The following is a 72,089-nucleotide window of genomic DNA, read 5'->3' on the forward strand; positions in this document are numbered from 1 at the left end:
ATTCTTAGAAAATAACATGTATCTTTTTTATTTTATTTTTAAATTTACTCTGTTTCTGTTTTAAGTTTTCATATGCATATCTTCCATTTCAATTTCAAAATATTTTGATTTCTATATTATCCTTTTTATATATAAATAAATCTTCACAAATAAAATATTTGCTTGAATCCTAACTAACCAAGTATCTCAGAGAAATGAATAAAATTGATCAAATACCACACACGAATGAATCTGGTCCAATAATAATTTCGGTGTTGAGGAGGGATTTTTCTGTGCAATACTTTAGCGGGATGGAGAGTCTAATGTTGGATTATTTTGATTGGTTGGGAAAAATACGGATTTATTTATAAGACACTCTAAAACTCAATTCAGTATGTGAAACTTTAATTAAGATGGATTAAACGAGCTTCAAGTCTCTATTGTATAGTAGTTGATTGTGTCATCTGCTTATGCTGCCTTAGCATGTGGCATTTTATATCATTGGTGGACAAAAACGGTTCTTGCATATGTTTATTTTTGGGCTACACCTCTTAATTATCGGCAATTAAAGTGATTATAGAGTCCTAAGCTGCTAATAATGTTGCTATACATATGCGTGATGTATGCGTTTCTTTAAGTCTTGGCTCATACATTAAACCTTCGATCTCGCTTGGGACAAGTCCAAATCAGTTGGGTATTCTACTTTATCGAATATATAATTTATTTTTTAATAAAAATATTAAATATATATAATTTTGAATTTTAGATGAGGATGAATATGATTTTTATTTATACACGTATTGTTTCTCTCTCTCTCTATATATTTTTTCTTCTTCTTAATTTCATAAAATAGACTTTAGAGTGAAAGACTTCATGGTTCTTTTTCTCTAGAAGATGGTATATACACCTTGCTGTGAGACTTCTCTCATTTGACAATTGACATGTATGTATTTACTCTTTCTTCAAAAAAATAAGATGGTTTAAGGCGAGCTTGTTTTTGGTGGACTGGGAGTTTGTGTTCCCTTTCTAAAAATAAGAGAAAAAAAAAATTGAGAGGAAATTTAAAAAGAAAGAAAGATATAAGCAACAAAAGAATAATTTTTTTTTTTGATAAAGGACCACCAAGTTCATTGTAGTCCAGGACCACATTTAAATGCCTAACTTATTGTCACTAAATTATTATTTTACTATCTTATTGTAACTAAGCAAGCTAAATATTATCACTCCACGTCACTATTTTCAAACTTAAAATGACTACACTAAATATAACCTAAAAGATCTTAGTGTCACTACGTAATTTACACTACCCAAATCTATCTATAACAATTACTATCCTATTAATTCAATAATAAAATACTGCATCCATTATAACAATTGAATACATTAAATACTTAATTGAAGTTCGGACTCTAGAGAGAGAAGTTGGAGAGAGAATCGGTCAAGAGAAAAAAATTTGAGAGAAGGGAGAAAATTAAGGGAGGGGAAGGCAAGGGAAAAATGAGGCAGGGGGACATTTTTGGTTTAAACTTTAAATATATGCAAGTCGCGTACGAATTTAAGACGGGACAAGTTTTGTTTCATTATAATACGGGACTTTGGGACCCGTATGCATAGACCATAGTTGTAAAATCGGTCGGATCCGGTTGGGTCGACTCGAAACTAGGCGAATCGGTTATTGGACTGATTCGAGTTAAGCATTAGATCGATCATGCATCAATCTGGTTAAATTCGGTCAAAACTCGGTCAAATTCAGTCAAAACCGGTGACTTGGTGACCCGGTGACCCGATTGGTCATGCATTTAAAAAAAAAAAATCAAAAAACCAAAATTGTTCCATCTTGTAAAAAAAAAAATGCAAAACTTATTTTAAAAATATTTTGTAATTTTATTTGTTAGTATACTCTTCTACAATGACATCAAATTTCAGCTTCCAATATTGAAGCAATTTGCGGAATAATAAATTAAGAGAATGTGACATATGTCATTTTTAATGTAGTTGAATTTGAAAAATATGAGTTCAATATCATTGAGAGATATGTTTATAAAAATTCTGAGTTACAATTTAAATTAACATAATAATAGCATGCATTTTTAGTTATTTATGCTTCTTGTTTTTGAGCTTATTTAATGAACCTTGCTTAATTTATTTTAGATACAGAGAATATAATTAAATGAGGCAGGATCCTTTGACACTGGTGTCAAATTTAAAGTTTGACACCTTATCTGAAAGCCGTTAGATAAAAAAAGATCAATGGTGTCACATGTTTGCAAATCAGTGTCGTTGATCTTTTTTGATCTAACGATTCTCAGATGAGGTGTCAAACTTCAAATTTGACACCGGTGTCAAATGATCCTGCCTCTAATTAAATTTATATTTTCATATTTATATATTTCTATATATATTTGGGTCAACCGATCTGACCAGTAACCCACTGATCTGATCAGTGACCTAATAACTCAATACCTTGACCGAATCAATGCCGGAGTCGAATTTGATAACACTGCATAGAATGCAAGACTCTCAGACAATAAATATCGTATTGTTAACTCTTGCACGGTCAATATATGACTTTGACCGCATCACAATGATATAACTTTTTCAAAATTCCTTAAATCAGTAATTTTTTAATCAAAAAAGTTTACGGTGGTCATTGGTCAAAAAGCCCCGTTTGTTTTTTTTTTTAGTTTTCACGCAACTTAATGAGATTTTTTTTAAAATAAGTTTAAACATTAATATAAGGAAAATGTAATCATCAATAACACAAGTTACATCATGTTATAGAGATAAAATTGATACAATCCACTGTTTAATTTATATTTTATTTAAACAGTGAACTCCACCAATTTTATCTCTACAACATAATGTAATTTGTATCATGTAACATGGCCAAATACAATCCTTTAATATAAATATAAAACCACTACGGTGGCGCCCCTACAACGATGTCAATTGTTTAATCAAACAATTCATATATGCTATGCATTGGAAATAGTTCCTCTGATGCCAAAAAAAATAAAATATATAATTACAGGAGAAGATCACAATTATATAAAGATGAATTAATGATTATAACTTGTTAACTATTTATTTTAATAATTTTTTCTTTATTCATTTATTACTATTAATTTATTTTTGTATAATTATGACCATGTCATATTTTTTTTTTTACATTATCCGTATGCATTTATGATGAAATGTCATAAGTTCATAACCATAAACTCTGAAAAAAAGGTACATATAGCATGGATTTGTGGACTTTGAGATGTGTGTAACTAAGGGACCCCAAGTGAAATGGTCAACGTGACACATTTGATTCAACAATGTACAATAGGTGACAAGGAAAATATTTGTTTAAGAAGCATGTAGTTGGTGAGATTATTATAATGCAATATACAGAAATTTGTTGTATGAATGAAAAATCAACTCTTTCATTGGAATTTGTTTGACCAAAACTTGAAGTAGGCAATATAGCTAAAGGAAGAAGAAAGAGGATGAGCAACGGCACTGGAAAGTTGGTGTGTGTCACCGGTGCTTCTGGTTATATTGCTTCATGGATTGTCAAGTTCCTTCTTCAACGTGGTTACACTGTCAGGGCCACTGTTCGCGACCCAAGTCAGTGTCTCTTCCTCCTTAGATTCACCAATATTCTTTTGTCCTTTTTCATTTCAGTTATTTGGTTTTCATTAATCACTGATTTAATTATTTGGTGCAGGTAATCTCAAAAAGGTTGAGCACTTGCTTAAACTTGAAGGTGCAAAGGAGAGGTTGCACCTCTTTAAGGCAGATCTCCTTGAAGAAGGTTCATTTGACTCTGCTATTGATGGCTGTGATGGTGTCTTTCATACTGCTTCGCCCGTTCACTTTATTGTCAATGATCCACAGGTTCATTTCCTTTTACTTTTGTTCATAATTAGCGTGCATTTGATATACAGATACCTTAGGGAATCAATCATATATTTAGTTGAAATTTTTTGTACGGGAAAAGCAAATCTTATGTTACATGAAAATTTTGTTTCTTCCTACTTTCAAATTGTTTTCCGTGCAAGCTTTTTTCTTTATTTTTTTTTCTAACATTTAGTGGATCCTACAAAAACTTGTGTCTGTAACATGATGTATCAATTTTCATGTTACATGACGTTAACAAAACCCTTATTGTATATAATGAAGGGTTTTATTAGTGTTATGTAATACAATGTAAGTGTTGTTTCCAACTCTCACATCAAAAGGAGAGAGAAAGTGAAATGATGAAAGAGAAAGAAAAACATGTGGACCTCACATCTTTAATGTGTGTGTAGAAAAGTGAAGTTATATTATGTTAAATGATAAACATAAAACCCTATAATGAAAGTAATAATTGAAATTTTTATAGTCACACATTTCAAGATTTATGTAGTTTCTCTTGGTGGAAAACCTTTATGTGTGAACCATTGCTCATTTTATAATACCGTATCTTGTAATAATTCTACTTAACAGTATTCTTAGGGAGGAGTTAAAGTGTTGTTTTTTGAATGTTGTTTTCCTTATTTCAGGCTCAACTAATTGATCCAGCGGTGAAGGGAACTCTTAATGTTGTAAAATCATGTGCAAAATCGCCATCTGTGAAACGAGTTGTTTTAACATCTTCTGTGGCTGCTGTTTTATATAATGGAAGGCCCCGAACTCCCGAAGTAGTAGTTGATGAGACATGGTTTTCAAATCCAAGTATCTTGTGGGAAAATGAGGTATGAGCCCTTTTTCCTAAAACTTATTCAGAAATGAAATTTGGAGATAATGCAAGTCGTACATGTGATTTTGGTGTAGTTGGCTCCGACTTCCGAGTTGTTAATTGAATAACATGTTTTTTTTTATATAAACATCATTTATGTGCATTGCCAAAACATTGGTAAATGCTAGCAGCATAGTTGTGGGTTTGCTTAATGATGGCTGCAAGGGAATTAAACTCCATGGGCAGGGGGCACTTAAGCTCTGTTAGATGATGGGCAAGTGTTCTAAACTACCTCAGATCTTATTATTAGTAATAATCTTTTAAGCAATATTAATCCAATCAAGTTTTGATATGTTGGATTTTGTTGTATGCTTGTGGAGCACTTTGGGACTTAAATGTGCTGTTATACTTGAGTCCACTTCAGAATGTGGCAAACAGGTCAATGCTTCCTTTTAATTTCTTTCTGTGCGTTAAGAATTCATGTTGATTCTATTATATGCTTAAGTCAGTTCCTTATAGTTTTGATATTCTTTGCCTGTAATTCTAATGCAGAGATGGTCCATTAAACTTTTTAAATTGAATCAACCTTCTTGATAACATTATTCCAGAGCAGCTTATTACTTTCAAACTTCTATTCAATAGACAAAAAAAATGTTTGTATTTGTTCCAAAGTGCACAAATGTGTCAAACGGTCCGGGGGAGCTCGGGGCGGGGAACCACCACCAATGGGTTAAACTAGACCATCACACCAAGTGAGTCTGACACCATATCTCAACCCAAAACCTTAATGCATTGGGTTTATTGATCCATCCACTTATATCCACTTCACTTACAATCTCTCTCTCAAGAGTGAAACCCACAATTGGAATGCTCCCTCTCAACCGAGTACCTAGGTCCATAGTACTCAACCCATTGGGTTCATGGGTCCATCATTTTATATGCACTTCACTTAGCTCATTATCAACCAATGTGAGACTTATCACACTTGAATAACCCAACAATCTCCCCCTCAAGTATGAAACCCAATATTGATATGCTCCCCCTCAAGAAAGTACCATCACACTTGAATAACCCAACAATTTTCCCCTCAAGTATGAAACTCAACATCGGTGTGCTCCCCCTCCCCCTCAAGAAAGTACTCTAGGGCTACTCAACTTGTCTCCTAGCCAAACAGTTGGCTAGCTCGAGCCTAACCAGCTCTGATACCACTACAGGCGGGTCCAGGGGGAAGCCCATGGTGAGGGACACCACCAATAGGCTAAGCTAGACCACCACACCAAGTGGGTTTGACACCATGTCTCAACCCAAAACCTTAAGGCATTGCGTTCATTGATCCATCCATTTATGTCTACTTAACTTAGCCCATTACCAACCAATGTGAGACTCGTCACACTTGAATAACCCAACAAAATGTAATGATTTTTCATGTATAGTATGTTAAATTGCTCTTCAACTTTCTCGACATTTCCTACTTGTGTGTGTATGACTTTATGAGTGTTTTTATTTTCTTAATTTTATTATTGTTATTATTATTATTATTTTCAGAAATGGTATGCATTTGCAAAAACTTCGGCCGAGGATACTGCAAGGAAATTTCTAAAGGAAAACAACATTGACTTGGTTGTTATTAACCCAGCAATGACGGTAGGGCCTCTCCTGCAATCAGAGCTTAATGGAAGTGCTGACACAATTTTAAACTTAATAAATGGTAATTTTTTTCTTAACTGGTGAAGCTTTATGCTCTACAAACATTCTGTTATTTGCTTTGTCTGCATCTGGATTATACTATGCATTCCAGCACAACATGCTTAGAGTATAGAGTAGAGTAGTAATCATGAAGATTAAACATTACAGCTACCTTAACAAGAACCGTCCTGTTCCTTATCATAGAAGAACTCTTTCACTTTCGTGACGCAGGTTCACAAACATTTATGAATACTAGTTTTGGATGGGTGAATGTAAAAGATGTTGCAAACGCACATATTCAAGCATTTGAGATTGCTTCAGCTAGTGGAAGATATTGTCTGGTTGACAAAGTGGCTCATTTCTCTGAACTTGCCAAGATTTTACGTGATATGTACCCGACATTACAAATTCCAGAGAAGTAAGATAAGTTATTGAGTAAATTAGCAATTTATACCTTAAACTTATCTCTACTTACATTTTAGTCCTTAAATTCAATTACGTGTGTGAAGTAGTTCTTGAATTTATAGAACTATATCAATTTAGTCTATTTTTATCTCACTTTCGAGCACATCTTTAGTGTTACTGGAGTATGTACTCCTTTACTAAAAGTAGAAAAGGATGATGGTTTTGGAAAAAATAACTATACAAGGAGGTGATGGTTTTGGAAAAAATAACTATACAAGGAAGAGTAAAATGGTAAAAAATATATATTATATTTTTCAAATTAAGTAAATGATGCACCGAGTCTTCAGTACTCCTGTAGTACTGAAGATATTTCCCTCACTTTCAGTCTTCAAGAAGGACTAACTTGATACGATTTTAATAAATTTACAGACTCACTCGTACAATAATTAATTTAGATTATGTAGGTCCTATCTTATGAATGTCACGGTAACATTTTGTTGTTGTTAAACTTGTCACTTTAACATTAATCCTACATGACACATGATTTTGTAAACTTAACTTGGACAATTTATTTGTGTTCATCATGCATATTTTATAAAGATTAAGTTTTTCTTTCTCTTGTGATTTTTCTAATAACATTTTCACATTCTCAACAATGTTATCAGGTGTGCAGACGATGAGCCTTTTATGCCAACATTTCAGGTTTCCAAAGAAAAAGCAAAGAGCTTGGGAATTGAATTTATATCCTTGGAAGTGAGCCTTAGGGAGACTGTGGAAAGCTTAAAAGAAAAGAATTTTGTTAGCTTTTAGTTCGTGATATGTCCTTGAGGAGTATATGTTAACATGGGAATATTATATTGACAAACTTTTTTTTTACAAACTTACAAATTACACTAAGTCTGATTAGTCATACACTCTTAATTGAAGTCTGATCAGTTAGACTTAGTGTAATTTGTAAGTTTGTAAAACAAAAGTTTGTCAATATTACCTCTCCCATATTAATAAACTCAACAACGTTTAGTTGGTAACTTTGGTTTTAGAAACTCCATGCTTAAGGGGGAATTATTAGTATGCAATAAGGCTTGTTTATATCAAAACAAGTCGGTTTGAATTTGCTTTGTACTCGTGACTTTACGTTGCATTTGGAATTATGGAAAAAAAATGTAGAAGTCATTTCAAGGGTTTTTTGAACACTGCTCTACTTAATAAAAAATTATCATTTTACCTTTATTTTTAATCTATTTAAAAAAATTGATCTTTTTTTCAAATATAATATTAATATGCTCCTGTTTGACCGTTAATTGTAATTTATATTCAAATACATATCCCACGTATTCAAGTAAATCAAGTGTTCTGTATAACGCTGTATACTTGTGTATCTTAGAAAACAGAGAAAACGCATCTTTGCTCTTCCGAGACATGTACGAAATCACAGTTGAGAACGTCTTTGCAATTGCAGTTAGGGAACATTTAGTAGAGGAAAAAAATTTTTATTCGAAAATTTCGATTTTTAAAAATATGATGAAAACATTCAGTTTACGATAATATTTAAAAATTAAAAATTTAAAAAAAATTTAATTTTTCGAAAATCTTAAAAAATGTCGCGTATCAAACTAAAGAATTGAAATTTTATGGTAAAAAAATCTTATTGATGTTCGTGACAGTATATTGCTTCTAAATCTAGTCAAGTGTGGTTAATTATTACTCCGCAGAAAAGGACTTTGGAAATACAGTAAGCTAATTAAACCTAACCCAATCTCCTTCTAAGCTTGACAAAGTTGCAAACTAACATATTTAAATTAGTTTATTTTGTAATAGACAAAATTTGCGGTTAAAAATTATCTCTTAAATATTTTATTTATAGTTTTCTTAAACATTTACGTAAATATATTAAACATTTATGAATACCAGAAACGTTTGGCTTGCGAAGCTGGCTCTAAAATCACTCGAGTACGTCATTTTATAAAATTCAGATTATGAACAATACTAAAGTATATCATTTACGAATATTTACTGTTTCATGTAATATATTTGAGTATCAATCAAACAGAGTATATTGACGTTATGTTTTAATACGAGAGTAAAGTAATAATTTTTTATTTTTAATTAAAAGCAAAAGGGTAAAAAAAAAGCCTCATTTCAAGTGTGGTCGCTTGAATTTAAATGGAGAAACTCGGTTCAAGTTTTTGCAAATCGGTGGCTAGCCAATTAATAATGGCGATTTGCTCTCTCATGTTTTTTTTTAAGTGCTCTCTCATGTTTAACCTTTTGCAGTCTTACCCAATGGTTGTTGTAAGTTCATAGTGGAGAGAGACTATTATTAATAATAAGTTAAGTGAATAATGATATTAAGTGAGTTTAGATATCACAATTCAATCAAAAACCTTGGTATCATGTGTCCCAGTTCTTTATGCTCACTGAGTCCATTTATAATTAATGTGAGATTTACTCACTTATATTTGTATTCCCCAATAATAATTTGATCTAGTAGCGCTTCAGTTAGACACCAGAATTTAATCTGCTTAAAGAGTAACGAGTTCTATTCTTGAGAGTCTCAACTCTGGAGAAGAGTAGAGATATTGGAACATCGACCAAAATGTTATTTTTTTGGCAATTTTTTACTCAAATGTCATGCGAACAATATTTTTTACCAGATTGTCACGCGACGTAATTCGCTACGATTGGTAACAATATTCGTTCGCCAATGATTTTGTGACACGTGACATACTTTCGAAGGAAAAAAGTGATTGGACTAAGTTCGCTACCAGTGGTAGTGAATTTGATATGCAATATGACCACATGTCACGAAATCATAGGCGATGAAGTTCGCTACCAGTCGTAGTGAAATTCGACACGTGACAGTTTGATAAAAAGTATTGTTCGCATGACATTTTGATAAAAAAATTGTCAAAAAGTGACACTTTCGTTGATGTTCCAAAGATATTCAAATCCAAAATCTCCATTTGTATTCTGGACAGCAATTGTTATTTAAAAAAATAAAAGATACTTTCAAGGATACGGACAAAACTTTTGTTTATATTTTTGCACTATATAGCTGGCATAGCAGAGTAACTTGAATATATGTAAGCCTCGTACCTCGCCTAGTTCATTTATTTAAATCCATCAAACGATTGATAAAAATACACCAGCAGATTTTACAATATTATACCCAAAGCAATTGTAACCTGTGTTTTTCACTGTGATTTCATCAGATTTTCATCCGTGGATTTCAAAAAAATAACAGTCAAAAGCTTATTTTTATATTAAACATGAAAAGTTCTACACCATATTGTAAGCCTCATAATATCTTACCCAAATATTTATTTATTCAAAAAGCATCAAACGATTAATTAAAGAACAATATATTATCCAAAAAAAATTGTGCATATGCTTTTTTAAAATAAGTTAGATTAGAAGCATATACATATCTAAGCACACACGTCATGCTGAGTGGTGAGCAACCATATCACCTGCAATTGGTCGTTCCAGCAATTCTGACCACATGGTTCAAGCACGTGCGATCTACCTATAACTTTATCTTAATCATATCGAATCTTTAATGCCGAGCGGGACCAGTTAAGAAAGTTCTTTTAGCTTACATACATATTGTTCTTGTGAAGGTGCATGGTTCACGACTTCGTTGTGAAACATGCATGAGAGAGACACAGCAACTGTCAGCCGATAATGTTTAATGTATTGGAGCATGTGATTATTATATGAAGTTCTGTGTTCAAATTGAATCATATAATTATGAGCATGCCGAACATTTACTTTGATTGATAAGGATTAAGGGACGTTATATATATCATGATTATGGAGATTGGACATATTTGGTTTGGTTTCGTTTTCATTGAAAGCCGAGAAGCCCAAAAATGAACAGTGTTATTTGTCATACATACTTATCTACCGAAAATGCTATATACCATTCCATCATATATACCATTCCGTAAATATAAAAGACCATTCACATGCAGGACACTGATATATAATGCAATGCGAATCAACGTACACTTCCAAAACTGGAAGCAAGGAAAGAGCTAAAGAAGAAGAAGAAGAAGAAGAAAGAGAATGAGCATGAGTGGCAGTGGAAAGGTGGTGTGTGTCACCGGTGCTTCTGGTTATATTGCTTCATGGATTGTCAAGTTTCTCCTTCAACGTGGTTACACTGTGAGGGCTACTGTTCGCGACCCAAGTCAGTACTCACCATTAATTCTCCAATAATTTGTTTAATGGGTCCACAACTGAAGAAAATTTTTACGTCAACCAAAAATAATTATGTTTTACCATTAAGATATATATAGTTATAATACTAAAATTATTTTTTCTCTCCTCTTCACACGTCAACCGACAACCATTTCAAGAAAGAGAAAAAAAATTAATTTTTAAAATTACAATCATATCTTATGGTAAAACAAACATAGTTATTTTTTGTTGCGGCAACAAATCTCTTATTTTCCTTGTTCAATATGCTTGTAACTAGATTATATCCATATGATTAATAAATAATGATTGGTGACCTGGTGACATTAGTTATGAGTGATTTATTTGGGTAGGTAATCCTAAAAAGGTTGGGCACTTGCTTAAACTTGAAGGTGCAAAAGAGAGGTTGCAACTCTTTAAGGCAGATCTCCTTGAAGAAGGTTCCTTTGACACTGTTATTGAGGGCTCTGATGGTGTTTTTCACACTGCATCACCTGTTCGGCTTTTCGTTGTCAAAGACCCACAGGTGCAGTCCATTCTTCTATATACTTTTGTTGATAAATAGTGTTGAGATATTTAAATATAATTGAATCTTATATTAGTTGATAATGAGCTAAATAAAAAAAATAAGAAAATGTGTTAACTTAATTAATGCCTTAACATTTTAGGTTAAAACATAGTGTCCAACATTCTTATTGTGATTAGACTGATTTAGCCCTTTGATAATATATTTCTCACCATGAGCTCCTTTGGCTCCTTTGAAAATGGTAGGTTTGGCATAGGCTAACTAGGTATTCTCCTAGAGGTGGGTTAAGTATTTGGGCATGAATATTTGTGCACTGGGAAATAACCGAAGCTACAGTTGAGAGGGAGATTGATTGTTGGGGTATTAAGTATCATGGTGTCCCACATTATTTGATGATGAAAGAAACGAAAACTATATATCAGGAAAGGTGCACGAAAGTTATGATTTATGCTTATGGACTGAGATATTGATTTAATTTAATTTTTTATAATTAGAGATTAAAGATAAGATATTCTATCTATTTTTTTCGTGCCTATTACTTTTTTTTTGGGTAAACTTTTTCGCGCCTATTTTACCTACTCATCCTATCCCTTATAATTAATGTAAACTTGACCCATTAATAATTAACCCATTTGTGAGAATATCTTCTGTTTATGTCACTAGTTAAAAATGAGATTTTACGTAAAAATAAAAGGGGATAAAAATTAGTAAAATGTAAAATCATAATGTAAAAAAAAATTGTAAAAACATAAATCCGTTTGAAATATTGGTCTAAACATTTCATAAAAATATAATAATAAATGGAGATTTTAATTACCATGCTCTTTTTTCCTACAAAGATTTGTTATTATTTATTACTTTAAATGCGTGCAGCTAGCGTTTGATGTGGTTTTGCAATATGATTTTTGATTGTGGTAAATTATGGGCTTGTTTCATTTCAGTTCAGAAAAATAGTTTTTTAATTTTTAGAATTTTTTTTTTGTAATGTCTGTTTCTTAAAAATAGTTTTAAAATTATAACTTTTTTTTAACTTTTAGCTAGAATCAAATTTAAAAAACAAGTATGAGTTATTTTTATTTCATATTTTAATTTTTAACTTTCAAAAGGAAAAAGAAAACACCTATTTCATTAACTATTTTAAAAAATAATTTTGAGAAAAAAAAAAACACAATCAAACCCTATACGCCAATTCGCTTGCGGCAGGAGGTGTGCCTCTTTGGGGGGCAAACAAAGAAGTACCGATGTTAAAAATATTAGAATGTGTTATCAAAAAAATAAATAAAAAAATATTAGAATGTTTTGAAAATTATATAAAGTTAAATTTTTTTATACAATGGTTATAGTATAAAGTTAAATTCTAAATAATAAATTAGGGTAATATTTTTCTCCTTTCACATGACACAAGCAATTTTTCAATAGACACATAAAAGCGGGCCCATCAATTCTTTTATTTTTTTTATTTTAAAAATAGTGGCTTCCACAATTGATTGTCTCTATGACATGATCTAAGAATTTTTTTACAACATAATATTTGTTTTTCCCAATAAATTATTGGAAAAAATTCAAAAATCTCCCCTATAGTTTACTAATTTTATCACTTACTGCTTTTATTTTATTTTTTCTTATCACTTACTTCTTGTATGATTTTTTTCTATTCAAGTCCACATTTAATACTGTTAATAATTGAATTAACTTGCTCAATTTATTCCTATTTTGCGTATATTAAAAGCACTAATATTAGATTAATCTATCATTTAAATTTTGGTCAAAATCATTAAATTATAAATGACAGTTTGTTGCTGGTGACCAAAATCTTTATTTCAGATTAATTAACAATTTTTTATGTAGGTAAAATAAGAGTAAAATAAAAAAGTTAGTTCAATTACTAACAAAGTTAAATACAGACTTGAATGATTACCAAAAAAAAAAAAAATACAGACTTGAATGAAAAAATTATAGGAGATATAAATGATAAGAAAAAGAAAAGTTATTAAAGAGTAAACAGGGATATTTTGAACTTTTCGCTAAATTATTTAACAATCACAATTTTATTAAATGGTACTTTGAACCTGACCTAAAGTTTAATTGTCATTATTCAATGCCATTTTCTCTTTCAAATATCGGTTTTATAATTCTTGTGTTAAATGAGAATTGAAATTTTATGTTGTAGAAATAAAAAATATATGAAACTCATGTGTTAGAAAAAATTATATATAGGACTAAAATCTATGTCAGCACGAGAATTGAAGGATGCGTAGAAAACTTTTAATTTTCATGTTGAACGAGAATTATAAAACCCTTCAAATATATGCCGTCTTGTTGGCAGTTAACAAAAACTCCCTCCTCTTCCTGCCTCCTTTTGCCTTTAATAGAAATTAATATCTCTATAAAAAATTAAAATCACTTGCTATATATTTGAATAAATTTATTTTAAGCTCTGGGTTATTCATTTTTTCCACACTTAAACGTATTGGCTTATTACTTATGAGTTATGACTCCCTGCACAATTGAGGTATTCAAATTTCCAGCACCCTCCTGCCTCCTATTGATTGTGGCGGTGTGGCAATATTATTAACGAGCAAAATATTGTTATGATGTATAAAAAAATAAAATAAAAAATTGTTATGATATTACATGGGATAATTTTGTTTCATTTAACATGAGAACCATATTCTTATATTAAAAAAGACTTGATAAGCACCCAAATCACACAATAGTTAGCTTGCGACCTTCTTTTATTTAATTTTTTTTTTTTAAATATTTATTTTAAAATTGATTAAAAAATATAAAAATTGAGATAGCTTTTAAAAAAAATTGTTTATTCACTGTTAACTTTTGCTTTATTTATTTCAGGCTGAATTAATCGATCCAGCAGTGAAGGGAACTCTTAATGTTCTTAAATCATGTGTAAAATCACCATCTGTGAAACGAGTTGTCTTAACGTCTTCTATGGCTGCAGTTGCAGTGAATGGAAGGCCTCTAAGTCCCGAAGTAGTCATTGATGAGACATGGTTTTCAGATTCCAATTTCTGTAGGGAATCAAAGGTATGTACTATTTTTCCTGATTAAAACTTATTCAGAAATGAAATTTGAAGCTAATCCATGTTGTATATGTGATTTTAATTGCTTCAGTTTGTTCACACTTGGGAATTCAATTGCATGATTTCTATGTAAACATCATTTGATTGCCTTGCCACTACTTTGTTAAATGTTAACTGTATGATTGTGTGTTTGCTTAATCGCGAATGTGACTCAAGTGGACTCCTTGGCAGGGGATACCTATGTTCTGTTAAATGATAGGAACTGTTTGAAACTACCAAGAAAGACATTACATTACCTCCCTGAAGAAAAAGACTATAAAAAGCACATGTGTTCTGTAATATTGGTGTACATAAAATGTGTCCCATAAAGATGAAGTATGTTGATATAGGGGGTGCTTATAGTGACAATGGTAAAGACCAAAGCACTAGTGAAGCTTCCCATGTACGTGCATTAAGAGGGAGTGTGTGTGAGGCTTGAATAGCTCTCCCAAGAGGCAGAGTAATAGCATGGGTAGAGGTTAGAGAAGAAGAAGATCCCCCCTCCATGTGTGGGGGATATTTAGAGAGAAGAGCCCTCTCTCTCACGGGGGAGACTGATAGTCTCTTCTATGAAATGTGTCATCAAGCCATTGAGACAAGCTGCCCACTACAGGGACAGCTGTGCAGGGAAGGGGAATGCCTCAATAGTGAGCCTCTATGACTTTCTATGGGTGCCCTCTAGAAGGTTCTAGATATGAGCTTTAAGAAATTGGGCCCATCTGGTGGACCTAAAGTGTACATCCCGAATATGTTCCAATAACATTGATGTATATCATACCTAAATATTCATGTATATATCCAGAAAATTGTTGGACTTGAAATTCAAGTTGAGTGGGAAAGACCGTATATCAGGAAAATGATTAAAAATGAACTATGAGAAGACCATATATAAGTCTGCTTTTAAGATTTTGGATTGAGACATATTGTTAAACATTTTTTATTGTGATTTATTGCTTAGCCTATTGTTGGGAAGAAACCCTTCTAAGGATTTGGGACTCCTCGGTACCATTCTAAGAAAAATGCAGAACTTCAATAAGCTTGACTAAACATGTCCAAAAAAACCTTATTGCTAACATTATTTGAGAACAGTCTAGTACTTTTAATCTTGTCTTCAATAGACAATTGTTATTGAGATATAATGCTAATGTATTTGTTCCGACGTGCACAAATGTAATAATCTGTCCTGCTTAGTAGGTTACCGTGCTTTCTAACTTTGTTGCCTTCTCCTATTTGTGTTTTAGTTGTGGTACATACTTTCAAAGACTTTGGCTGAGGATGCTGCCTGGGAGTTTGTTAAGAATAACACCATTGACATGGTTACTATTAACCCATCATTGGTGGCAGGACCTCTCTTACAACCTGAGGTTAACGAAAGTTTTGAGCCAATTTTAAACCTAATAAATGGTAATTTTTATTTACTAGGACTTGCTCAATATGATAGTAATGGCCAATGGGTAACCAAACTCAATTTTGTCATTCAGTTAAAATTATGGTCAATCTGTTATGATTCGTTATTGACATTGAAAATGTGTTTACTCTATTAGGTCCTGTTTGACAATTTTCTTGCTAAATTTCTCATTTACACTTTGATGGGAAAATAATTCCTTAAATAGAAGACATACATGACAAGAATTATCTCATTTCTCAATAGAATCTCGTTCACTTGCTTGATGCAGGATCACAAACCTTTGGAAATATTTCTCTTTGGGTGAATGTAAAAGATGTTGCTAACGCCCATATTCAGGCATACGAGATTGCTTCAGCTAGTGGAAGATATTGTTTGGTTGAGAGAGTGGTACACTACTCTGAACTTGCCAAGATTTTACGTGATTTATACCCAACACTACAAATTCCAGATACGTAAGTTTAATTTCTTTTTTCTTTTTAATATAACGATGATACAAGGTTTGAACTTATAACTTCAAGCAAGTGAACAATCCCTTTACCATAACTCATTCCTAGAGGCCTAGTTTATTTTCTATAACTCCAAGAATGCACACACACACACACATATATATATATATATAAAATATGAATTGGGATCCCATTTATTGAACTCTATTTTTTTAAGGGACAAGTTATATTTACAAATTTTTTTATTTACACACTCTTACAAACTATACTATTTTTTTCCGGAAGAAGACTCGTTATACTATGTTCTTTAACATAGTGTAATTTATAAAAAATTTCAAAAAAATTTTATAAACAGATCATTTCCATTTTTTAATACTAACTGGCTTGATTGGAAACTCGATTCAAGCTGCAAACGAGAAGATTCAGCATTGAGATTGACTTTGCGATGTTTGTTAACGTATGCCAAAAAGTGAAATAAAGAGAACTGCTAAAAATATTTTGCACGTTAGATCTCAAGTCTACTGGTTTCGCACTTAGGGTCTGTTTGGATGACTTTTTTAAAAAATAACTTTTTATGTATTGGTTTTTTAAAAATAATTTTTTTAAAAAGGTAAAGTTATTTTACGTTTGGATGCATGATCTGAAAATCACTTTTACATAAAAAATTATTTGGATGTTAAAATAAAAAAAATACTTTTTATATATAAAATTACAATAAAAGAGAGATAAAATAGCAGGATCGTAGTCGTAGGATAATGAGAGATAAAATAGACAGGATAGGATAAGGTTAAAATTGTATTTAAAAAAAAAGATATTATTTTTTTTCCAAAAATAAAATAAAAATATCTTTTAATTTCTGCTTTTTTCAAAAGCAATCAGCTACTGGCTGTAAAAACAAAGCAGCATTTTAATTTTAATTTTAAATTTTGCTTTTTTAAAAAGTTGTTATCCAAACATCTAAAAATTCTCAAAAGAACTTTTACTTTAAAAAAAAAAAAAAACTTTTTTAGGAATAAAAGTCCATCCAAAATCCAAACGGGCACTTAGTACTGAACTTTTCAGTGTTGAATATTTCAATTTTAACAATCGCACCCAAAGTCTACACATTTTTTTTTTTAACATTGTCTTTTTTTTTACTGGTTTTTTAGTTTGCATGTGTTTTTAGGACACATGTTATTAGATAAAAAAAATTCAAACATTGAATATTTTAAAAGTTTATTTTTTTATATTTTATTCGTTAATTAACAAAGAGTAATAAATATTATTTTCATTTGTATAACAAGTAGCTTGCTTACAAAATACTATAAAGGATTTAATTATTTTGTACATCTATAACTTTAAGTTTAACCCATTTGTATAACTTTAAGTTTTAATTATATGATCCTTAATTAGTCTATTCTGAATCAATGGAGGACTTAATTATATTTAAATTTTTAATATTTTTCTCTCAATTGTGAAATCCATTATTAGTATGTTTTACTTCAAACGAAAATCTTTTCGAATGTTAATAAGGTTATTATCCAAGAGTTCAATTCTGGAAAAGGGTTTGCTAGACATAAACTCGAACTCCAATCACTATAGGTTAATATTTGCCTTAGCCAAACCATTAATCTGATTCCATTGTTTTGTGCTCCCCAAGACGTGAGAAAAGGATAAGGCAAAGCTTAACTTGTTATCGATGTTTTTGCCTGGAAAATACATGTGCGTGAGTCTCTGGGGATTTTTGAGTTTTCTTTAGTTTGCGTAATTAATAATCTGTTATTGAGATTGGATGATAACGGCTTTTAATTATGGGTACTTCTGCTTTAAGTGCAATTTTTTTTTTCTACAGCAGTCAATTTATATTATGTATTACGAGTAGTATATATAGTATAATGTAATCGTGAAATTTTTTTTTTCACTGCCACATTAGCATATGGCAATATCTCAGAAGAGAGAGAAAAACAATTTTATTATTATATATTAGCCGTAATATATAATGTAATCATTTGATGAAAAAAATTTCTCTTTACAACAGTAAAAAAAAATGCACCCTCCTTTAATTATATACCTTCTATCATATTGGATGGATCCAAATGACTTGAACTCCAACTTTTTAAATTTCTCTTTAATCAGGCTAGCTTCTAAAATTATGTGACATCGGAGATAACGATGGTCAAGTATAAATTTTAGTGCTAAGCTATACAAATTTTGACTTCCATATATACATCAAAATCATGGGTTATTGATTACTGTAAATTAATTCTACATGACACATAATTTTGTAATCAATATTGTAATTTTTTGTGTATTCAACATTTAAATAACTACGGGTCTATTTGATAGTATTCTAATTTTTTTTCTTAATTAAAACTGTTTTGTAGAATATTTATAGAAGCAAGTGTTTTATGTGTTTTTTATGTTTTGAAAATTAAAAACCAAAACATAAAATAAAAATAACCCAAACATATTCTCTAAATTTGATTTTAAAAACTAAAAAACAATCATAATTTTTAAAATTATTTTTACAAAACAGAGGCTCTATCAAACATGTTTTTTTTTGTTCTAAAAAAAATAAAAAAATAAAAACTGTTTTTGAAAATATAATTCAAACAGTCTGTAAATTTTTCATTTTTCTTTTGATTTCTAATAGCTTTTTTACTTTCTCAACAATGTTATGATCAGGTGTGAGGACAGTAGGTCGTATGTGAAAATGTGTCAGGTTTCCAAAGAAAAGGCAAAGAGCTTAGGAATTGAATTTACTCCTTTGGAAGTGAGCCTCAAGGAAACTGTGGAAAGCTTCAAAGCAATGAAGATTGTCAACTTTTAATTCATGTGATATCTCCTTGAAAAGAAAATGTTGATACTTGAGATATACTTTCGACCATGTTTAGTTGGTGGAGAAGAGATTAATACTGTTTTAATAAAGGTTGTATTAAATCAAAACAAGTCGCTTTGAATTTGCTTTGCATTTAGAATAATAAAATGCATTTCAAGTGTGGTCAAGCGAATTTGAATTTCTCTTTTATGTTTAATTTTTTTTGCTTGAGGAGGACACACAAATATGCTTTCAATGACAGAGACTAAAACTTATTTATGGTACCAAAGACTGAGTTTTAGCAGCCGATAGATGTATAAGCGCACTCGTCATGGAATCATATTCAATTGGTCTTGTTGAAATCCTATCCTGACGTGTCGTGTCCGACACTTTTCGACACTCTCAGACACTTTGACACTCCAACACACGTTATAGAAATTTAAAAAAGGGTTCAAAGGTTAAGTTGCGTTGAGTTTTTGGTTCCAACTATTAGATTCGTTGGATTACGATTACCATTTTATTGAGTTTAATATAAATATTTGGGATATTTTATGTTTCTTAACAAAATTTATGAATATTATAAGTTTAGATACATTTTTTTGTTAAACTATTGAATATTAAATATGATGTATACTACATAAATTAAAATTATTATTTAATATCAAAACGTGTCCTAACGTGTCGAAATCTAACATTTTTTGAAATTAACGTATCGGAGTGTCGTGTTGTATCGTGTCACGTGTCCGTGTCAATATCGGTGCTACATAGAAACCTGATCAAATGTTTCATACACACATTGTTAACCTAAGTTTCTCTTATTTATCTAATCAATTGTGTATCCATTTCTATTGCGGAATAATATAATATAAAATTAATAAAAATGTCTTGTTTAAGCAGTAACTGAGGTTTCATTTAATTGGCACCGTTATTTCAGTGGAAAAAGGCCATTCACAAGACACTATATAATGCAATGCCTTATGAATATCTATAGCATTTATGGGTTATGCTAAATTAAAAAAAAAAAAAAAAATATGGTATACAAAAAAAAAAAAAAAAAATATATCTTTTTGTTTAATTTTTTTTAACACCCTACAAATCACGTAAATATAATTAGGGTAATAGATTTTTCATGCAGTAGAAGACAAGTATTATCTCCTACTGAATCAATTATGCAAGTGGGACTCACTTTCATAGGTAGAGAAAAATAAAATAAAATAGAACATATCTTGAATTTGTGTGTGTAGAAGATAGATTCTATCGTATGTAACATAAGAGTAATAAATTCGTATAATTAAACTATAATTATTTGTTATTCAACGTTTGAGTTTTTGAAAAATACTCTCTATACATAGAAAATTTAAAAAATATATATAAATATGCCTTACGAAAGAATTAAAATTTAATTTATGTCCACACAAAAAAAAAATTATGCGTCAATAAAGATACATAAATACTAATAGGACTAAATTATTTCCGTGTAAAGAAAAATATACACGATAATTTAATATTAATTTAAAAAATCTAGAATTTATATTAGCTCCAAACAATTATTACTAAAAATTAACACAGATTGGTATTGTACTATTGTACATATAAAAAGTAAACAAATTATTCATTTTTAATGAAAATTATTTACTTGAAAATTGATTAAATATGAACTATTTTTTTAATAGTTAAAGTGATTTTTAAATACATAAAATTTTATAAGTCGATAACATAATATTTAGTGGATGCAAAATTTTAGTAGTGTAAGTTTAGTAATATCCCTTCTTTATAAGTCGGTCATTTTTTTTTTTTTTTTGTGGTAAAGTATGGTAACATTTTTTGTGTAAAATGCACACATTGACAAACCGAATGTTTAATAGTTGTCCTACTTTATAAAGTGAATCTCGCTTTGTCAACGTCGGTGCTCGAACCATGGAAAATTAAAGGGTTTTTTTTTTTCTTTTCTTTTCTTAAAACTGTTTTGAGTTTTGACACGAAATAAAAATAATTTAGATATGTTTTTTAAATTTGATTTTAAAACATAAAAATAATTATAATTTTTAAAATTATTTGTTTAGAACAGGTTTTTTGAAACAAGTTTTTTATTTATTCCAAAATTAAAAAAATTAATTTTAAAAACAAAAAATGCCCTGTATAACTGATTTTATTATTTTTGAAAAAAATAAAATTTGGAAGCTTTAATTAGAATAGATTAAGGAAACCAATTTATTCTAATTTAATCACAATTTATATCCCAAAACGACAGAAGCTATGTCAGAAAAGCTTGGTCGTTTCGAATTCTGACCAAATGATTCAAGCACGTGCTATGATATCTACATCAAAGTATCAAACTTTATATCAAGTCTTTAACATCTAATGCCGAGCGGGACCCAGTTAAATAAGTTCTATTAGCTTAATTTCACTTGTTTTTTTTTTATCTTAGTCCTTCGATAAATTAATGGGAATAATGTTTATTATTTTTTATGAGATAAATTTTATCTCTTATATATATATATAAATGTGTAAAATTTATATAAAATCATATAAAAAAAACAAAAAAATATGAACTCCACACATGTGTGTGTATATATATATATATATATAAATAATTATTGGCTTTTTGACCCTTATGCCCCTTAATTAATAATTAATTACCAAATTGTCCTTCATTCAAAACTATTTCGAAAATTTACCCTCCCCAACAAACATAACACCAATCTGCCCCTGTTTGACCGTTGACCACGAAGCCTACCCGGGTACATCATTACCTACTCGGGTAAATTTTGAAACTTTTTATCTACCCGAGTATGTAGGAGTGTACCCGGGTAGAGTTCTTGAATCTGGGAAAATAGTTGAATTGTTTACCCGGGTATGGATCAGTGTACCCGGGTAAATCGCGTCCAGAAACCCCAATATGTATGGGTTTCAGCCATTGTTGCGAGGTATAGGGTTTTTGAAACCCCAAATCTTTCTCTCTTACCCTCTCTAATCCGAAACATCACACATATTTCATCTCATCATTTCAGAAAGCTGAATCTTGGTGGGACATTGAGATTACATCTCCACACTCCCATTTTGTGCTAAAAAATCCGAACCAACCTCCAAACCCAAAACCTAGATCTAATTTTTGTGTGAAAGATGAGTTCAAGTCCAAACATGGTTCCTATAGTTATTTACTACAATGGGAGGCATTTTGAAGGTCCGAACGGTGTCCGATTTGAAGGAAAAACAAAAACGATGAAAATCAAAGTGGGCACTACATGCAATGAACTGAAGGAGAGAATTCTTCAAAAAATGGGGTCAGAAGGCATACATTCCATCCACCGCATGATAGCCAGGTTAGAGACTGTAGTGGATATGGATACAATATACTACATTGGAAACGATATAAATGATGATGAAGATGTGGAGTTCGTAACAGATGCGTTTGTTGAATGGAAAGTATTAAAATATATTGAGATATATGTTGAAGTTGATGTTGGACAATCTTCATCTTTACCGGTGCATACAACCACTACTGCACACTATACCGGTCAAGAAGATACAGTTGTACGATCTTCTGCACCTCCTCAGGTAGCATTGGATGAGGATGAAGAGGATGAAGACGAGGACTATGTGGACAGCGAAGATGAGGGAGAACCTGAAAGTGCTATTCCAGAAGGTGATTCGTCAGACATTGACGTGGACGGTAATTTTGAGGCTGACATGAGCGCCGTAAGTCTCGGTACCCCAGCCTTGTCACCACTTCATGTCGACCCAGTCAGTAGTGGTAAGTTATTAAATTTGAACATTTGCTTTAGACAATTTATTATTTGTGGTGGTATTCATTCAGACAAATGAGAGTTGATCTTTAGATGCAGGGTCTGAGGAGCCATTCTGGAATGAAAGCCAACATTATTCATTCATTAACTGGGCGCACCCTAATGACGAGTTGGAGATCCTATATGGCGATGATGACTTGCACGGAGGTTGGAAGTTAGGAGATCCGTTATTTGTGCAACAAGAATTTGGGTCCAAACCAGAATTGCAACATGCTGTGAAGATACATTGTATGAAGGGGCGCAGGACAGCCATAGTTGAAAAAAGCGACGAGTCAAGATTTGTTATGAAGTGTAAAAACCATGCTGAAGGTTGTCCCTGGTATATGAGGGCAATTAAGCCGAAGAAGGGAGCTAATTGGGTGGTCCGTAAATGGGGTCAAGGTCACACATGCCTAAATCAAGGCCTAGCACAGGATCATAGACAGTTGGATTCAAATGTCATTTGTGCGGCTATAATGAGTATGTATTCTACTGTGTATTTAATGATTCAGATTAATTGAGAATATGGTAAAGTTATTTTTTTTTCCAGATATGTTAAAGGAAGATCCATCCACAAGACCAGCTCTGATACAGGAGAGGATACAGGGAACATATGGATACAACATAACGTACAGGAAGGCCTGGAAGGCAAAAATGAAGGCCATCGTTAAGTTGTTTGGTGACTGGGAGAAATCGTACGCATTCTTGCCAAATTGGCTGAAGTATATGACGGAGGTGAATGTGGGTTCTGTGTTCAAACTTGATACAAATCAATGTTTTGATGAACGTCGGGTTTATACAGACAGGGCCGTATTTCAAAGGGTTTTTTGGACATTTCACCAATGCATTGAAGCATTCAAACACTGCAAGCCTATAATTCAAATTGACGGCACTCATCTGTATGGGAAGTACAGAGGTACTCTATTGATTGCAACATCTTAGGATGGAGATGGATTTCTGCTCCCTATTGCCTTTGCTGTTGTTCCTCCAGGTGAGTAAATAATTTTGCTTTGGGGTATGTGAAAGCATGTGACCCTTCTTTGCCACTTCATACTGTAAATAATTTCTGAGCTCATCCTTATTGACTTTGTTGTTGTTCCTCCAGGTGAGAGGTTGGATGATTGGTCCTGGTTTCTTAGCCTTTTACGTTTTCATGTCACACATAGGCATGATATTTGTCTAATATCCGATCGTCATCGAAGCATCATAAGGCCGGTGAAAGATCACGGAGGGTGGCAGCCTCCATATGCTTATCATGTATTTTGTCTACGTCACATCGGAAGCAACTTCAATACCCGTTTTAGGAATGTGGAATTGAAGAAAACGTTGATGAAATTAGGTAATGTACGGTATAATTACTCACATTTTCAACCATTTGAAGAAAACGTTGATGAAATTCACTAACCAATGCATATGTCATGGTTTTTTGCAGGGTACACATGTTCAAAGATAAATTTCGACATTAGGTACAAGGAATTTATCGAGAACAATCCTGAAGTTGCTTCATGGTTGGATGCGATTCCGAAAGAGCAATGGTGCAGGTCGTATGATGAGACAGGACGTAGGTTTGGTCATATGACAACTAACCTATCTGAGTGTGTGAATAAGGTGCAGGTGCATCCTCCATCTCAGCATCGTGGTGGAATGGGATCTCAGGTGGTTCTGGTGCCTTCTTCCACGTCCAGATACCCGCTCTGTTCGGTAGGATCCCACACTGCTTCAGGAGCCTCTCACCAAATATAGCATTCCAGCCTCTGGCGGTCTTCAAGGTCTCTGTTGCCATAGGTACTCCAAATCTATGCAGAATCTTCTGCACCAGAAATGCAAAAGGCAATTCAACCTTCTTTGACTTGGCTGCCTTCCACATCAGTATGCATATGTAATGCCTCCAGTTCACCTGCTGACTGTGAAGGAGGGCCCACAGGATGACAAAGTCCCCTTCCAGCACCTTTGAGTGATTATGCGGGCGCTGGAAAATAATATGTGTCACCACATAATGAAGAATGCGAGCAGAAACTGACAAGTTGCTAACAGGATAATGAGCAAAATGACCGGGCTCAGCGTCTGCCCTCCTAGTCTCTGTAACAATGGTCTCCCGGTTATAATCACCAAATATATGATGGCTGTCTCCATCATATAGTGCTGCTCCTGTGACACCATCAAAATCGAACCCCAGTAGCTCCGTCCAGATAGGAGCAGTCATGATGATATCAATCCCGCAGACACGGGAAGTCAGCTCGCCTTGCGAGTAGCCAAGGTTCTGGTAGAAGGCTCTTACCATAACCTCCGAGTATGGGCACCGCATCTCCGCCAGGTGAAGTAAATGTGTCTGCTCAAGAAGCGGCACAATGTCAAAACGCTCTAGGTTGAAGAATGCCGAATCCAGTGATTTCGGTTCGCAGATCTTCCGGGTCATGAAAAACTTCACGAACTTCTCGTGTGAAGGTATGTCATCCTCAAACAAATATCTGAACGTCAAGTCCGGAGCCTGACTCGAAGCAGCCTGGGGCTGAGAGGATGACGACCCATCGTGACGACTCTTGGTTCTTCTCTCGGAATGGGTCACTGGCAGCTTTGAAACGCGTCGAGAGGTCATTGTGTCACACTATTAAACTGAAAAAATAACCAAAATCAGAAATTAGATACATGTTAGGGTTAGGGTTAGGGTTAGATTCAGGGTTAGGGTAAGCGTATGACATACAAATTGATAAAATAATCCGGACAGAATCAAATGATATAAACGAAAATACAATGAATCAGAACAGAAATCATAACATAATTGAAAAAACTGAAAAAAAAATGCACCTTTGATCGATTTCAATCGGTAGAAGGCAGAGAGGTTGCAAGGTCCGCGAATGATGATCAGAAACAAGACGAATTGGTGCAAGATTATGCCTGAAATCGCTCAAGAAGACACTCCTCCAGCAGCTCTACTCGGGTACCCCTTTTGTGGGTTTTCGAAATGGGGCTGCTGGGATATTTTAAAACCCTACCGTCGATGTTTACCCGGGTACACTGCTCCTTACCCGGGTAAATAATTCAACCATTTTCCCAGATTCAAGAACTCTACCCGGGTACACCCCTACATACTCGGGTAGATAAAAAGTTTCAAAATTTACCCGGGTAGGCTTCGTGGTCAACGGTCAAACAGGGGCAGATTGGTGTTATGTTTGTTGGGGAGGGTAAATTTTCGAAATAGTTTTGAATGAAGGGCAATTTGGTAATTAGTTATTAATTAAGGGTTATAAGGGTCAAAAAGCCTATAATTATTCCTTTTATGTATAAACATTAATCCCTAAATTAATATATTAACGGATATAATAATGACTTTAATTAATTAAAATCCTTTAATATAAAATAGCGAAGAAGTAGAAGAAGAAGAAAGATAATAATTAAGAGGATGAGCAAGACTAGTAAGGTGGTGTGTGTGACTGGTGCTTCTGGTTTTATAGCTTCGTGGATCGTCAAATTCCTTCTTCAACGTGGTTACACTGTTAGGGCCACTGTTCGAGACCCAAGTCAGTACTCTCACCATTCACCAAAAATTGTAATTAATATGCTTGTAATTCTGTATATATATACTTAAGATTATATCCATATGATTAATATTAATATTGATGATTGGTGATATGGTTGCATTAATTAATTAATAATTATGAGTGATTTATTTTGTGCAGGTAATCCTACAAAGGTTGAGCACTTGCTTAAACTTGAAGGTGCAAAAGAGAGGTTGCAACTCTTTAAGGCAGATCTCCTTGAAGAAGGTTCATTTGACTCTGCTATTGATGGCTGTGATGGTGTCTTTCATACTGCTTCACCTGTTCTACTTTCCGTTGTCAAAGACCCACAGGTTCATTCTATTTTACTTTTGTATTTTGTTGATAAATGATTGAATGTGGTTTTCCTGTATCAAAAACCATTCCAATTTTAATGATATGTTCAGTATGAATACTCTTGATTATGTTTCTGTTATTGATAGGCCCTATTTCATATTGTTCAGTTCAGATTATTGAATCTAAGTTCTCTGGAATAGGAACACCAGTATTCTAATATTTTATTGCATATGATAAGTACACAGTTGATATTTCAAATATATATGTTATCATGTTGACACTTCAATTGTGCTCCCTTTTTTGCCCTTAGTAGAAAATATTATGACCTAGTTGATATAGTCTATATTTGGCATTTAGATAGTTGATCCGCGAAACCCCTTTTTACTCACCCTCCGGGGAAGGGCATTGGTGAAGGAGGGATTTAATCTTAGGTCCTTGCAATCAACTGCAAAGGACTTTAACAGCTGACCTATCTAGCACCTTCTGATCAAACATGTTTATTATTTCTTTATGCTAAAAGAAGAAACGTTGTATATTTTTCTCATTCCGTAAATGAAATTTTAATAAAATGATGCTGGTGGGATACAAGTATAGCAGATGATAAGGTATCCTATCTCTTGCACAAAAGAACATGAAATAGGGTGCTTCAAATTGATAAAAAGGACAAGTGATGTAAGGCTCTCCAATTCCTCTGTGTCGCATATTTAACATGTGAATGCACTGTTAAAATTCTAATTTAGAACTGAATGATGGTAGCTCAGTTGGCACCAGAGAACTGAGCAGTGAGAGTGAGAGCATGTGTTCGATACTCTTTAGTACTATCTTTGGGAGGGATTTAAATCCTTAATTTCGGGACTTGTCCCGAAACGGATTAGTCGCGAAACGATGAACTAATTGGAATATCTCCAAAAAAATAAATTCAAATTTAGATTCTTCTTTTTTTTTTGTTGAGATTTTGTCATTTGCTATCAGGAAAATAGTGGGAGCTTTATGAAAACTACACTTTAAATTTGAAATTATGTGCCTTGGGTGCCTGTTATTGATGATTTATATGGTTGACAGATCATATGATTAAGGATAAGCATAATTGCACTTCTGTGAGATGCTTTGACATTTTAAAAAAAATTGTCAGTCAAGAGTAGAATTTACCTTTTTGTTGTCTTTTCAATTCAGATCAGTTGCCTGTTTATCCACTGTTAACTCTTGTTTTCTTTATTTCAGGCTGAATTAATTGATCCAGCAGTGAAGGGAACTCTTAATGTTCTTAAATCATGTGTAAAATCTCCATCTGTGAAACGAGTTGTTTTAACTTCTTCTATTTCTTCAGTTGCATTTAATGAGAGGCCTAAAAGTCCCGAAGTAGTAGTTGATGAGACATGGTTTTCAAATGCAGATTTCTGTAGGGAATCAAAGGTTTGTGCTATTTTTCCTAACATTCATTCAGAATTGGAAAACTTGAAGCTCATTCAGGTGAAATCTGTGATTTCGATGTAGTTTGTTCTGAGTTTTTGGGAATTTTATGTTAATCTTAATCTCACTTCATCCGTTCCTTTCCTTTTAAGCTGAAACTTATTTATCCTTACATATCTTTTTAATTTCTAATGAGAGAGACAGAAAGAATGACAGATATAATTGTTGAAAATTGTTGAATTTTGTTTCTTCTACCATTGTTACTAGTAAGCTGATCAGCTTTTGCAAACCCTTCTAAAGCATACAATGAATAGAGGAAAATAAATGATCAATAGCCATGACATCAGTGACAACAGTTGTAGCTAGAGAAAGGAAGCAAGGAGAAATTCGTGACAGAGTAATGCTTAATTGATTACGTGGATTGAGAACATGTTTTTAAGGTGAAAAAGAAGTTCCTTGCCTTTTAGAATTCAATAGTCACAAGATAAAACAGAATCCACTAAGCCTTGAAGGATATACCTTGCTATTAGTTTTATTTTAACATGAGAAAAATTATTATTGTGAAAAGGAAGAGAAGAGTACAAGTTTAAGTAATTAGATTTCCTCCCAGAAATTCAAGTATATAACATGGTTAATTGGTTGAGTTTGGTTAACTCCATTAATAGGTTTGTTAGATTGATTCATTAGTCAGTTACTAGTTCACTTTAATCAGGAAGTTAGCGATGGGGCATTATTGCTTCTCTATCTATGCCCGTTATGTAATGTGTAGCACGCTTTTATCATTCAATCAATTTTAGTTTTTTCTCTCGTCACTCCTGTCAATTTGCTCTCTTTCTACCCTGTTTCCCAATAAGAGACAAAATTGCATTAAAAGGGAGAAGCAGAAGGTTTAGGAATCTGTTACATCTACCAATGCTTTTGACATCCATCACCATTTCCTCAACCACTGCTGCCACTCCCACTCCTCTTTCGACACCACTGCTACCAATGCCTTTGCCACTGTTATAGAGATGATCCATGCAACTTTTTAAACTGTTTCAAGTCTCAATCCCATTGCTGATATTATTTGAGAACTGTTTAGTGCTTTCAATCTTGTATTCAATAGAAGATTGCTATTGAGTTATAATATGTTATTGCACAAATGTAATAATTTTTCCTCCATAGTATGTTTCCATGCTCTCTAATTAATATTCTTGCCATTTCCTATTTGTGTTTTTCAGTTGTGGTACACGCTTTCAAAAACTTTGGCTGAGGATGCTGCCTGGAAATTTGTAAACGAAAACAGCATTGACATGGTTACTATTAACCCATCAATGGTGGCAGGACCTCTCTTACAACCAGAGGTCAACGAAAGTGTTGAACCTATATTAAACCTGATAAATGGTAATTCTTATTTGCTAATGAAGTTATGCCGTATGAAAATTCTATTATCTTCTTTCCCTGCATCTGGATTACATGATGTGTTCCTATGTTGAATAAATACAAAAGGGAAACAGAAAATATGGAAATGAAAAAGGAAATATTATAAGAAAAGTAGGTTATGATAATTACAGCTTTTAGTTAAACTTTAAGGTATGTTTATTCAAATCATAAGTTAACACTTTTTATCATGCTTGACTGAGTATAAGTTCTGTTTTTATTCTAGCTTGATTAGTATCTTATGGTCATTGACTTGACGTGAACAAGACACAATAAGTATTACCATATATGTATTATTGGTTTTTTGTGATATTAGATAAGATTAAGGTGGCTAATGACCATTGAATATTCTGATGCATTATTACTGATATAGTTTAGAGGCTCACATCAAATTATTATGCCCTTTGGATTTGTGTGTTTGGTAATGTCATAAGAGAGCCGAACATGACCTGATCCTTTTCTAAGTTTCCTTTATCTTGCAGCAAAAGATTGGGGGAATTATTATTATTATTATTATTATTATTATTATTATTTGGGGACACGGGTTAGAATTATTGATACGGACTTCCTCTACTTCATATTTATGGGTAACCACATTCGATTTGGTCAAGGTTAAGAAATTATGATGCCGAAGCTTAAAAAGAACTCACAAGTTCCTCTACCTACCAGATAAATAAGTTCACTTTCAAACCCCTGGTTTGTCACCCACAAAGAAGCATAAAGAACTATCCTATTTCATTGAGGATGCATGGGTAAGGATTCTCACTAAAACTTGCTTTATGCTGAAGCCTAATACGCCAGTGCAGCAAAATGAGTGCAACTCACAAAGCCAATTGCATTCCTTTCAAAGGAGTATTTTTGTGGTTTTTTTTTTTTTACTACCTCAATGTTATTTATTAGAATAAATTAATATTTTGATTCTCGAAAGATTGTTATTGTATCAATTTAGTCCTTCAAAATTTGCAAATTTGATTCAGAACCATATTTTCTTGAGACAAATTTGACGAATGATTAGTCAATGGATATAAATAATCTTTGAATGAATAAATCCATATAAAATAAATCCTTGAACAAATACATCAATTTAGTCTTGACTATTATCTCGATACCATCATCATGCTGTTTTTCTTATTTATTTGACAGGTGAATAATTATTTTCTCTAAAATGAATACACAAAAGACAGACAATAGACAATTTTGTAATAGAAAAAGATGATAACACCACCAGCTATAAAGCGCTGTCCAACCATCGATGAAATTAAGAAGACTAGTTTGTGCTATATAAGATATGATGGGAACATCTTTGTATTGGCTTTTTGTACATTGAAGGCAAGATAACTTACAGTGATTGTTGAGGGTTTTTTTCCCCTCTCCCTATTTGTCTAAATATGCTGTTGATTGTCTTTAATATGTTATTTATTGGTGATTAGTTATTGATTGATTAATCTGTTTGTTGATACGATTAATATTAGTGGATTTGCTATATGCATCAAATATATTCGAGTTTTTCCCCCAGACAAGAATTATCCTGTTGCTTAATAGAAGAACTCTTTTAACTTGTTTGATACAGGTTCACAATTTCCAAATAAATGTTTCGGATTTGTCAATGTCAAAGATGTTGCTAACGCCCATATTCAGGCGTATGAGATTGCTTCAGCTGGTGGAAGATATTTATTGGTTGAGAGAGTGGTACACTACTCTGAACTTGCTAGGATTTTACGCAATCTGTACCCAACATTACATATTTCAGAATGGTAAGTTTAATTTCTATAACTCCAATAAGAATGCATATAAAGCTTTTTTTTTATGCGTGTGTGTGTGTGTGTTCAACATTTAAATATTAAGTTTTTCCCTTTCTTTTAATTTTCTAATAACATTTTCACTTTCTCAACAAATGTTAGCAGTTGTGAGGACGATAAGCCGTATATGCCAACATATCAGGTTTCTAAGGAAAAGGCAAAGAGCTTGGGAATTGAGTTTACTCCTTTGGAAGTGAGCCTCAGGGAGACTGTGGAAAGTTTCAGAGAAAAGAAGATTGTCAACTTTTAATCCTCCATATCTCCTTGAGAAATAAATGTCAGATAACCTTAACCACTCTCAGTTTGTGACTATGACAAACTCTATATTTGAGAATGATTTATTACTGTTAAGTAAGGGTCGTGCTTAAAAACATTTATCCCATGAGAGGTTGGTAAATGAATTCAAAATCATGTGTGATTGGTTATTGTGACATCAAGACTACATGAAACATCATTTTGTAAAAAACACTTTCATTTTCATTTCATGTTGTTCTTTATATTTAAATTTCACTTTCTCAACGATTTCATCAGGTATATAAACAAGAAGCCTTATAAGCCAATATTTCCCATTTTCAAAGAAAAGGTGAAGAGCTTAGGAATTGAATTATTCCTTTGGAAGTTTAGAAGAAAAGTTTAGGAATTGAATTATTACTTCGTCAGGAATGAACGCTTGTAGTCTCTATAACAGTTTAACCGTTATTGTGAAATAAGGCTTATATAAGATCATAACTACAATATGTACTAAAAAAAAAAAAAAAATCATAACTCGGAAGGTTTGAGTTGTGTACAAAATGAATGACAGCCAAATATTTGTCTGCAAGAAATTGTGAGCTCTTCTGAATGTACTTCCATTGTACCCAAATAATTTTGAAACTATCATCAGTTATCATTCTAAAACATGAGTACAAATGTCATTTTCTTACCCTCTTCTAATAAGAACAGCAAGGACGTTTCCATAAACTTATAACTTAAAATAGACAAGGAGTCAGTTAATTAAACACCCACTTCAACATAGTTCATAAGGCACTCCAATTCCATATCAACCATGTTCTGATTTCAGTCTCTAATATCAAAGCAAAGCTTAGCCTCATCCCAAGGCCCATTGATCTCAAATTTGTATTCTTGAATCCTTATAAGCCAATAAGGGCAGACTACGTTGACAAAAACCAACAAACTAAGCAGCAGCACAAAGAGTAAGCGATGCAGCATGTACACAAAACTTAACGTCATGGCCATCAAAGTGATAGAAAAGCATAGGTGTAAGCGGAAGGAGTATTTTTTAATACAGTAAGTAACCAGTGGAGCAAAAAGGAAAACCTGCAATGAGAATAACATGATAGCAAACACATGTAGTCTTGATGGAAGGCGAGAAGCAATAAAAAGAGAGGCGACTACAGAAGCATTTACAGAGATACAACTGGTCAATGCAGGATTCTTCAGAACCCCTGGAGCTTTGACAGTGGATTCTGAATAGTCGTGCAGAAAAAGGTGAAGTATGAGAAGTGATACGGTTACTGCCCAAATTGAATCCGAACTAATGGACCTTGTAAGAGTTTGATAGATGGGAGCCAAAACATATAACCCAGTTATGAAAAAGGAGATATTCAGGAAATAATGGAGGAGAAGGCTAAAGGAAAGCATTTCTTGAGTAAAAAGGAGAATTAAAAAACCTGAAACTAGAAGACTTACATCAATAAACAGGAGAGAATTTTCATCAAGAGTTGATGTAAGTGTATAAGCCCAGACCAAGACAACTAGAGCGACAACGCATAAATATTCAGAAATGGAAACTGAGTCAAGCATCACCTTTAGCATGTCCCTTTTTACAACACTGGCATTCATGACCATTCCTTCAAGGAAAGATTCATCAGTATGATTATCATCATAACCAGGTTGCATACCACCATAAGCTACTTTCCTCCATCTGGGACGAGGCGGAGAAGAATCACCAGCCAAGCTAAGATCCATTGCAATAAATTATTTAATTTCAGATGGGCCAACAGGGTCAAATCTGTTATCTGGCAGAACCTAATTGTCCTTCGCTACACAAATCTTGCACCAAAAATATGCCATCTTGGGGCTTATCAAATCAGCGGTAGGAGATATCATATTTCAGTTGCACTCTATTTGTCTTCCAATCTTGCATATTTAGTAGATGAAAGACATCTCCGTCCTCTGAACAATAAAAGATGATGAAATTACATGAAAAGGGGGAAAAAAGTAAGTCCACATAATAGTGGGTAGCAGACATTACTGATTGTTATTATTACAGGTCAAGACTAAGATAGTCAAACTTTTAATAGTATTCTGTAAGGATCAATACATAGAACAAAGAAGATGAGTACATGGATGCAAATATACATATTGATATTAGTAAAAATTTGAATACAGTTAGTAATAATTAAAGATATTCACCATCAAAATGATCACCAACCACATCACTGAGCTATCAGTAATCTGCCAAGCCAAGAATGTTCAGATTAGTAGTAGGTGGGAAGACCTAGAGCAGTATACATTGGAAATGATTTGGTTATTATTAGAACCTTATCAGGGAACATTACAAATTGTACTCCCTTACGTACAAAGTGCTGTTAGCAGGAAGCTTAATTGTTTAAAAGCCAAAGCTGAACTAAACCAAACTGGCTTTTTGAAATAGAACCATTGATTCAGCAATTCAGTAGACACAACCATTCCCATTATCAAAAGTTCAAAATACCAAAAACTACCTACGAGATACAATGCAAATAAGAAGCCCAGCCACATTAATCATTTACCCATTTGCGTTTCTTCATAGAAATGCAAAGATAGCTATGACCTTTTTTATGTTCGTCTCTTGAAAGATTACTTAAAAAAAAAGGGGGTAAAAATTTGTTCTGAATTGAGCATTTCTAAGAAGCAATTATTGAGAAAACATAATAACTAAGGAGTGTGCATGGTAAATTTGGATGCTTTCCATTTTTACTTAATGCTCACTTGTATAAAAAAGATCAGCATGACTTCAAACTTTCAATAAAATTACCAAAAATCATAAAACGGAGAAATGAAGAGTCACTCGTTTGTATATATAAATACCAATTTGGCAATCAACAGCAAAGAAAAACTGAAATACAAAAAGGAGCAACAAATCAACCCACACCGAGAAAGAAGGGAGAGAAGGATCAGCGTCAAGAGTGAGTGGTTCAGTTAAGATCCTGATATTTCCTTCCAAACACTTGCATTCACAATGACAATTGAAAACGAAACAAATAAAAGGAAGAGAAATTAACCAGATTGTCACAAATAGAGAGAGGCTATGCCATGTGCGATTGAGACACGTCACCACGAACACCAGAAAGCGTCTCCGAGCTCGCAGCTGCTCCAAACGTCGTCGTCTGGAGAACAAAGTGAAAAGAAAAGAAAAAACAATTGGATATCAAGGGTTTTTGTCTTTTTGATGTTGAAACTTCACTGCTAATAATATTGGGAAAATAATATTTCTCGTCTTTTCAAAAATAATAATAATAATATTTCTCTTGCACATTGTGCAGTCACCACGAGATCGTTTTCAAAGTTCTCTCACAAAGGTATGTACTTTTTTTTTATTGTAATAAAAGGTATGTACTTTATGTCAAAGTAAAATAATCTGGACACTTATGATATGTACTTTATGGTTTTATCTCAAATTAATTGAAATTTGTGGTAAATAAATTGAATAAAAAAATAAATAACATTAAAAATTTAAAAAAAGAAAAAAAAAAGAGAAAATAAAGAAATAAATACATAAATAGAGGGGGAAAAAAAGAAGATAAAAAAATAGAGTTATGAGAAAAAAAGGAGAGTCGAAAACATACAAATCAAAATTTATCTTTTTCGTATTCAAATCACTTCAATTTATGTTATTTTATCTTTTCAATCAGAAGTACTCTTCTTATTTTTAGATCGAATATCTTCATTTTTTTTATCTTAATCAATCTTTATATTATTATACATTCATCTTATCATTCTCCAGTACTCTTATTTTATGCTCGTATTAACCATATATTATTGGAGGCCTTTCTACGATTCTATGGACACTTAATTGTTAAATCCAATTTAAATAGAAATTGTCTTTATTAACCGTGACACGGTTCTTGTGAGAACGTAATTATTATTTTTAGCAGACCTCAAAGTATGCTACGAAGAATTTTATGAAATAAAACTCCAATCTCATCGATTAACATGGGACTTTGACAATGCTGGCCTTATTTTCTCATGGCATATTACATATTACATGACAGACCTCAATAAAAAAAAAAAATTAAAACATGAAACACCTGGATGGATCCATTCTCCCCATTATGTTAGGATATGTAATTTTATGTTAGAGCCGATGAGCCTACATTCAAGTGATGAGTTAGTGAGTGACTAGTTTATTTTCTCCACATTTGAAGAAAGATGACAATGCAAAGGGAAAACTGCTTTGCCATTCTGCCTCATCAACAATGATGACTTGTTCCCAATGTCTTGTAATGGTGATCGTTTTGGGGCTGCGAATCCACCTCTAGCTGCATGTGCTTTTCTTTCCCCATTCCTTAAATCCTCATTATGCTTGCTATTTTCTGTAACATTGCTATTTTCCTTTGAGAAACAAACCACTACTCGCTTCTCCAACTCATTCTGTGTGTCCGAGGGAATAGGTGAACATTTGGTCCCCTGAACTGCATTTTGTTCCTTCCTCAAGCTCTCAAGATGACCATAGAGCATGGAGAGTTTTGCTTCAAGCTCATTTGTTTTGCTTTCAGACGAAAGAGCTCTTTGTCTCCATTCTTGCACCTGTGAAAGAAAATACAAGATTAATGACAAGATACACTTTTCAAGAGACCAAATGCATAGCAAGGAGCAAGGACATGTTTTGGGCCTTTTTGTGCACCTCTCCGACAATCAAACCTCATGCTTTATTTGCCAAAAACTCATTTATGAATTTTTTTTATTTTTTTATTTTTTCATTTCGATGACATGAGATCCTTGCACAAAGCCAAAGTCATCCATTAGAAATGCCATCATCAGATGAAGAATATGGAAACATGTCTAAAACATTGTCCGCATAGGTTAAGAAATTATGGTCTCAATGAAGTACCTGAACCACTTTAGTGAACCAAGGAAGCAAAGAAAACAGCTTATTGCGAAAGCAAAGAAAGGTTACAAAGCTTACAAGCATAGCCTTAAAAACAATAACTTAAGAGGAAGTCTGAGAAACATAGAACAACGGAAAAGAATGAACGGTTTCTTACAGCATTGTGTAGGGATTGGATTTGAAAATCAGAATGCAGGGCCCTATCTTCCCAAAAATCTCGAGAAGCCTGCAGTTCCTCCATCTCTTCCCTCACCTGACCTAGCATCTCCTGCATTTGGGACCATTGCTCGGTCTCAGCTCTAACTTGCTCTACAATTCTTCTTACAATAGTCTTGCAATGTCCTGAACACGGGTTCCCTTCATAAGAGAATTTTTCCTGCAGGATTTGTCAATCCAAATTTTAGTAATAATTGCCTCTCTTAATTCAGTAAGTCATGAAAAATGTGTTTTACATTGAAAAAGGTTGACCACCCTGCATTCTTTTTGGTTTTGGCTCTTAAAAGAATTAGTACTCTAAGAAAGTCAAATCATTCATTTCCTGTTTTTCTTATTGGAGGGGTTTTTTAAGTCACATTAAACTGGATTAGCTTTTTTAAGTTTCATTGTAGCCAACAGAGAATACATGTTATATTACATCATAAAATAAAAGTTTATTATTAATAATGGTTTTGGGCCTTTTGGCTTAATTTTTATAGCCTACTATCAACTAGTAAATAGGAAAGAAATCAAGGATATGCCTGATGAGGTACTCTGGAAGAAGATGAATCTTGAAATTCAGCTCTCTTAGAAGTTGAACCAGAACTGGCAAGAGAACTACTAGCAGTGGACAGCAGCGAATTATACTCTTCCTCCATTCTCTGTAATAATATTCCCTTTGATAATCCCTCCATTTTCCTTCTCAGAATCTCCACCTGTAAATGTTAGTAAAATCCATGAGAAACAAACACCAAAAAAATAAAAAGACAACAGGAGAATCAAAAATGAAAAAGCAAAAATGCCTTTGTATGATATGATTGAAAAAAATACATAAAAGAAATCAATAACTGGTCTTTGAACTTCATCTCCCTTGCTTTGTTTAAATTAAATAGCTATTGGAGATGGAACTTTCATTCTTAAATAACATAACATAAACTAAAGATGGATTAGAAATTCCAAAGGTGGAAAGAGTAGACAAAACTCAAAAGATGGATACAGAAGCTAAGCAACAAGACAAGTCATTGTGGTTATTTCTTACTTACATTTAGTTTTCCACTTGCAACAATGCCATCATCAAATCTGCTACTTCTTCTAATGGAAAAGCTTACATTTTCCAGCTCTTGAAACTCCCTCAAATATATCTCATCTGATGGTCCTCCAATCCTCTCCAGTCGTCTCTGCAGAACAGAAACTTGTTTGTCAAAATTTTTGTTTTTCCTAGCCTCAAAATCCTTTGCTGCCGATCTCTTTTGCAATTTCTGAAGCTTCTCTGTCAACTCATGAATCTCTTCATCCAAAACCATATCAATATTCTTTCCTTCACAAATCTTTATTCTTCCCTGCATTCCACTTTGCAGGTTAAACATCAAAAGATACAAACCATCATGTTCAAAAAACAGAAATAAATGACAGAACCTTGCAAGAACACATGTGAAATCACTGAAAAAAATAGTACGTATGATTAGCCACTTGGAACAGGATTAGGCCAATTCAATGATTCATAGTGCATCAGATGTGATAATAACAATTTAATTTCTCAGAAAATGAACAATATTTTTGATAGAAAATCAAGCCTACTTTTTAACATTTTGGAAATTAACTTTAACATTTGCACCATAACATATCTTAGACAAGCAAATCATAATAAAGTTCAAATAAGACATTCATTTAATCTAAATATAGAAACACCTATCAAATTGCATTCTTTAAAGCCAAAAAAGATAAATAAATAAATAAATAAACGATATAACACGATCAACGAAGGAAGTGGCAAAAGAGAGAGAAAAAGAGGCACTAACAGAAACAAGGGTATAAACAGCAGATCTTAGAGTTCTCTCCATTTTAGAACGAGTCCTCTCTAACTTCTTCACAGCAATCTCCTTCTCCATCCTCAACAAGTTACATTCAGCCCTCAACATTTCAGCCTGAAACTTCCACTTCTCTTCCTCCAACTCCAACCCACCAACACCACCACCACCACTTTCAACTCTCTCCCTCCTCCTCTCACCCTCCCCATCATGATCCAACACCACTATCGGAACACGTTCTTCTCGATCAAACAAAGTCCCCAACTTATTGCCTTTAAAGTCCCTCCGCGCACCACCGCCGGAAGGCACCTTGGTGGAGGCGAGTCTCCGGCGAGGGCGGCGAGGAAAGTGCAGGATTCTTGGTGTTGGAGGAGGAGGCGGGTGGTGGTGCCATTTGGGTTTTCTTGATTCTGTTATGGACATTTTTTCATGCAGTGGAACAAGATGATACTCAAAATAAGTGTTTGAAAAATAATCAAGATATATATAGAGAGATATATACACATGTAGAGAGAGAGAGAGAGAGAGAGAGAGAGAGAGAGAGGGTGGAGCTGAGAGGAGTAAAGAGGTAAAGAGGTGGAAGGCGTGCAACAACCTCGTGAAGTGGAAGAACAGAGATTTCAAATGAAAGGTGTGTGTGTTGTTAATGACATTGTTAATGTTATGTGTCTGTGTCTGTGTCTCTCTGTGTTTGTGTGCTTTTTGCCTCTATTTGTTTCCAACCTCCAACACTCCTTGTTTTTTGGGAATTTGAAAAAGACTTCTTGTTTATGTTTCTTTCCTCCTTTTTCCCAAAACAACCTTCTTTCCCTCACTCTTTTACATTATGATCATTAACATTTTGTCAACAAAATAAATTTCACATTGAAAATTTTATTTTATGAAGTTAAAACGATGTCGTTTTGGGATTATAAAATTAAAAAATTATAATAATAAAGATTAATATATTACTGCAATATATTATAATTATAAAAATATCTTAATTTTTATCCCAAAACAATCTCGGGCTGATGGAGAAATCATTTATCCATATGATGAAACATAATTGAATAATGGAAAAAGTGTGTGTCATTTTAAAGGAGATAAAATTGTGTCATTTTAAGAGATAGATAAAGGAGAAGAGAGAGTTGACAAAAAAAAATAAAGGTGCGAGTCTCACTTTTTATGAGAGTGAAATAACATAAATTGTATTATTTAAAAGGATAAACACTTTTCCATTGAATAATAGTTTCAACAATCATGTTATTAACCAATTTGTACGCAACTTAACATCAATACGTTTTTTTTTTTTTTTGTGTGTGTGTATAACATCAATATGTTTTTCAAAACTAAAGATATGGTAATGATCCCCTAAATTATATATTTCACGAGGTCACCTTTCTCTCTTTTTTTCCCTTATACTTACATTTTTCATATACAAAAAGCTATTATACGAATAGTATCCAAAAATATTTACATCTTATTTGTTTTTTTTAAATACAAAATATATTTGAAAGCCAAAAATAAAGTCAGTTTATACTCTAGCGATTTAGATATATGATAGGATTTATTTTTATTTTTGGGATAATATATAAGAAGATTCTATTTAGCCGTTGATGGTTTGCGTTGGGGCCGAAAAAATAAAGGGTGAGTTTTTATTCTGACTCATTTGCAGATTTTGTTCAGGAATTACATTTGAATAAGTTGACTGCCTTCGGATTCAAACTTTGTACACACTTCTATAACTCTTAGTAGAACTAAACAGAAAAAAAAAAAATTATAAACCTTAAAACGTGTGTATGTTGTTTAATAAAAAATTGCTGTACTATGTGTAAGATTATTAATTTATAATTACATACAAATTTTGATACATGGTACTTTACATAAATTTTGCAGTTAATATAAGAGTGGGAAAAAAAAAAACGAAAGAATGATAGCCTCATAGCCATATTTTATAGGAAAGACGAATAGAGAGAAAGAAGGACTTCAAAATAATATACTGTATGTCAGGTATAGATAAAAATTGGATAATACATAAGTTTTTGAATTATTTTTAACTTGGGATAATAATACTCGTATGTTATGATTGAACACAACTCCTCCCAAAACCTTAAGGATGTGTTTGGTACAGGAGAAATTTTTTGGTGACCGGGAATCATGATTAATGGGAATTCAGTAGAAATTGAGTTTACTTGGAATCTTACGAAAGATGTGTTTGGTTCGCCAAAATATTACCGGGAATACTTGGTAAAAATTACTGATTCCATATTTGGTTTAGAACGAAATATGACTTGGAATATGAGGTTATTTTACAAAAATAACCCCAAACTATTTTTACTTTTGTAATTGATAGATTGGGTCTAGATTTTTATGTGTATTGGAGTATTTTTGTCTCAAAATTTATTGTTGTGCTTTCCCTTTACTTGGTATTCTGATTGGTATTCCGAATTACCATATTATTTTTGGTAATCTGAATAGTGATTTTTCTTTATAAATCAAATTACCGGTAATCCTTGGATATCCGGGAATCGTAATTTATTCCTTCTACCAAACGTGGTAATTACATTTACCAAAGAAGGATTACCGGTAATCTTCTCCAAAAACTTGAACCAAACACCCCTTTCTTTCGTGCCAAAAATGAGTTTTAGATTCAGTAATGTTTTGGATTTATTTCACTTGCTATGTGTGCAACGGTGATTAAGACTTTTAATTCCTTTGTGCCCAGTTGGGTTTGTTAATTTATTTTTTGGCAGTAGCAATTGGGTTTGTTTGGTGTTGTATTTAATTAGCCCAAGCAAAAAAGCCCTACATTTGATTTTTCTTTTTTAAATGTATGGATTGATGATAAGCTTATCTAGCAAAAGCAAAACACAGTCTTAAAGTTGTAAAATTTAGAGTAAATATCATTTTTGGTCTTCAGAAAATTTCACGAGGCCCGTTTTAGTCTCTAGCAAATAAAAAGACTCATCGTGGTCCCTTAAAAATTCAAAAAGACCCATTTAGTTGAAATCGTGGTCCTCACAAATTCAAAAAAGAGCCATATTAGTCCTCAAAAGGACTAAAATGGGTCCAATTTAAATTTTTTAGGGACCACGATGGGTCTTTTTATTTGCTAGGGACTAAAACAGGCCTCGTGAAATTTTCTGAGGACCAAAAATGGTATTTACTCTAAAATTTATTAGGAGTACTAATATTCAAAATCTTTACACTATTTTAGTATTTTTTTTTTTAATAAAAAGGCATCTGTTTTTTTTTTCTGGTACTAAAAGAATGCAAGTAGTTTGTAGGAAGGTTTATATATGTTGCGTGATTATTACTCTTTCTAATTTATGTTTAATAATATTATTTTTTGAAAGAAAATTCCCAAAAATACATAGCATATTTTATAACACAGAATGTTAAGTAAATGAAAAATTTAAATATAAATATATTCACAATAAATTAGGGTTTTGTTAATGGGTTTTATGTTTATTATTTTACATAACATAACTTCACTTTCCTACACATTACACACACATTAAAGAGGTGGGGTTCACATGTTTTTTTCTCTTTCATCATTCACTTTCTCTCTCTCCATTATTGTGTAGTTGGAAAATTCACTTATATCATGTCACATAATATTAATAAAACCCTTTGTTAATATGTATATGGGTTTTATAAGAGTTATGTTGTAGGAAAAGTGATTCTGTTATGTTATAGAGATTCGTTTTGCGTGCCGAATTTTTTTTTATTTTTTTTTGTTTTTAAAAATTACGGGTCCCACAAAATGTTGTGTGTGTAAGAAAATTGTTGTGGTCATGTTAAATGATAGATACAAAACCCTATGTATATATAGAAGACATGTTTTAAAAAAATAAATTGTTAAATTAAAAGTATGTATATTTCAAACTTTTAATAAATTTTGCAGAATCTGGTGTTTGCTTGTACAGATTTCACTGTGGGGCATTTTGAAATTAGGAAACTTTGTCAGCGCATGTTTTGATGGGAATCACACATAATAAGGTGTTTGTCACTTATTGTCAGCTCCTCATTAATCAGTTAATAAATGGGATAATAAATATAACTGGTCCGTGCCGTCGAAGGTGAACCATTTTAGATTCTTATCTTAACTCTTACCATTTTTCAACACTCCCAATCTCACACTCTATCCATCAAGAAAATTTTACTGAAATGTACTGAATTTGTATTGCTATTGCAACAGTAGCACTAAAAATTTATTTATCTATCAATGAACAGCATGTAATGTAATGATATACTCCAACCTCATGTTTCCATGTTTACTTTTTTGTTCATTAGAGTTGATCAGTTTAGTTTATATAATCACCGTTTTTCGAGTTTAATACGGTTAGAATCTGAATTAATCTGTATTCATTGATAACCGGATAGTATACTATATAATTTATATAAAATAAATTAATTTATGTAACACGTGAATAATTTTACTTATTATCTATAATGTAATTTTTTTTTGTATAATAATTTTTTTTTTACTTTATATTTTTTGAAATTTAAACTTTGTTAAAGAAGTTAACCAAAAAAAAAAAATTGTGACAGAAATTTTTTTTATCCAACAACATTTTTTTATCGAAACCATCTTAAATTGACTCGATTGAGTGGAGTCAACTTGAATCGATATTTATGATTATTGCTATACGTTTTTATGCATAATTCCACGTACATTTTATCTGTGGAATACAACGTGCAATTATGTATTACTATTTTTGAAATTAGATAAAGTTAAATGAAATGCAACCATACGAAATGCATTAAGTTATCCTTTCTTTCTTGTCTTGTTGGTGTGTCTCGTGCACAACGGTGAGTGAGATTCTCTTGGGTTTATCGTACCCATTGTGATTGATTTGTTATCACTTTCAAAGAAGCCAAAAACCGCAGAAGGTTTCTTGAAAACTTGTAATAAAGACGCAGAGTAAGTAAGATACGCACCAATTGGTTTTAGCACAGCATGGTGATGGAACATGTATCGAAAACACAACTGTTTAACAACACTTCCAATTTCAACTGTTTTTGTCTTTACCACTAGCTCTGTTATATCATGGTTTTAAAATTTCTCTATTTTAGACCAGAGTTTGAATTTAGGTAGTGTGTTTGGTTGAAGATAAAATATTGATGGGAAAACTTAATGAAATTACAAAACTATCCTCGTAAAAATGAAATTGTTTTATTACATCCTTCGAACCATAATAGTGGTAAACTTGACATGTCATTCATCAGCTTTTTCACTTATCCGATTTTGAAGAGAAATTTCATATCTTCAAACGCTTTCTCAACCGTGAAGATATCCGATTTTTGGTCCTCTTCTTGGTTTGCTAGCTAGGAAAGCTCTTTGATGGGAAAAGAAACCGAAAACCTTCAACCAAACGTGATTTTATTAGATACCCACATGCACTTATCCATCTATATTTTCACTTCTCCCCAACCAAACACTACCTTAGGGAGATTATACGGTCCTTTAAAAGGATATCAGTATTTACTTGAATTCTCAAATATTTCTTAAATATTGCTTAATTATTACTATTATTTAGTTGATACCGTACTAATTTTATTTTATCATGATACCGTACTATTTTGAATATCAATGATACTGTCATTGCTGTGAAAGCACAAGTTAAACGGGAAATGAAAAAAGGACTATAAGTTTAAGGAAAAAATGTTTATACATAAGTTATTTGTATTTATTTTTAAAATAATGTCGTTTTGATATTGAAATCTTAAAAAATTATAAATATAAATATTATTATAATACTGAAATAAATTAAAATTACCAAAACACGATAATTTTTGCTTTTAAACGACGTCGTATTGAGCTTACTGTAGATAACTTATCTGTAATAACCGCAGAAAAAGTAAACTCTAAGTTTAATTTATTAATTAATTCCGTTTTGAAGAATTTCATGATTTTACCGTTACAAAGTGTACTATTATATATTGCCTTCATCAGATGAACAAGTTGAAAGGTGCCTAATTAATTAATAAACTTAAATTTCCAACAAATTTCAAGTTTTTTTTATTTTTTTATTGCTGCTTTAAATTTTATTATGACAGCAAATTTGCCTTGTGGCGTGACATCTTCCCAATGGGAGTATCCGAGAGAAGTCAATACAATGAATAGTAATTAAAAATTGTTTCTGTATATGCAAAGCACTTTTTGGCCAATACATTATTATCTTTACCTGCTTTTCTCTCACAGTGTATAAAATTATGTATATAATTAAAGTGAGATTTTTTTTTTGGACTTCTCAAGATTCCGCATATTGATCTTGGAGATATGACAAATATATATAGCTCACAGACTTCATAGTAAGATCAAGAGATACCATATTTTCCGAGATTTTTTATTATAAGGGATGAAAATAAAATATCAAAGTTATAGTATTATTAAGTAGATTGGTCTGCTAACTATATGTTACATTGCCCCGTAGACATTTACATTGCCCCTTATATGAACTTTCCCCAAGGACCTACTGGGGGAAGTAGTTTATTTCTAACAGATCTCTCATATGTGATTAGAGCCCGCAACATTAGATCTCTTTAGTAGGCGTTTGATATAGGAGATAATTTTTTTTATTGAAAAAAAAAAGATTTCTAAGAATATGGTAAGAAATTATTTTTCCTGAGAAAGTAACGAAAATGTATTTGGTAGGTCAAAATTTTGTCGAAAAAGTTGGGTTAATTTTATTGATGCACGTTTGATTGATTGTAAAATATTGATGGGAATTTAAACCAAAATTACCAAATTATCCATCAACCGAAATTACCAAAATTGGATTAATTCATACATAAATATATGTTTCAGTATTTTATAAATCTTTATTTTTATACATTTTTTCTTCTACCCATCGTTAATAACTAGTAATTCATCAGCCACTAATGAGGGCATTTTTGTCTCAAAACGATAAAAGTGGGATTTTTTTTAGGAGTGTGTAGTTGAAAATAGGAATATTGTGGAAATTTTTATCCTCGTAATTTTTTTCATTTCTTCGTACCAAACATGGTAAAAAAAACTTCCCCACCACACTTTTCCATTATTCCAACCAAAATACTCATAACAAACATCTCCTTAGTTCTTGTTACGACTTTTGCCTTCGTATTATACTATTAATACTAATAGTGTATTATTATTAGGGAAGAGTATTTGTCATTTTAAATGACATAACACTCTGTCCTTTTAATAGAGAGACAGTTGGTAACTTGGCGCTGAGTTAGTGGAGTTGAATATGTGTTCGATTCCCGCTGAATGCATTCTTGGGGAGGGGACTGAACCTTTAGCCATCATTGTTCCCCCGCACTCCGGATTAGTCCCATAGCCGGCTCAAAGAGTCGAAGCTCGTGGGGATACCGGAGGGAGCCAACTCGTCTCAAAGAGATAATTAGGGTTGAGTAACTCCAAAAAAAAAAAAAAGACAGACACAAAAATATTTTTTTATTTAAATTTTAAATTAAAAAAAAACCACTCACTTTCTCTCTCCCATGATTTCCACTTTTCTGTGTCTATCTTTCTCCTAAAATGACATAACTTATATCATTTAAAATGAAAAACAACAACCCCTTATTATTATTATAAAAATATTATTTTATATAAATATAGAAAAATAACATTATTTATATGTATAATAATATTAAAGTTTAGGGAGCTGAGAACACCAATCCTCACGTTAACTTCAATCGCCCATGCGCGCATGTATTTAAAATAGAATTGGATATCGATACCAACTAGTCTAAATTAGTTGAAATTCGATTAAGTTAACCTGTGCATACTTCATACAATTCAACAATTTGACTATTGATTTTATTAATTTTTTTAAAACAAAAAATCAACATTTTTGTACAAATTTCATTGATGTTAATATATTCCATATTGATGTATGTGAGTTATTCTTATTATATCATCCGATTCGACTAACTGATTTAAATAGTTGGATTACTTAAATCTAAACTGAAAGTCTCATTGTTTTATTAGCCAATAAACAAGAAGAAACCTGTGTATAATTAAAGAAAACTAATGTTCTTACTAATATACTTTTGTAAGCCCCATAAACAACGCCTCCCAAGCAAAAGAAAAAAAAAAACAGAGAAATTTCAATGAGAGTGCAGATGGCATAATTTCATATTGGTGTTTCTTCAATCGTCTTAAAAACTATTAGCCTAAAAGGTGGCATTTGGCTCAGTTCGAGAACATCTACAGTATTATAGTTGCACTAAATAAGTATACATTATATATTTTTTGGAATACATAAGTATAATATTAAAAAAAAAATTCTTAAACATTCGGACCGTACCCCAGTACCAATATATTTCATAGATATGGTAGCCATTAATGTTTAAATAATCTAACGGCTATGCTTATGAATTTTTAAATATTTATTAAAAAAACCAGCATTTAATATGTTTGATTGAAGTCTAACACTGGAACTCCTGTAAGCGCTCCGGAACCTAAGCGTGTATTTCAGTATTTGGAAGAAAGTGTACAAATCTAATTTAATTTATTTTTTGTAAGCTGTACAAATTTAATTTTAATGGTGTTGATTTTGTGAAATAATTTTTAATGAGAAAAGTTATACTTACAACTTCTTTTTTTTACAATATCTTACAACCATATCTTAATACCGTTGATTTCCGTCAATCAACGGTTATCATTTATTATGAATTAATAATTAATTAATGAGTTTAATTTGCGAAAATCATAACCGTTGATTGACAGAAATAAACAGTATTAAGATATGATTGTAAAAGGTTGTTAAAAAAAAAGTTGTAAATATAACTTTTCTCATTTTTAATTAAAGGTAAATTTAATTTAAAATGATTTATATTTAAAAAACTTTATCTTAAAAGCAAATTATTGGTAAAACTTAATATAAAATTCTATATTCAACACAACTTTTTTTTTTTCATTTTTAATGAAACGGAACAAACTTGATTTTAGTTAAAAATAAGCAAACATATATTTTCTTTTCTTTTTCTTTTTCCAAATCATATTTCCGTTTGCAAGACTAGAAGTGAAGTATGGAGACGTAAATCCAAACTATGTAGCACCGATACCGACACGTGACACGATACGACACGACACTCCAACTCGTAAATTCTAAAAAATATTAGATTTCGACATGTTAGGACACGTTTTGATATCAAATAATATTTTTAATTTATGTAGTGTATATTATATTTAATATTCAATAATTTAACAAAAAAATAAAATTAAACTTAAAATATTCATCAATTTTGCAAAGAAACATAAGATATCCTAAATATTTATATTAAATGATAATTGTAATCCAACGAATCTAATAGTTGGAACTAAAAACTCAACGCAACGCAACCTTTGAATTTTTTTTGAATTTATATAACGCGTGTTGGAGTGTCAAAAAGTGTAAGACACGACACGTTAGAGTTTTTGAAATGTTGGTGCTTCCTAGAATCCAAACATACAGTCAGTTGGCAATTTCCCTCATCCCGGCTCCTGATTATGTACTAAAAACAATTAAGAGAACCTTGAAACAAAATGCTTACACTCAGTTCGGATTGGAAAAAAGGGACAATTACTAAATAAAAATTCGGATGAAGGAGTGATATGTGGTAATTCTATTAAAAAAATTCTTTTATGCGCGAATTCATTTGCTATAATAATAAAATAAAATAAAAAACTGAACAAGTAAACATAAATATAGGGGGATCATGATAAATGAAATCCTTCTATTCTAGGCTCTAGCCCAACCACATCAAATGTTTCCCAGATGCACCACAATCTGTAGTTAATCACTAATTAACCAGATTACAATAAACAAATCCCGGTTAATTAACTTCATTGGAGCAAGAACAAAGCTGAAAGAAAGGATTACCTAACAGGATAAATTGTTGTGTTTGGGGGGTGGGGGGTAAGTTGTTAACACCCAAAATTCGATACAGAAATGATAGAAAGCCTTATTTTGTGTTCCGAAAAACTTATAATCAAAATCATGTACCAAGAGTTACTAGCTGAAAGCTGTTTAGGATAAAAGTTAATAAAAAAAAAATACCCAAGCATTAATTCAGTCCACCCCCACGGTTACCACAAAGTAACAGCAAAGAGAGTTATGTTCAGTCGTCTATCCATATTTCCAGTCAACCAAAAAGCAACATCACAAACGTCTTCCTTGTCCAAGTCAATAAAATGATTCACCTTTTCCATTTTGGTTGGAAGCAACAAAATTGCGGATAACTTCCATGGCCAGCTGATGAGCACTCTTATTTTGAAGCTTTGCTAATTCATCCACTGCTTCGTATGTCTCCTTGTCGGCAAAAAGCTTGAGGTTGTAGCGTGCTGGTGCTACTACTGGACCATCCCATTTCTCAACAAGTTCTTTAAGCTTTTCAAATCCCTGGAAACAGAAAATGGTGTCACTTTGGCCAAAATCCACCTATCACTTAATAAGCATTTTAAAGATTAAAGAATTAATAGAAATGGCTCAGAGATGCAAATAAAAAGCATAAAGTAAAAACTCACCATGCGGCTTGTGAAGTCACCGAATGATTCTTCTTTAGATTGACGCTTTTGCTTCCAGTAATAAAACAAAGGCTCCAGAACTTTTTCCAGGTCTTGAAGCTTCACCTTGTCCATGAAACTTTGAGCTAATGACGTTTGATTCTTGTTTCCTCCAAGCCAAATCTGTATCAGAAGGTAAAAAATAAAAAGTGAACATGATAGAATTTTGGAATTTTCTACTTTAAGTGGGTTGAGCCGTTGAGCCACTGAATAACATACCTGATAGCTATTCGGGCCATCACCAACCAGTCCAAGTTCGGCCATGTATGGTCTAGCACAGCCATTAGGGCAGCCAGTTATCCTTACAACTACAAACTCGTTATACTTTAAACCAACCTGAATGGCAGACAGATAATCATAAAGTATCCTGATCAGTGATCTCCATCAAAACAATACTGTCATATACTTCTATCTGCAGCAATACCTTCTCAAAAACAGCACGAATCCGCTTAAGAATGTTTGGTATCCCACGTTCAGCTTCAGTAATTGCCAGTGGACATAATGGGAAAGCAGGGCATGCCATTGCCGTTATATTGAGGGGATCTACAAATCTAGGTTGCTGTTCACAGCAAAACAGGTAATTATGATAGGCACTAATAATGAAAAATTGTATAAACAGAAACAAAAGTAAGGACGAGATCTATAACGAAAAATTGTATAAACAAAAAAAAAAAATTCTAACATTCCTTAGTCCTGCCCATAAAAAAATAGCAGCAGCTAATCAGATCTATAACACCTAAAAATTACAAAATGTTATCTTTGCGATAATGATATAAATGCAACACACTAGAACTACTTTGAGTTTATGACCTCTAAATGAAAAACACAATGTATGGTTGTCAAGCAATGTCAAGTGTCAACTATGCAGGGACGAGTGAATTAGGTAAATAATTTTTTAACAAAGATAGTTTAAGACAGAAAACAATTAGGTTATAATACGTAAACATGAAAACATCTCACCAGCAGACCAGCTTGAGCAAGAGTCGTTGTGATGGGACGCTTCCATGCAGCACGAATATCAGTCAAGATGATGTTCTGATTTGGAGTGATCCGAACATTCAAATTATACTTCTCAATAACCTCCCTCAATGTCTTTTTCATTTTTCCACCAACACGACCATTATCAACATGAAGCCCACAAAATAAACTGCCATCACCCTGGAAGATGAGATCCAACAAATGAACCCATATACCATAAGAGTGCGGAACTATATTTTAGTTAATGACATATCACCAAAGAATGAACCAACTATAGATTGCTTAACCACATAAAAGGGAGATATGGCTGTGGTTCTTTCACATAGTAAAATCTACAAAGCATCAAAATATCAAAATTAACTATAATCTTCATTTACCTAATCTTCCATATATTTTGTAAATTTATACGTTATACCTAGCATACCTTTTCAGGAAAAACAAAATTGATACAGTTGTACGATTTGCAATTGCAGGTAAGATGGCAAGTATAAAGGCCCATTGTCACCATATCATCTATTGGAATCATAAATAGACATTAAGCTGTTAAAATCTACATCACTATGAATGCTGTGCATCGACAAACAATAATACGAAGTATATCCACAAGCAGGCATAAAGACATCGATATTATTCATTCATCTGGAGAACCAACCTGCTGATGCCATCCAAGATAACTTTTAAATTCCCACTCCGGCAATTTGCGGAAAGGTTCAAATTTCTTGCCATAATATTGCTCAACTACACTTCTGAACTTTTCAATTCCCCAAGAGCTGATTAAATATTTCATTCTACTATACTTGCGGTCATCTCTTCTCCCATTTTCTCGTTGGGTAACAACAATTGCTTTCACTGCATACAAAATATCCTCTTTTGGTACATAACCCAATGGTTCAGCCAAGCGGGCAAAAGTGGTTTCCAACCTATGTGTTCTTCCCATTCCACCACCAACCTGCAAGAATAATTACAACATCCCAGTTAGAATAATGGCAGAAAAACTTTCACTTAACTGTTTTTTAAATCCATCTTACATATATGTTGAACCCTTGAGGCTCCCCATTATCATCAGTAACAACAACAACACCAATATCATTTGTGAGAATATCCACTGAGTTATCAGTTGGCACCGTTACAGCAATTTTAAATTTCCTTGGCAAGAACTGAGCTCCATAGATGGGCTCAGGTGAATCTGGGAAGTTTGTGCCATGAGAATTGTCATTTCGTGCCCGAGTTACTTCAGGTGGTTCTGATGACATAATCCTTTCTCCATCAACCCAAATATCATAGTAAAAACCAGACTGGGGAGTCAGGAGTGCAGCAAGGTTTTCTGCAGTTTGTTGAGCAAAGAGGTAGTCTTTTCTTACAAGCGGAGCAGCAGGAGCAAGTACATTTCTGTTTAGGTCACCACACGCACCAAGAGACGAGCCCATATTGCGAATAATGGTGCTCATTACTGTTTTAAGGTCCTTCTTGACAACACCATGGAGCTGAAACGTTTGTCTGGTGGTCAAACGAAGTGTCCCGATTCCAAACTGGTCAGCAAGATCATCCATTGTCAAGTAAAGTTGGTTCGAAACTTTCCCACAAGGGTTCTTAGTACGTATCATGAACGAATAGGTTCTCGAACCACGTTCGTCTCTATTGTACTGTTGATAGCTACCATGAAACTTGATCATTTGTGTGGCAGGCTCATTTATATTAGGTGCATCCGTCAACAACTCCTCATTAAGAGGATATCTTATGTAATTACTTTGTTCTTTGAATATTTCAACTTTGCTGCGCTTCTCAGTGGCAGTCTCAGTCTTTGCAGGCTACAAAGAAATTGCAAGCACAACAACTTATCAAAATGGGATTCCATATTCCATATTCCAGAGTCTAGCTACCACCATATAATTAATCAGATGAAAATCTGAATTATCTTTTTTTTTAAAAAAAAAAAGAAAAGAATAAAAATATTATATCTCTTTAAAATATTAACGGAACTGAATATGTTCATCAATCCAACTTTGGCTACAGAGTAACTGAAGTTGGAGAAAAAGGCACCAAAAAATCAATAATTCGAGATAAATCACAAAGCAGGAACCTCCAACCAATAATGAATAGATAAATAAATAAAGCAAAAGAGAGTAAAATTTCAAGTGATTTTTGTTCTATTGTTGCAAAAAGAAAAAAAAAAATGATTTATCATCACTCACGATTTTTGAGGTTCCACACAGAGTGCATCAGTAAAGCGAAATTAAAAAATTCAAAAAAAAGAAGAAGAAGAAAATGAAGTAGAAGTAAACTGAGAAACCGTGGAGACAGCTCGTATGAGTGAGAGGGAGCGAGTGGCTGAAGGGACCGAAAGGGCATTGCGAGCGAGAGATGATGCTGATGCTGATGCAGACCTCAATCCATGAAAGCTCGGGATCTGAACCCTGGGGTCCTTGAGCGTAGCTGTGCTCGCAGCTGCTCCAAACGACGTCGTCATGTATGTGAAGAGAAAAGAACAAAGGGAAAATTGGAAGAAGAAGAAGAAGATGATGAAGATGAAGAGGGTTTTTCTGTTGAGACTTAATAATAATATTAATAGAGAAATGAGAGATTCTCCCTTCAATTAATTGAGTAGGCGAAAACCAAACTTAGCTTTGTTTCTACTGGATTATATAATATCTGGTGGTGTGTCACGTGCCTCCCACGAGAACGTTTTCAAAGTTATATTCGCTTTCTTTGTATGAGGAATGTCTGAGACGCGCACACCCACCACGCTCCCATTCTCTCCTCTGCTACCCTACCACGCCTCCGAACTGCTAATTGAAATTTAATTTTTATGCTTGGATTAAATTTTGTATAAACTATAATTTAATTTTGTTTAAATGAATTATCATATTTCAAATATATCCAAGATTATGTGTATTTTGTTTTAATAATTTTTCTTTATTATGGTTACTTTTAATAAATGAAAATAATTAACAGTAAGATCTTCAATTCCCACCATTAAATTTAAATTCATTGCAAAAATTTAAACTATGAGTTAGTTATTAACAAGGGCTTCATCAATCGATCCAAACTGATTCAAATCGCGGTGATCGAACCGAAAAACTGAATAAACCTAAAATCGAAAAATCGAAAATCGGAAAACAATCGCAAATTTTAATTAGATTGGATCGGTTTTTGGATGGATTGATGAAAACCGATCAAATCCAAACCGATCCAATATATTAATTTCCCTCTTCCTACTTGGATCTTTCCCTAATCATAGCCTAAAAATTTCTAAACTCAAGACTCATTAACCCATCAATTAAACCGAAGAAAAAATTAAGTCACATTTCTTTAGCAAAATTTTATCTTTGTAGAGCTTCATATTTCATTGTCCAAAAAAAGCACTATATTATAGTTTACCAATGGTTTTGTATTTAAAAAAAAAATTACAAAACCAATATATACAAAAGATGTTATTTGCACAATAATCATAAAATAAATTTTATAATTTTCAAAAAATCGAAAACGGATCCAATCCAAATCGAAAAAAATTGGTTTGGATCGGATCGAATTGAAAAAAAATTCAAACCGAATGGATGATTATATGATCAAACCGAAGGAATTGGATTGGATGATTTTTGCTTCCAAAACCGATCCAATCCAGACTGCGAACACCCCTATAATTATGCTTTTTTCTAATGTAAAAACGCATATTTAAATTATAATTAAAACTTTTAAAGTCTTATAATAAATTAAAGATACAAAATTTATATATATCTTCCTACATTTTTTATGTGCGAAACTAGTTCTGATTTCTTATATTTTAGCTGTCAGTATGGCAATGTTCATAGGTGTTTCGTTATGTGAATCTAATATTATAGAGATTCTTCAATATTAAACCTATGTTTCTTTAACATATTTTTTCATTGTAAAACTTACTTAACATTTAAGCTACTTTTTTATGAGTATCATTTATAATAATATTTTATCAAGTAATCGTAGTACTTGATAAAACTTACTTAAATATTTTAGAGATTCTTCAATATTAAACTTAAATTTATGTAACATATTATTTCATTATAAAGCTTACTTAACATTTAAGCTACTTTTTATGTGTATATTTTCATGTAATTCATATCAAAAATATTTGTAGACATTTAATGATTTGTCTTTACTTATGTTATAATGATAAATAATAAACTCATCACTCTTATATACTTTTTTGCAATAATTTTGATTAAAAGTAATTTTACTACAACTTATCAAAATACATTGCAATAAAGTTGGCTAATAGATATTGTCAAACTCAAAAAAATATAACAATTTTTAATTTTAATATAACTTCATTTTAAAAATTATGCAAAATTTACGTGTATATAGTTGTATATTTTAATTATGGGCAATGCTTTTCTCATGCTACATGAGATAATATTATCTCATGTAGACACATAATTGGATGGGTCTCACGGATAAAAGAAAAAAAAAAAAAAAAGGCTGACTCAAATTGCGATGTGTCTGTGACATGAGATAAAATTTTTTATGTATCTTGAGAAAAACATTTCTCTTTAATTATTCACAAAAAAATTACGTACTTTTAATTAAGTTATTGGGAATTTGGGATCGAGTAACCAAATGAGTCCCAGAAAAAAAAGCACGCGCTCTTAAAGTCAAATAAAGCGCGTGGAACATTAGCATCTGACATTCGTACGGAGTCGATTTGTGCTTGTGTTTTTGGGGGCGGGTGGGCGTGGACACATGAATCTGGACGGAATGCAGGGGCGGGGCTATTTAGGGTTTAAACTTTAAAATAACGACTGGGGTGCTGCGGTTATCAAATTGAAGTGGAAGATATCATAGGAAGGAAATTAGGGTTTAGGAAAGTATTATAGACATGATAATGCGATAATGCAAAATAATTACGGTGTCGTGTCCAATGATTTCACGGAAGAATTGGATTCTAATTATATAATGAAAAAGCTATAAACAAGTGGGGACTAATGTTAAGTGCACGAATAGTTCCATTATTGCATACGAAGTCGTAATGGAAACTTTAACTTTGTTTACCTACTCCAAATTAATATTATATTTATTATTGCGAAAAAAATAGTAAAAAATGTAGGCTAAAGTAATTGTCATCCTCCTCCATTTGGCTTTGAAAAATCAAAACTTAATTATACTTTTCCCTTTATTATGGCTAATATACGATATTATATCGATTATTGCGAAAAAAATAGTAAAAAATGTAGGCTAAAGTAATTGTCATCCTCCTCCATTTGGCTTTGTAAAATCAAAACTTAATTATACTTTCCCTTTATTATGGCTAATATACGATTTTGGCCATAATTTAGTTTCTTAATTTTTTAAATGTCATAATCAAGTTCTTTTTTCTTTCCTTATAACTTTTTAAATATTTATTTCTATTCAAAATCTCTATAAGCTGAACTAATTAAACCATTTTAAACCCTCTTCCACTCGAAACCCACTAATTAAAACATCACATTTCATCCAAAACAAATAAAAATTCTAAATTTTCTTCTCTTCAAAATCTTAACCTCACTTTTTAAAAAAAAAAATCAACTATTATTAAATTTCTATATTCTAAATTGTTCAAATTACTTTCCATCTTAATTTTGTCATAAACTCTTAATTATTTGAGTAGAAAATTAGGATTTAGAAATTTAAGAGTAATACCAAATTGTGGTAGCTCAGTTGGAGCATGGAAACTAAGCAGGTGGGGGTGAGAGTATGTGTTCGAATCTCTCCAGTACCATATTTGGGAGGGGTTTAAATTTTTAATCTTGGACCCGTCTCAAATCAGATTAGTTGCGAATCAATGAACCGATTAGAATATTTTTTTTAAAAAAATATAGAGTAAAAAGACCAACAAAAAGGACTGATTATAACAATAAAAATTAAGATATTAATTAAATTTAAACAAAAAATTATCGGTGGACCAAAATGGTGATTAGCCATAGCCTTGCCCATAACAAAGGAATTGAAAATACAATTAAGCCCAAAACAATGGTAGGGAATGGGCATACTTAGCATCTATTAGCTTATGTATGAAGTCTCCCTAGATAACAACAATTTTTTGAAAAGGAGTTGGAGTGGGCCACAACGAATCGGGACTGTCCTACTGCCTCAAGGAACAAATCCTGGGTACTAATTGGTGCTCCTTTTTTTAAAAATGGAAATTTTTTATCTTATTAAAATTCATATTTTTATTTTTATTTTCCTCTAAATCTCAATATTTTACCCTTTTTTTAGAAGGGATGTATATACACTATACAGCAAGAGTACCCAATATTTGTTCCGCCTTCAAGAATATGGATTCAGCTTGTTTCCTCCAACAAGATAATTCACTTCTTCACATATGGCTTCAATCATGGGTTTACATTTACAACAAAACATGTCCTTAGAGTATAGTATGAACACAGAAATTAAATGGAAATATATTTTCACGGTCACAACATGGATGCAATGGTCTTGGAGAAAAAAGTAACTGTTTGTAGAGCATTTCACTTGACCCAACGATGCTAGCCATAAAATCATCAACTATATAGAGAATATTAAAAAAAGGTAGAGGAGAGAACAGCAGAAGACATTAGGATTGGTCCCAAATGAACAAAACACCATGCTACCCAAACAATGATTGGTCCCAAATTAAGACCATCACATTATCTTTCACGAATGGCAATCACCTCCTACTGCGGGAGCTTCTTAGCTGTGGTCCGGAGCAACAGCTCCTTTTCTAAATATAGGAGAAATAAAGGATGAAGGGAAAATTTAAGAAAAAAAAAAAATATAAATGAGATGAAATTTTACCCCTTTTGAAAAAGAATCATTAAACAGTAACATGGTCATGGATCAGAATAAAAAAAATTCCTACTGCAGATATTTTAGAGGTGTCTATGCCCCGTACTGTTTGTATTTACTATGTAATTGCCCTCTTGGGCCTCTGGGATGTGATGTTGGGTCAGCAAGAATGGAAACCAGAATTTTATACTACTGAAATTGTTAAAGGTGCTATTCGGGTGGGTAGGGTGTACATGACAACTTTCTCAGAATTAATTTTTTTTTTAATTTATACTCTGGGAATATAAATGGATAGAAAACTCGTTTGGTAAAATTGATTTATTTTTTTGTTCTCGGGATGATTTAATTTTTTGCTAGGGAACAAAAAAAAGAATAAAAAAATTTCTGCTTTTTTGTTTGACACAAAATGAGAAACACTTATCTCTCTTAATTACTCTCCACCACTACCATCATCACCACCACTACCATCATCCCGACATGACCACTGTCACCATCGTTGTACCACCACCACCACCTCCACGTCATCACCACCATCATTACCACCACCACCATTGATAGAAAACTCGTTTGGTAAAATTGATTTATTTTTTTGTTCTCGGGATGAACCGGTTTAATTTTTGTGCTAGGGAACAAAAAAAAGAATAAAAAAATTTCTGCTTTTTTGTTCCCTGACACAAAATGAGAAACACTTATCTCTCTTAATTACTCTCCACCACTACCATCATCACCACCACTACCATCATCCCGACATGACCACTGTCACCATCGTTGTACCACCACCACCACCTCCACGTCATCACCACCATCATTACCACCACCACCATTATCACTACCACCATCACCAACCACCACCACCACCACCATCGTAGCCACTGCCGCCACTAGGGTTGGCAAAAATGAGCCAACCCGTCGGGTTGGCTCGTAACCCGCCAAAATGAGTCGAGTTAGGTTGGCAAAAATGAGCTGCCAACCCGGCTCGTTTCAACCCGTGAAAAAACGAGCCAACCCGCGAGTCAAACGAGCCAGCTCGCAGGTTGAGTTTTTCTTTTATAAAAAAATACAAAATATAATATACAAAAATGGACAAAACCCACACATGTTGTCATCATTTTTTTTCTTCTCTAAACCTAAGTCCCTAATCTTTTCACATCGTTTGGTAATTTCTTCTCAGAATTAATTTTTTTTTTAATTTATGCTCTGGGAATATAAATGGATAGAAAACTCGTTTGGTAAAATTGATTTATTTTTTTGTTCTCGGGATGAACCGGTTTAATTTTTGTGCTAGGGAACAAAAAAAAGAATAAAAAAATTTCTGCTTTTTTGTTCCCTGACACAAAATGAGAAACACTTATCTCTCTTAATTACTCTCCACCACTACCATCATCACCACCACTACCATCATCCCGACATGACCACTGTCACCATCGTTGTACCACCACCACCACCTCCACGTCATCACCACCATCATTACCACCACCACCATTATCACTACCACCATCACCAACCACCACCACCACCACCATCGTAGCCACTGCCGCCACTAGGGTTGGCAAAAATGAGCCAACCCGTCGGGTTGGCTCGTAACCCGCCAAAATGAGTCGAGTTAGGTTGGCAAAAATGAGCTGCCAACCCGGCTCGTTTCAACCCGTGAAAAAACGAGCCAACCCGCGAGTCAAACGAGCCAGCTCGCAGGTTGAGTTTTTCTTTTATAAAAAAATACAAAATATAATATACAAAAATGGACAAAACCCACACATGTTGTCATCATTTTTTTTCTTCTCTAAACCTAAGTCCCTAATCTTTTCACATCGTTTGGTAATTTCTTCTCAGAATTAATTTTTTTTTTAATTTATGCTCTGGGAATATAAATGGATAGAAAACTCGTTTGGTAAAATTGATTTATTTTTTTGTTATCGGGATGAACCGGTTTAATTTTTGTGCTAGGGAACAAAAAAAAGAATAAAAAAATTTCTGCTTTTTTGTTCCCTGACACAAAATGAGAAACACTTATCTCTCTTAATTACTCTCCACCACTACCATCATCACCACCACTACCATCATCCCGACATGACCACTGTCACCATCGTTGTACCACCACCACCACCTCCACGTCATCACCACCATCATTACCACCACCACCATTATCACTACCACCATCACCAACCACCACCACCACCACCATCGTAGCCACTGCCGCCACTAGGGTTGGCAAAAATGAGCCAACCCGTCGGGTTGGCTCGTAACCCGCCAAAATGAGTCGAGTTAGGTTGGCAAAAATGAGCTGCCAACCCGGCTCGTTTCAACCCGTGAAAAAACGAGCCAACCCGCGAGTCAAACGAGCCAGCTCGCAGGTTGAGTTTTTCTTTTATAAAAAAATACAAAATATAATATACAAAAATGGACAAAACCCACACATGTTGTCATCATTTTTTTTCTTCTCTAAACCTAAGTCCCTAATCTTTTCACATCGTTTGGTAATTTCTTCTCAGAATTAATTTTTTTTTTAATTTATGCTCTGGGAATATAAATGGATAGAAAACTCGTTTGGTAAAATTGATTTATTTTTTTGTTCTCGGGATGAACCGGTTTAATTTTTGTGCTAGGGAACAAAAAAAAGAATAAAAAAATTTCTGCTTTTTTGTTCCCTGACACAAAATGAGAAACACTTATCTCTCTTAATTACTCTCCACCACTACCATCATCACCACCACTACCATCATCCCGACATGACCACTGTCACCATCGTTGTACCACCACCACCACCTCCACGTCATCACCACCATCATTACCACCACCACCATTATCACTACCACCATCACCAACCACCACCACCACCACCATCGTAGCCACTGCCGCCACTAGGGTTGGCAAAAATGAGCCAACCCGTCGGGTTGGCTCGTAACCCGCCAAAATGAGTCGAGTTAGGTTGGCAAAAATGAGCTGCCAACCCGGCTCGTTTCAACCCGTGAAAAAACGAGCCAACCCGCGAGTCAAACGAGCCAGCTCGCAGGTTGAGTTTTTCTTTTATAAAAAAATACAAAATATAATATACAAAAATGGACAAAACCCACACATGTTGTCATCATTTTTTTTCTTCTCTAAACCTAAGTCCCTAATCTTTTCACATCGTTTGGTAATTTCTTCTCAGAATTAATTTTTTTTTTAATTTATGCTCTGGGAATATAAATGGATAGAAAACTCGTTTGGTAAAATTGATTTATTTTTTTGTTCTCGGGATGAACCGGTTTAATTTTTGTGCTAGGGAACAAAAAAAAGAATAAAAAAATTTCTGCTTTTTTGTTCCCTGACACAAAATGAGAAACACTTATCTCTCTTAATTACTCTCCACCACTACCATCATCACCACCACTACCATCATCCCGACATGACCACTGTCACCATCGTTGTACCACCACCACCACCTCCACGTCATCACCACCATCATTACCACCACCACCATTATCACTACCACCATCACCAACCACCACCACCACCACCATCGTAGCCACTGCCGCCACTAGGGTTGGCAAAAATGAGCCAACCCGTCGGGTTGGCTCGTAACCCGCCAAAATGAGTCGAGTTAGGTTGGCAAAAATGAGCTGCCAACCCGGCTCGTTTCAACCCGTGAAAAAACGAGCCAACCCGCGAGTCAAACGAGCCAGCTCGCAGGTTGAGTTTTTCTTTTATAAAAAAATACAAAATATAATATACAAAAATGGACAAAACCCACACATGTTGTCATCATTTTTTTTCTTCTCTAAACCTAAGTCCCTAATCTTTTCACATCGTTTGGTAATTTCTTCTCAGAATTAATTTTTTTTTTAATTTATGCTCTGGGAATATAAATGGATAGAAAACTCGTTTGGTAAAATTGATTTATTTTTTTGTTCTCGGGATGAACCGGTTTAATTTTTGTGCTAGGGAACAAAAAAAAGAATAAAAAAATTTCTGCTTTTTTGTTCCCTGACACAAAATGAGAAACACTTATCTCTCTTAATTACTCTCCACCACTACCATCATCACCACCACTACCATCATCCCGACATGACCACTGTCACCATCGTTGTACCACCACCACCACCTCCACGTCATCACCACCATCATTACCACCACCACCATTATCACTACCACCATCACCAACCACCACCACCACCACCATCGTAGCCACTGCCGCCACTAGGGTTGGCAAAAATGAGCCAACCCGTCGGGTTGGCTCGTAACCCGCCAAAATGAGTCGAGTTAGGTTGGCAAAAATGAGCTGCCAACCCGGCTCGTTTCAACCCGTGAAAAAACGAGCCAACCCGCGAGTCAAACGAGCCAGCTCGCAGGTTGAGTTTTTCTTTTATAAAAAAATACAAAATATAATATACAAAAATGGACAAAACCCACACATGTTGTCATCATTTTTTTTCTTCTCTAAACCTAAGTCCCTAATCTTTTCACATCGTTTGGTAATTTCTTCTCAGAATTAATTTTTTTTTTAATTTATGCTCTGGGAATATAAATGGATAGAAAACTCGTTTGGTAAAATTGATTTATTTTTTTGTTCTCGGGATGAACCGGTTTAATTTTTGTGCTAGGGAACAAAAAAAAGAATAAAAAAATTTCTGCTTTTTTGTTCCCTGACACAAAATGAGAAACACTTATCTCTCTTAATTACTCTCCACCACTACCATCATCACCACCACTACCATCATCCCGACATGACCACTGTCACCATCGTTGTACCACCACCACCACCTCCACGTCATCACCACCATCATTACCACCACCACCATTATCACTACCACCATCACCAACCACCACCACCACCACCATCGTAGCCACTGCCGCCACTAGGGTTGGCAAAAATGAGCCAACCCGTCGGGTTGGCTCGTAACCCGCCAAAATGAGTCGAGTTAGGTTGGCAAAAATGAGCTGCCAACCCGGCTCGTTTCAACCCGTGAAAAAACGAGCCAACCCGCGAGTCGAACGAGCCAGCTCGCAGGTTGAGTTTTTCTTTTATAAAAAAATACAAAATATAATATACAAAAATGGACAAAACCCACACATGTTGTCATCATTTTTTTTCTTCTCTAAACCTAAGTCCCTAATCTTTTCACATCCTGTCATTTTTATATTGTTAGGCTATGCTGACTCTGTTTGGTTCAAATATCTTACCCACTTGATAGCAAATGGTTTTAATTGTTTCTGGATATTGATGCAAATTTATTGTGAAGAAAATTCGAAATTAAAATATTTTGTTTTTGTTTCTCATTTTGTAACCCTTTGTTTAAGCTAATGGAAGCCACATAGCTGGTGCATTAATACTACAGGTCATTTAAATAGGCTGAAAACGAGCTTAACCCGTGAGTAATTTTCGAGTCAACTCGCGAGCTATTTTTTCAAGCCAACCTACAAGCCATATTTTTGAGTCAACCCGCGAGCTAACCCTAACCCGACTCGGGTCGGGTCGAGTTGGATTTTCTGGCTCATTTTTTTGTTCGAGCCAACCCTAACCCGACTCATTTTTTTCGGGTTGAATGCAGGTTGAGTTGGGTCGGGCCGGGTTGGCCCGTTTTGCCATCTCTAGCCGCCACCACTACACCACAATCGCTGCCACCAAGTCATCACCATAACTATCGTCGCAGCCACTGCTGTCACCACCACCGTCGCCGCTGCCGCCGCCGCCACCGCCACCACCACCATGTCATCATCCTCACCATTGTTGCAGCCACTGCCATCACCACCACCACCACCACCATGTCATCATCCTCACCATTGTCGCAGCCACTGCCATCACCACCACCACCACTACCGTCGTCGTCGCCGCCACTATACCACCGTTACCACCACTACACTATCACCACCACCATGTCATCGCCATCACCACTATTACTGCCGCCACCACCACCACCGCTGCGGCCACTGCTGTCACCACCGCCACCTCTACGTCACAGCCACCATCATTATCATCGCCACCACCACCACCACCACTACCATCACCACCATCACCATTATCACTACCACCATCATCGTAGCCACCACTACTACCATCATCGCCATTATTGCCACCACTACACCACCGCCATCGCCGCCACCTTGTCATCACCATCACCGCCACCATGTCATCACCATCACCATCGTCGCAGCCACTACTATCACCACCACTACCACCACCATCGTCGCTATCGCCACCACCATTACCGCCACCTCCATGTCATCATCATCACCCTTATCGCAGCACCACCACTACTGTCGCCACTATGCCACCGCCACCACCATGTCATCACTATCACCACCACCACTGCCACCATTATCACCACCATCGTTGTAGCCACTGCTATCACCACTGTCACCATCACCACCACCACTACCATCACCGTCACCACCATTATCACTACCACCACCACCATCGTCGTCGTAGCCATTACCGTCGATATATTATATTGTTGGCATCGTAATATGTATACTTATGTTTGTTTATGCAAAGATCAAAAAAATTATGTTGTGAATGCTTGGAATTATTATAATATATTGTATACAACTAAAGCTTGAATTATTATAATATTAAAAATGTAATATTCTAGACCCCTTTCTCATAAAATAAGGGGAAAAGAGAAAAAGAGGAAAAAAAATTGGAATGTTTTTTTAGGAAAAATTCACCAATGCTCATGTGGTTTCCTTCAGAATTACATATTTTTATTTGTATGTAAAAAATAATTTTATTTCTTATAACATAAGAAATATCGAACCCTAATTAATATTGTGAAAAAATTACACTTCTAATATACCAAAAGTTAAACAATGTGATTTATTTGAACAAAAGAAAAGATACTATAAGATACCAAAAATTTGTTAGTGTAAAAAATGGATTGATAGTCACATTTTAGATGATAGTGACAAATATAATGACAGTTATTTTTATAGTAACATTTGTGATAAGGGCAAAAATGATAGTGAAAGCGAGAGTTTTAGTATAAAAAATGGCACTCTTTTTCTTTTCTATTGCAATTTTTTGATTATTATATTATAATTTTTCAACTTTCCATATTTGATATATATATATATATATATATAAATATGTTACAAACTCTTACATATTAATATGTACTCCCGGGAGAACATAGTATAACTTATTGTTCTTCCGGGAGAACATAGTGTAGTTTGTAAATAAAAAGTTTGTAAATATAACCTTCTCCTTATATATATATATATATATATATATATACAAAATAGAAAGAGATAGACTAGAAACGATATCTCTTATCTCAATGAAATTCAAGATAGGGATATTCAATGAATGAAATTAGTAGATCCAACTTTCTATTCACTCGTGGGATCCGGGGGAGACCACCGCGGCTCTCCGTGGACGAACCTTGTGTAGGAACACTTAGATTCTTGAAGCATTGGATTCTCTTCAACGTTTGCGTTACTCAAGGCGACATTCTCTCTTCCGCTACGTCCACTACTGCTTGCATGGGTCCTTCCAACGGGGGCCCTCACAAGCGGTGGAGCATGTGGTTTAATTCTATGCAAAGCGAAGAACCTTACCAGGGCTTGACATGCAGCGAATCCTCTTGAAAGAGAAGGGTGTCTTCGGGAACGCGGACACAGGTGGTGCATGGTTGTGGTGAGCTCGTGTCGTAAGGTGTTGGGTTAAGCCTCCCGAGCGCAACCCTCGTGTTTAGTTGCCAACGTACAAAAGCAGTTTTGGCTGAATATTTTATGTGCCGTGAACGCCACACTTTCATCATTTATGACGATCTCTCCAAACAAGCACAGGCTTCTATATATATATATATATAGGGATATGATTCTTTGACACCGATGTCAAATTTTGAAATTTGACACCAAATCCTAACCTTTGATTTCCGTCAATCAACGGTTATCATTTATTGGGAATCAAACTTATTAATTAATATTAATTTCCAATAAATGATAATATATATACAGGGTCAGGATTATTTTACACCAGTGTAAGTTACACTCTTAATCTTAACCGTTGATCTCGCTTTTATCTAATGGCTATAATTTTTTAGTTATATGAGTCATTAGATACAAGTGAATCAATAGTTAAAATTGAGTGTAATAAAACTTTATATTCTTATACTAGTATAAGAATAACCTGCCCCATATATATATATATATATATATATATATATATATATTGACCTTTAAGTAGTATAAATTTTAGTTTCGTGTCGTTTATGTAATTTACGATTTTACCATTCACCTCTATTTTTATTTAGAAACTCGATTTTGACAACATGATATCTATATATATAAGTATGTAACGCCTATTTCCATCTATGATTATTAAATGTTGCAATCAATTAATTTTAAACAGCAATAGCACTATAACACACAGAAGTTATTTTTCAGATTGCGGACACGATCGGTGTGACTTTCTATTTTACTCACGAAAAGACTCCGTTGAAATAAACCAACTCCCAACCAAAATTTTACCTTAACACTTTTATAAATCATTTCTCAAGACTTATTTCATGTGAATTAGGATTTTTATGAAATGTATTCGTTTGTGTCTTATTTAAAAGGGTTCGTTTTTTCTACAGTTACTGCAGATGAATTATCTGCAGTAAGCCCAATACGACATCGTTTTGGGGCGAAAATCATGGTGTTTTTGTAATTTTAATTTATTTTAAGGTTATAGTAGTCTTTATATTTATAATTTTATAAGATTTCAATATCAAAATGACGTCTTTTTGGAAATAAATGCAGATAACTTATCTGCATTAACTGCAGAAACATTTTTCTCTATTTGAAAATATTTATGTTATGTGATATACTTCTATTATTTATTGACATATTAATCGTTGTAATTTTAATAATAAAATTCATAAAATGAAAAAAAAATTAATTTTTTTATTTCAATTATTAATTATTTTATCAAAAAATAACATAATGAGTAAAAAATTACGTGATCTTTTTAGAATTAGAAATGAAGATGAGAGAATGAATTAGATCTGGCTAATTTGTAAGAGCAAATGCAATTAATGGAGTGATATGACGTGTGTGTATATAAATCAGCTTAGTTGCATAGCATATATATTCCACTTAAATGAAGACTTTTGCGTTCCTAAATAGCTGATAGCTTTGCGATAGCCAATGCAAATAATCGAAATCGAGTGACGCCAACCATATAAAAACAAAATAGTTGTTAAATTTACTATCGAGGTTTTTTATTTTTTAAACGATTCCTCGATTATATAACTACAGTCAAGTAAGATCACAAAAATAGTAAAAGGATAAAAGGATCTTTAATCGAATTGGTTTTCTGTATCCAGACTAATATAAATTCAATTCATTTCATCAAAACAATGTGACTAATTAGCCTGCAAACAAAACTACTTGTTAAAAATAACAATATTACATCAAAACTTATAAAGATTTATTAATCTTATTAATATTGAACTCGATAAAAAATGAGAATTTAAGAATCGGGGGATGTTTCAGTTTATATTCTCACTAATGTAATTTCTATTATAGAAAGCCAAATATTTTTATCCGCAGATCTCTTTAATGCTTAATAAGACTTGCAATTAATGTGGGTATTTTAGTTTTCAGAGTTGGATCTTCCAATAACTAAAAAGTGTACATGCCTGAATCTAACTAGGTTCCCGGTGGTGGGGGAACAATCGATATTGGTTATGTTTGAAAGGTTATGAACCGATTGTTAAGTCCAATCCCAATATCTTGATTTCTAATGACAATACAGGTAAAGGGGGGTTCGAATTGATATTGGTTGTGTTTGAAAGGTTATGAATCAATTGATAAGTCCAATCCTAATATCTTGATTTCTAACGGCAATTCATCTTGAACCTATATATATGTTGTCTGCTAATACACGACCAATTTGTGTTTGTACCAAAATTATTTTCGACATCATTCCATTCAATTACGCGAACCAATTTCTCTCGTCAGATATTTATCTAGTATTTGGAGCATGAAATATATAAAATTTATTTTAAAATATTAGAACTATGATTCACACCTCATTTCATATTTAGATGCCTAAAACACAATCATAAAGTTGAAAGGACCAGAGATTCCTAGAGGCATAACATCCGAAAAGCTTCCTTGACCAACTGGATAGATCAAGAAAATAGTAGTAGCTGCTGCAATAAGAGCTGAGTATCGAGGAATCAAAGAATTTAACCAAAAATACCAAATCAAAGTAGGTCAATTTTTTTTATTCCCGAAGAAGTACATATTTTACCGGAACCTTCTTGCATAATGGTGTGAACAATAGTATCGTTGGAGTAGATACACCAATCACTTTAAATAATCTTTGAATTGGAAAATGGAAAGATTTGTACAAATTATACCCTTCGTCACCACTTTGCGAAAAGCTTATTACACGAAATCCTATCTTTGTAGAATGAGTTGGGGGGGTCAAAGACAAGACATATGTTATTTATCAGCCAAGCATTCAAGTCTTCTTATGACTAGATCCAATCTTCAGGTTCCTGCGGAAAGGAAAAAGAATTTCACGCTCTTCCTTTAGGGAAAGAAGGATTAGGTGGAATGTTATATTAACAAACTTTTTGTTTACAAACTCTTACAAACTACACTATATCTTACTAGAAAGACACTCTTGAGTAAAGTCTTACCGGTAAAACATAATGTAGTTTGTAAAAAAGAAATTGCCCACATAACCCTCCTATATATATATTAAAAAAAAGATTTAAAGTTTCTTTAGATAATTTTATCTAATATTTATCAAAATACACACATAAAAGTATATGAGGCCTATATTTTCTTTTTCTCTCTCTTCTCTTCACATATGTTCACATGGACTACTTACGCGACTCACATCCACATCCACGCTTATCACGTTTTCACCGACGATTTGTTAGTGATGTGGAGCTATTACCTTCATGTAGCTGACAGGAATGGTGCTGATTGGTATGAGATGGCAAGGGGAGTCGTCAACCCACGTGTATGAGATGACGCCACATGTCGTGTCAACGTCCTTGACGGGATTGTTGTGGTTAGCTTGCTGCCAGATGGGATTGTCTGCCGTGGACATGAGTATCGTCACAAACATTGAGAATGCTCCCGTTAGGTTGACCAACGTATTTGTCTGCTCTATAATGTTATGCTTATCAAGCATGCTTTGAACATAACAATTTTTACCTAAATGTTACTATTACCGTGCTTTTGCCGAATATACGGAGTACTCAATTCGACTGTATCACTTAACATATTTTTCTCAACCACAAGTTCCACAACCTTATCCAGCATCAAACACCCTTCATTATTTTAGTTTCAATCACTTAATAATAATACCAATATCTATATAGTCTTGTACATGGCACAAATTGCAAACAGCCCATCCTGTTTTTCTCCGAATGGAAGACGAAGGTGCTGGGTGGCCGATACCTACTTCAATTTTTCTCATCTTGTTTTTTCTCTTTGTCTCTAAATATGTACTAAAGAGACAAGCCAAGCATAGAAACCTCCCACCTAGCCCACCTGCTTTACCAGTTATAGGTCATCTTCATCTGATAAAAGAACCTCTACACAGAAGTCTGCATAATCTAACAGAGAAATATGGCCACATATTTGTTCTCCACCTTGGAACCCGAAATGTCCTCGTTGTGTCATCACCTTCTGCTGTAGAAGAATGCCTTTCCAAGAATGATATCACTTTTGCAAACCGTCCTCACACCCTTGCTGGGAAACACCTCAGTTACAACCATAAATCAGTGGGATTCGCTTCCTATGGCGATCATTGGCGCAACCTTCGGCGTCTAATAACACTTGAGCTGTTATCTACCAACCGTCTGGCCATGCTTGCAAGAATTCGAGAGGAAGAGATTCAACTGTTGGTGAAGCAACTACATGAAGAGTGCAAAGGACACGTGTCAAAGGTGGTAGACATAAGGTCTAGACTGTTGGAGCTTTCTTTCAACATCATGCTAAGGATGATCTCTGGGAAAAGGTACTATGGGAAGGATGCGGTTGCTGAAGAAGGGAGAGAGTTCCAGTTTCTTATGAAAGAGTTCGTAGAGCTGCAAGGAAGTGGTAATTTGAATGACTTCTTTCCAATACTGCAATGGATTGATTTTCAAGGTTTGGAAAAGAGGATGGTCAAGTTGATGAACAAGGTCGATAGCTTCTTTCAGAAACTCCTTGATGAGCACCGGAGAAACAGGAACATCAGTGCCGGAAAAGTCCGAAGGAACATGTCGACGCTGATTGATACTATGTTGGATCTCCAAGACAAGGAACCAGAATTCTACACTAACGAAACTGTCAAAGGCGTTATTATGGTGAGTGAGTAGTTTACATTTGATTTCCTCTTAAATTTTACATAATCACCACCCAATTATATATGGGAATATCCGAATACGGGATTAATATTTATCGTTAAGATAAATTTTATCATATTTTTCTTTTCTTTTCTTCTCTTAGGACATAATAAATATTAATCTTATTATATATTTACTTGAACAAAAGAAAAAGATATTATCGTATCTATTGAAGATCTTGATTTGAAACAAACAATAAAAATAGATATAAATATTCCTTCACAAATAAAGATGCACTAAATTATTCAAAGGACAGGACTAGGATATTTCAAAATCTTTGACAATTGTTTTGTTTATATATATGGTTGCTGACATGTGTGACTCGATTACTTTCAACTGCTATCGCAAGGCTATCAACTGTTGGGCACGCAGAGTCTTCTTTAAAGTAAAATATATACTCAGTGCAATCAAGTGGACATAAATAGAGAGAGACACCATATCACTCAATTAGTTGCATTTGCTCTCACAAAGCTATGATCTAATTATAAAGCTACCAAAAGGAAAAGAGGATCTTTAAAATAAGTTCACAATTTACACAAGTGTTGATCCGGACCTTTTGAATCTTGACGGTTATCTCATAAAAAAAAAAAAAGAACTTTATGATCAGTGTAATAGAGCTACTGCTGACTGCTGACTGCTGTGTAGAATCATTAATAGAGTGCAACATTTAATAATTGTTAAAAACATAGGTGCATGGAAAAGACAACTAACCCTAAGTACATAATCAATAATTCATATATTGCTGTTTTTTTTTTTAATCAAAAGAAAAAATTGACTTGAAAAGAAAATTGTCTTATGTTTAGATGAAGATACAAGTATTAGCAAATGTTTTTAACGTTATAACCAGATTATTTAGTTTAAGAGTACCAAACCAAGAAATATATTATGTCCCTCTATGAAATGAAGATTTCTATTCTTCCCACGAAAATGAAAAAAATTGATTAATTTTTCTGTGCATTTTTAAATCCTTTCAATATCTTCTGTTACGTAAAGCCGTATTTTGACATGAGCTTAATAGTATGTTAAATTGTTGCTACTCTTTGAAGTTACGAGATCGAGACTAACCACCATGTGTGTTTGTTTAAGGTAATGAAGGTTTTCTTTTATCTAATATAAAATGTTTTTGTTCGGTCCTGTTAAACCATATAACTATACCTCATAGGTATGTGCTCAGAGATATCTTAAAGATAGATATCTGATTAGCTTATAGTCAATACTCCAATCACTACGCATAAACAATAGGCTTATGGCCAAGTGTATGCATAATGTTGGCAGTTCAAAAGTATGTAGTTGAGGTATTTAGGCTCTTATTTATAAGGATTACTTTAATAAATTTGTTCCTTCGAAATCTCTCAGTTGATATAAAATCTGTCTTGATTGATGAGGATAGGAATCTTATCTTGATACTGTCTAGATTATATGGTTACGATATCTCCATCAAATCTTGATCGTAATAGGGTTGTTAGGATATGGATCCAGTTCATAACAATTTTTATAATTTTTTTTTTTTAAAAAAATTCGCTTATTTACACTAACTGTAAAAAATCATGCAGGCAATGCTTGTAGCTGGGTCTGAAACTTCGGCTACTACATTGGAATGGGCACTGTCACTTCTCCTCAACCATCCAGAAGCAATGAATAAGACTATTGTTGAGATAGACTCTTACGTGGGGCAAGATCACCTGTTGAATGAACTAGATACTCCCAAACTTAAATACTTGCAAAATGTAATTACCGAGACACTTCGTCTCTACCCTGTGGCTCCTCTCTTGGTACCCCACAAGTCCTCTAAAGATTGCAATGTTTGTGGTTTTGATGTACCAGCAGGGACAATGCTCCTTGTTAATCTATGGACCCTGCATAGGAACGCTAAGTGGTGGGCAGAACCAACAAGGTTTGAGCCAGAGAGATTTGAGGGAGGGCAAGGTTGTGATGTACTTTACAATATGATTCCATTTGGTATTGGAAGGAGAGCTTGCCCTGGAGCTGCTTTGGCAAAACGTGTTATGGGACATGCATTAGGAGCCTTGATTCAGTGTTTTGAGTGGGAAAGAATTGGGGATCAAGAAATCAACATGATGGAGGGTGTAGGGCTTACCATGCCCAAAATTGAGCCTTTGGTGGCATTATGCAGGCCACGCCAAAGCATGATCAAGGTTATGTCGAATATATAAAGTGTGCACTTTTATATCAATTACAGAGCGCAAGTAGAATAAGAGTTTAAGGGACAATAAAATTTTAAGGAATAAGGAGGTCAAACTGTACTTCATTAAAAAAAAAAAAAGGTAAGTTTTTAGTGTAAGATTTTAAATTGCAGAGCGGTCGTGACCCAATTCCAAATGCATAACGTATGTCCCCCGATGTTTGGTAATTATCTTACATAAAGTTTGATATATTATATTGTTGGCATCGTAATATGTATACTTATGTTTGTTTATGCAAAGATCAAAAAAATTATGTTGTGAATGCTTGGAATTATTATAATATATTGTATACAACTAAAGCTTGAATTATTATAATATTAAAAATGTAATATTTTTTAGATTTTAGATGATAGTGACAAATATAATGACAGTTATTTTTATAGTAACATTTGTGATAAGGGCAAAAATGATAGTGAAAGCGAGAGTTTTAGTATAAAAAATGGCACTCTTTTTCTTTTCTATTGCAATTTTTTGATTATTATATTATAATTTTTCAACTTTCCATATTTGATATATATATATATATATATATAAATATGTTACAAACTCTTACATATTATAACGGGAGAACATAGTATAACTTATTGTTCTTCCGGGAGAACATAGTGTAGTTTGTAAACAAAAAGTTTGTAAATATAACCTTCTCCATATATATATATATATATATATATATACAAAATAGAAAGAGATAGACTAGAAACGATATCTCTTATCTCAATGAAATTCA

The 72,089-nt window shown here is 33.3% G+C and overlaps 5 protein-coding genes and 1 pseudogene across 8 annotated transcripts; 3 read left to right on the forward strand and 3 right to left on the reverse strand.

The window, feature by feature from the left end:
* Positions 1 to 3,464: 3,464 nt before the first annotated feature.
* Positions 3,465 to 19,244, forward strand: LOC133303694 (uncharacterized; annotated as a pseudogene).
* Positions 19,245 to 23,644: 4,400 nt separating this feature from the next.
* Positions 23,645 to 31,936, forward strand: LOC133303695 (cinnamoyl-CoA reductase CAD2-like). Of its 3 annotated transcripts, XM_061503649.1 has the most exons (7): positions 23,645 to 23,767; positions 26,436 to 26,535; positions 26,695 to 26,867; positions 28,072 to 28,263; positions 29,481 to 29,643; positions 31,250 to 31,433; positions 31,584 to 31,936. In XM_061503649.1, the coding sequence occupies exons 1-7, from the start codon at positions 23,672 to 23,674 to the stop codon at positions 31,726 to 31,728; spliced, it is 1,053 nt and encodes a 350-aa protein (XP_061359633.1). In that variant the 5' UTR covers positions 23,645 to 23,671; the 3' UTR covers positions 31,729 to 31,936. The 3 variants fall into 3 exon arrangements, with proteins under 3 accessions (XP_061359633.1, XP_061359634.1, XP_061359635.1); XM_061503650.1 differs by lacking the exon at positions 23,645 to 23,767 and having other exon boundaries at positions 26,411 to 26,535; positions 28,072 to 28,320; XM_061503651.1 differs by lacking the exon at positions 23,645 to 23,767 and having other exon boundaries at positions 26,411 to 26,535.
* Positions 31,937 to 32,340: 404 nt separating this feature from the next.
* On the reverse strand, positions 32,341 to 34,690 carry LOC133303705 (phosphatidylinositol N-acetylglucosaminyltransferase subunit C). 2 transcript variants are annotated; one of them, XM_061503662.1, is made up of 3 exons: positions 34,613 to 34,690; positions 33,894 to 33,935; positions 32,341 to 33,653 (listed from the first exon to the last, which is right to left on the reverse strand). In XM_061503662.1, the coding sequence occupies exon 3, from the start codon at positions 33,444 to 33,446 to the stop codon at positions 32,535 to 32,537; it is 912 nt and encodes a 303-aa protein (XP_061359646.1). In that variant the 5' UTR covers positions 33,447 to 33,653; positions 33,894 to 33,935; positions 34,613 to 34,690; the 3' UTR covers positions 32,341 to 32,534. The 2 variants fall into 2 exon arrangements, with proteins under 2 accessions (XP_061359646.1, XP_061359647.1); XM_061503663.1 differs by lacking the exon at positions 33,894 to 33,935 and having other exon boundaries at positions 34,613 to 34,673.
* Positions 34,691 to 35,861: 1,171 nt separating this feature from the next.
* Positions 35,862 to 38,996, reverse strand: LOC133303685 (uncharacterized). Its single transcript, XM_061503636.1, is given in 5 exon segments — positions 35,862 to 36,269; positions 36,728 to 36,927; positions 37,271 to 37,481; positions 37,809 to 38,105; positions 38,565 to 38,996. Coding segments are annotated over 5 exon segments (1,548 nt in total).
* Positions 38,997 to 48,240: 9,244 nt separating this feature from the next.
* On the reverse strand, positions 48,241 to 52,660 carry LOC133303687 (sulfite reductase [ferredoxin], chloroplastic). The gene is made up of 8 exons (XM_061503640.1): positions 52,358 to 52,660; positions 51,096 to 51,875; positions 50,720 to 51,016; positions 50,050 to 50,247; positions 49,514 to 49,648; positions 49,309 to 49,425; positions 49,051 to 49,212; positions 48,241 to 48,925 (listed from the first exon to the last, which is right to left on the reverse strand). Exons 1-8 carry the CDS (start codon positions 52,532 to 52,534, stop codon positions 48,710 to 48,712), a joined length of 2,082 nt encoding a protein of 693 aa, XP_061359624.1. The 5' UTR covers positions 52,535 to 52,660; the 3' UTR covers positions 48,241 to 48,709.
* A 15,475-nt stretch (positions 52,661 to 68,135) lies between these two features.
* On the forward strand, positions 68,136 to 71,565 carry LOC133303703 (cytochrome P450 81Q32-like). The gene is made up of 2 exons (XM_061503659.1): positions 68,136 to 69,119; positions 70,712 to 71,565. The coding sequence occupies exons 1-2, from the start codon at positions 68,196 to 68,198 to the stop codon at positions 71,330 to 71,332; spliced, it is 1,545 nt and encodes a 514-aa protein (XP_061359643.1). The 5' UTR covers positions 68,136 to 68,195; the 3' UTR covers positions 71,333 to 71,565.
* The last annotated feature ends 524 nt before the right edge of the window (positions 71,566 to 72,089 follow it).

Source organism: Gastrolobium bilobum, unplaced genomic scaffold (genome assembly GCF_033153095.1).
Source record: "Gastrolobium bilobum isolate Gb01-03AN ecotype WA unplaced genomic scaffold, APGP_CSIRO_Gbil_v1 utg3235, whole genome shotgun sequence".
Classification (NCBI taxonomy): Eukaryota; Viridiplantae; Streptophyta; class Magnoliopsida; order Fabales; family Fabaceae; genus Gastrolobium; species Gastrolobium bilobum.

Bases quoted from the DNA above. Each gene is read 5' to 3' on its own strand.
- LOC133303695 (XM_061503649.1), top strand. From the start codon at position 23,672: ATGAAGGCCATCGTTAAGTTGTTTGGTGACTGGGAGAAATCGTACGCA. The intron at 26,536-26,694 runs GTCAGTACTCTC...TATTTTGTGCAG, and splicing joins GGCCACTGTTCGAGACCCAA to GTAATCCTACAAAGGTTGAG. The intron at 28,264-29,480 runs GTTTGTGCTATT...TGTGTTTTTCAG, and splicing joins ATTTCTGTAGGGAATCAAAG to TTGTGGTACACGCTTTCAAA.
- LOC133303705 (XM_061503662.1), bottom strand. From the start codon at position 33,446: ATGGATCTTAGCTTGGCTGGTGATTCTTCTCCGCCTCGTCCCAGATGG.
- LOC133303687 (XM_061503640.1), bottom strand. From the start codon at position 52,534: ATGACGACGTCGTTTGGAGCAGCTGCGAGCACAGCTACGCTCAAGGAC. The intron at 50,248-50,719 runs GTTGGTTCTCCA...CTCATCTTCCAG, and splicing joins ATCTTGGATGGCATCAGCAG to GGTGATGGCAGTTTATTTTG. The intron at 49,649-50,049 runs GTGAGATGTTTT...TGCTGTGAACAG, and splicing joins TTGCTCAAGCTGGTCTGCTG to CAACCTAGATTTGTAGATCC.
- LOC133303703 (XM_061503659.1), top strand. From the start codon at position 68,196: ATGGAAGACGAAGGTGCTGGGTGGCCGATACCTACTTCAATTTTTCTC. The intron at 69,120-70,711 runs GTGAGTGAGTAG...AAAATCATGCAG, and splicing joins CTGTCAAAGGCGTTATTATG to GCAATGCTTGTAGCTGGGTC.